At 39.9% G+C, this 72,089-nt stretch overlaps 1 protein-coding gene across 1 annotated transcript; it reads left to right on the top strand.

The window, feature by feature from the left end:
* The first annotated feature begins 36,527 nt into the window (after positions 1 to 36,527).
* LOC128059376 (hyaluronan synthase 2-like) lies at positions 36,528 to 55,008 on the top strand. Its single transcript, XM_052651803.1, has 3 exons — positions 36,528 to 37,154; positions 52,431 to 52,532; positions 54,079 to 55,008. Exons 1-3 carry the CDS (start codon positions 36,528 to 36,530, stop codon positions 55,006 to 55,008), a joined length of 1,659 nt encoding a protein of 552 aa, XP_052507763.1.
* Positions 55,009 to 72,089: the final 17,081 nt, after the last annotated feature.

Raw genomic sequence — 72,089 nt, forward strand, 5'->3', positions numbered from 1 at the left:
AAAAAGTGGGTTGGGGCATCTAATAACATTTCCTGGTTTGAGGAGCTTTAATAGTAATTCATTTTACCACTTATCCCTCAAATTCATCTTATTTCCCAATTCTTTTTATTATTTGCTTCCTCAGAATCCTTCATTACCTTCATACAGTTACATGAAAGAACAAAACACTATAGCCATTGAACATTCCTGCCACTCTGAACACCAACATAGTGATGGTTTTGTCCCAGTAATTTGCTGATAAACGTCACTGGTGCTATACTAGAGGCTGGCAACCTTAATGTAAAGAGCTAGATAGTATGCAAGGCAGACTTTCCTGGCTAAATGGTCTGTCATGTGACTACTTACCCCTGCTTAAGTGAAAGTGAAGTCGCTCAGTCATGTCCGACTCTTTGCGACCTCATGGACTGGAGCCTACGGGGCTTCTCCGTCCATGGGATTCTCCAAGCAAGAATACTGGACTGGGTTACCATTTCCTTCTCCAGGGGATCTTCCTGACCCAGGGATCAAACCCAGGTCTCCCACATTGCAGGGAGACACTTTAACCTCTGAGCCACCAGGGAAGTCCCTTACCCCTGCTATTGTAGCACAAAAGCATTCATAGGCCATATGTAAACAAACTGGTGTGTTCCAATAATATGTTTTATGGGCTTCCCAGGTGGCGCTAGTGCTAAAGAACCTGCCTGCCAATGCAGGAGACATTCAATCTCTGGGTCAGAAAGATCCCCTGGAGGAGGAAATGGCAACCACTCCAACATTCTTGCTTGGAAAAATCCCATGGACAGAGGAGTCTGGTGGGCTACAGTCCATGCAGTTGCACAGAGTTGGACATGACTGAGCAACTAAGCACTTACCCAGAACCATATCTATTTACAGTTCCATCCACTTCCTCAGCATAAATTCTTTGAAATCAATGTTTTTATTTCCCAGATGGGTACTGAGTCTTTTTGCCTTTTCATACTGTTCATGGGGCTCTCAAGGCAAAAATACTGAAGTGGTTTGCCACTGCCTTCTCCAGTGGACCACATTTTGTATTGAGTCTTCTTTTTGAGAGAAAAATAAAAAAACAAAAACAGAAGATAGTGTGAGAAACAGGAGTGTACAGAGAAAAAGTTGTTTAAGATGCAGTTGCAACCAAGGCTTCAGCCTATCCATCAAAGTTTCTAGAAATGGAATGGCCCTCCAGAGTTGTCCTAAACTTAGACAAGGGGACCATGCTTTTGTTAATACCCTTCTCCCTTCATATCAATCAGTAATTGGGTGAAAGGTGTTCTGGGGTGGGAGACAGGAGGAAAGACTCAGCCATGGGCAAGGAAGCTCACTTTAGCAATTGGAAATTCCAGGAGAGTAACTCAACTCATTTAACGACAGTCAGTACTAATTGGTCTGTGTCCAGTCATGTCCGACTGTGCAACCCTTCACCCGCCAGGCTCCTCTGTCCATGGGATTTTTCCAGGCAAGAATACTAGAGTGGGTTGCCATTTCCTCCTCCAGGGGATCTTCCCAACCCAGAGCTCAAACTGGCATCTCCCATGTCTCCTGCAGATTCTTTGCCACTGAACCACCTGGGAAGCCCCCAGTACTGTTGGTGGCTGGGAGCACAAGTACCTCTGTCCTAAAGCTGAGAAATAGGAATTGCCTTCCCTAGAGTGTACCCATTAAGAATCAGATTCCTAGGTAGTTAGTGCTTCTTAGCTAATAGACCCTAGGTGGACTTTAAGAATCTGTGAAAGTGAAAACACGTTAGTTGTGTCCAACTCTGTGCGATCCCATGAACTGTAGCCTGCCAGGCTCCTCTGTCCATGGGATTCTCCAGGTAGGAATACTGGAGTGGGTTGCCATGCCCTTCTCCAGGGGATCTTCCCAATCCAGGGATCAAACCTGGGTCTCCTGCATTGTAGGCAGATTCTTTACCGTCTGAGTCACCTGGGAAACCCTAGGAATCTATACATCTAGCCACAGTGATTCTCATGTACTTTGTGCTTCTGTCTCTTTTGGTAAAAATTATTCTGATAAAGGTTGAAGTCAATGTCTCAACTGGAAGAACACTTTTCTTAATATTCTTCTTCTCCCCATTCTCCATCAGAATTTTTCTGTTTATCAGAAGACCTTCTCTTCTGCTTGCCAGATTACCCGCAATGGATCACTTAAGAAAAAAAAAATATATATGTATACATACATATATATGTATGTATGTATGTTTAAATATTTGGCTGTGCTGGGTCTTAGCTGTGGTGTGAAGGCTCTAGCTCCCCAACCAGGGATTGAACTCGGGCCCTTCTGCACTGGGAGCATAGGGTCTCAGCCACTGGACCACCAGGGACGTCCTTACAATGGATCTTTAGATTTAGGACTTCTCTAACACTTGAGAGTTTCTAAGTACAAAGTCCTTTCATTTTTCCTTACATTGCTTCTCACTCATAATTTTTTTCTACTTTTTTTTCCCCTGAAGCGTTTGTAGAATAATGCCGATCACTCCAAAAGGCAGTAAGCCTAGCTCTAACCAACCTGTGATAAAATATTGCAATTTATTACCAAAACTTGGGATGAAATTCCAGGGTCTCCTGGAGGTCTGTCACTTAAACTCTTGGCTTTTCTTGAATGAAAATTGAGTAAGTAGTTGTCCCAAGACTTGCTCTATAAGAATATGCTTTATGACACAAGAGTAAGCATGGTGCTTCCAGCTGTTTTCTTCGAAGCCCGAATGTGGAGGGTTATTTGTGCCTATAAAGAACATTGGTACTAAGATTGGAAGTCCAGAGTCACAACCTTCTAGATGAAGTTGAAGTTAGAGAGATTGTCTAGTCTCTGTCATTCTTTATGTTCACCTGTTCTTGTATTTCAGAAGAGTAAACTAAGGATGCTGTGGACTCTGGATCTGAAAGGAGAAGCAAAGTAAAGTTGGTGCCATGGCCTAGACCTACATTTAGGTTTTCTGAAAATACAAATCCAAGAATCCTCTCTACCAAGCTAACTAGGCCTAGGCAAAGGTAACTCACAAGTGCAACAAAGGAAATCTGTGCATCCTCTATGGAGCAAGACAGCTTAATCAATTCCAATCCCTCTTACTTAAGAAAAGAGTCAAGATAATCCTTTCTCAGATAAGATAGAGTTGTTGATAATAGAGTCAATAAGGCTTCCCACGTGGCACTAGTGGTAAAGAATCCACCTGCCAATGCAGGAGACACAGGAGACACAAGTTCAATCCCTGGATTGTGAAGATCCCCTGGAGAAAGAAATGGCAGCCCACTCCAGTATTCTTGCCCAGAGCATTCCGTAGACAGAGGAGCCTGGTGGGCTACATACCGTCTATGGGGTCACAAAGAGTTGGACATGCCGAATCACTAACACACAGACCCAAATTCAGAGGAATCTGGCAGGCTACAGTCCATGGGGTCGCAAAGATGCTAGAGTCAATAGGTCTGAGCACAGCACAGCTGGCTAGAGTCAACAAGAACTGGACTAGCATAATGCTCCATGTGTCAACCGCAAAACACTTCCTTTTGGGGTCAACTTTTTTTTTTAATTAAACTTTTCATGTTAAGATAATTGTAAGTTCAACAACAATGTTAGAAATAATACAGAGAGGAGTGGCCAAAAAGGCAGAGTAAGAAGACCCTGAGCCCACTTTCTCCCAAGACACACCAAAATCACAACAATTTACAGAGCACCTATCATTGAGAATGATCTGAAGACTAGATGAAAATGTTTCCCCAAACTGAAGATATACAGAAGGAGCCATAATGATACAGGCAAGAAGGGTGGAGACACAGTATAGTTCATATCCACATCCCTGGGTTAGTGACCTTCAGGTGGGAGGATAATAACAATTGCAGAGGTTATCCCCATGGAGAGAGAGGCCCAAGCCCCACGGTGGGCTCCATAGCCCTAAGGGCCTGCACTGGAGTGTGAGCCTCCAGAACTTCTGGTTTTGCAAGCAGATGGCATTTGAGTACAAGAGAATCAGAAGGTTGTAGGAATCAGAGACCGATAAAAGCTCCCAAGTTCTGAGACCCAGCACAGAAGCAGTCATTTGCATGGAGCCTGGGTCAAGCTCATCTGCTGAACTTAGAGAACCTCCCAGAGAGGCAGGAGGCAACTGGGACTTTCTCAGGATGTGGCAGCCATTTGGGGAGTTTATTCTGCCCTCAGTCCACTGCTGCAGGCTGGTGCCATTTTGGAGTCCTCCATCTAGCCAGTTAGCACTGTGGACTTAACTTAGCCACAGTGCACTAGTACCAGCTCGAGATACCCTAGACCCTACAGCTAGATATCATGGGACCATACTGACTCGCCAGTGAGCCTGCATCAGCCCTGTGACCCCTGGACACTGAAGCCAGCCATGCTGGTATCCAGCCTCACATATCAGTGAACCCCACCAGCCCCAGAACTCCCAAAGTCCTGATGAGTTTCAAATACTGTACCAGCAGGTATGTGTGTTTTCTTAGTCACTCAGACTTGTCCAACTCTTTGCAATCCCATGGAGTGTAGCCCACCAGACTCCTTTGTCCATGGGATTTCCCAAGCAAGAATAATGGAGTGGGCTGCCTTTTCATATTCCAGGGGATCGTTCAGACTCAGGGATCAAATTCTCATCTCTTGCATCTCTTGCATTGGCAGGCAGATTCTTTACCACTGGTGCAACCTGGGAAGACCAGGCTCAGTTCAGTTCAATTCAGTTGCTCAGTCATTTCTGACTCTTTGTGACCTCATGAACCGCAGCACGCCAGGCCTCCCTGTCCATCACCAACTGCCAGAGTCTACCCAAACCCATGTCCATTGAGTCGGTGATGTCATCCAACCATCTCATCCTCTGTCGTCCCCTTCTCCTCCTGCCCTCAATCTTTCCCAGCATCTAGTGGCCAAAGTATTGGAGTTTCAGCTTCAACATCAGTCCTTCCCGTGGACACCCAGGACTGATCTCCTTTAGGATGGACTGGTTGGATCTCCTTGCAGTCCAAGGGACTCTCAAGAGTCTTCTCCAACACCACAGTTCAAAAGCATCAGTTCTTCATGCTCAGCTTTCTTTATAGTCCAACTCTCACATCCGTACATGACAACTGAAAAAACCATAGTCTTGACTAGACAGACCTTTGTTGGCAAAGTGATGTCTCTGCTTTTGAATATGCTGTCTAGGTTGATTATAACTTTCCTTCCAAGGAGTAAGCATCTTTTAGTTTCATGGCTGCAATCAACATCTGCAGTGATTTTGGAGCCCAGAAAAATAAAGTCAACCACTGTTTCCACTGTTTCCCCATCTATCTGCCATGAAGTGATGGGACTGGATGCCATGATCTTAATTTTCTGAATGCTGAACTTTAAGCCAACTTTTCACTCTCCTCTTTCAGTTTCATCAAGAGGCCCATTAGTCCTTCTTCACTTTCTGCCATGAGGGTGGTGTCATTGCATATCTGAGCTTATTGATATTTCTCTCGGCAATCTTGATTCCAGCTTGTGCTTCTTCCAGCCCAGCGTTTCTCATGATGTACTCTGCATATAAATTAAATAAACAGGGTGACAATATACAGCGTTAACGTACTTCTTTTCCTATTTGGAACCAGTCTGTTGTTCCATGTCCAGTTCTAACTGTTGCTTCCTGACCTGCATATAGGTTTCTCAAGAGGCAGGTCAGGTGGTCTGGTATTCCCATCTCTTTCAGAATTTTCCACAGTTTCTTTTGATCCACACAGTCAAAGAAGACCAGGTACATGCATATAAATTCCATGGTAACCACAACACAAAAGTCTAGAATAATACAATATGTATACGCAAAAGAAATCCAAATAATACACTAAAGATAATCATCAGTCATAAGGGAAGAGTGCAAAACAAGAAGAAAGGAACAAAAAAGAATACGGAAACAACCACCAAATGATTAAGAAAAGGGCAATAAGTAGATTCCTATCAATTACTTTACATGTAAAGGGACTAAATGCTTCCATCAAGAGATCTACTTCAGATGTGAAGAGACACAGAAAGTGAAACTGGGGGGATTCAATATTGTTAAAATGACCGTACTACCTAAGGAAATCTACAAATTCAATACAACCTCTATCAAAACACAAATGATGCTTTTCACAGAACTAGAATAAATAATTCTAAAGTTTGTATGGAAACACAAAAGACCCCAAATAGCTGAAACAATTTTGAGAAAGAACAAAGCTGTAGGTATCACACTCCCTGATTTCAAACTGTAGCTATAAAGCTAAGTCAAAGCTGGTGCAAGAAAGACACATAGCAATAGAACACAATAGAGAGCCCAGAAATGAGCCCACACTTACGTGATCAGTCAATCTGAGACAAAGGAGGCAAGAATAAACAACGGAGGAAAGACAATACCATCAATAAATGGTTTTGGAGAAACTATACAGCTACGTGCAAAAGAATCACAGTGGGTTACTTTCTCACACTATATACACTTTCTCACTCTAAAAACTCAAAATGGATTAAAAACTTCAAGGTAAGACCTCAAACAATACAGCTACTAGAAAAAACACAGGCAGTATTATTTTTGACATCAGTCATTTATTTTGGCTATTCTGGCTAGGGAATCAAAAACAAAAATAAACAAAAGGAACTGCATTCAAACTAAAAAGCTTTGTACAGTGAAGTAAACTATTAGCAAAATTAAGAGGCTGCCTACTCAATGGAAGTATATATTTGCAAACAAAATATCTGATTTAGGGGTCAATTCCAAAATATACAAAAAATACAGAAATCAGTGTCAAAAAAATTAAAAATGGGCAGAAGACCTGAATAGACATTTTTCCAAAGAAGATATACAAATGGTCAATAGATCCTGAAAAGATTCCCAACATCACTAATCACCAGGGAAATAGAAATCAAAACCACAATAAGATATCACCTCACACCTGTCAGAATGGCTATTATCAAAAGGACAACAAAAAAAAAGTGTTTATGAGGATGTGAAGAAAAAGGAACCCTTGCTCACTATTGATGGGAATGTAAATTGGGGCAGCCAAGATGGAAAACCATATGAAGGTTCCTCAAAGAATTAACATTAGAACTGCCATACAATCCAGCAATTCCACTTCTGGGGATCTTCCCAAGGAAAACAAAAACAATAATTCATGAAGATATAGTCACTCCTAAGTTTAACATAGCATTATTTACAGCAGTCAAAAAGTGGAAGAAACCTAAGTCCTCATTGATAGATGAATGGATAAAGAGTAGGTGGTATTCCATAACCACTAATCTTTATTTCATTCTTTATTATGGCTGAGTAATATTCCATTACTCAGCCATAATAAAGAATGAAATCATGCCATTTGAGACAACGTGGGGTGACCTGGAGAGTATTATGCTAAGCTAAATAAACAGAGCCAGACAAATACCATGATTTCACTTACAACATGGAATCTAAAACAAACAAACATAACAAAACAGAAGCAGAGTCATAGTTACAAGCAACAAACAGGTGGTTGCCAGAGCATAGGAGTTGGGGGGCAAGTTAAATAGGTGAGGGAGATTAAAAGGTCCAGAGAGACAGTTATAAAATAAATGAGTCATGGGGATGAAATGTATAGCATGGGGAACACAGTAGATAATAAAATAATACCTTTGTATGATGACAGATTCTAATTAGACTAACCATGGTGATCAGTTTGTAATGTATAGAAATATCAGATCACCATTTTGTGAACCAAGAATTAACATAGTGTTGTAGGTCAATTACACTTCAAAAAAAAAAAAAAAAGAACTCATAGAAAAAGAGACTGTATTTGTGGTTACCAGAAGTGGGGAGTAGGCAGAGAAAGAATTGGATGGAGGTGGTCAAAATATATAAACTTCCAGTTACAAAATAGATAAGTACAAGGGAATGTTGTGCAAAATATGGCTAATGTCATTAACACTGCTGTTTGTCATAGATGAAAATTGCTAAGAATGAATCTTTAGAGTTCCCTTCACAAGGTAAAAATTTTTTTCATTTCCTTTTATATCTGTATGAAATGATGGATATTCACTAAAGTGTTAATTATTGCATGATGCATATTATTTGTTATGCTGTATACTTTAAGCTTATGTAATGCTGCATGTCTAGTAAATCTCAATAAACTATAAAGAAAAAAACTTCCTTAGCTAGTTTTTTTTTACTCAATCAAAAAAGGAAAAAGAAGAAAGAATAAAAAGAGATCTTACTCATTTTACCCAGTAATCCTCACGCCCCCATGGTAGTAACTTACAAAATCATAGTACACTATCCCAATAATGAAATTGACATTGCTATAACCCATTTATCTTAGATTTCCAAAGTTATTGGTTTTTTTTTTTTTGGTACTGAAGTGTTTGTGTGTTGTATTTAGCTCTTTGATGGGGAAAGGAGCTTGCAAAAGTTATTTTACAATTTTATGGACAGCTTGGGACTAAAAAGGTCAAATGAATGAAGTAACAGGCTGAAATCCTTTATTCAGACATGAGATTCATCAAGTGAAAGTATACTGGGGTCTTTTGGATCCCAAGTCACGGCTTAGACACCCTGAAAATGAGACGTATATCAGGGGTCAGAACTCGTGGGGCAGTGTACAAAACTCAACACAAGACCATGCTCTAAGCAAAGAGCCATAGCCAGTCTGGCTCCCTATGAGCTGTGGAAAGGAGTCAATGAAACACAGAGGTGGTCTGAGGGAGGGAGTGATGCTACTTTATTTAATTCCTCAGACAGGACTTTCATGTATTCCAAGGTTTCCACTTAGCTGAAGGGGTTTCTTAAAGATGCCCAAGTCTCTGTTTTCATTTTTGTAAAAAAAAAAAAAGGTCCCAAATTAAAAAAATAAGTCAAGGAGCCATATGCTGTGTACACAGATTTCTAGAGGCTCAGCCGCGAACATTCTGGAACACCTAATTGAGTATCCTAAGATCTTTGTAGCCAAGAGGAAAGTCCCTGGCATCTTGCCCCCATTACAAAGCATGTGTTCCAACTTTAGTCTCCCCCAACCAGTACTTGCCATGACGGTTTTCATTTAGGGTTGGCTGGGCCCCCCAAGGAGACTACTTGGAGAATGCTTCTGAATCAACTTCCCCATGCTATACTTGGGTGCTAAATTTGAGCAAAGAAAAAGGAAAAAAAAAAAGTAATACTATTGAAGTCCAGAAAAATTTGGCTCAAGGACATAATAAAAAGTAACAAAGGGAAAAAGTGTGCTTGTTCTTTTAAAATAGGGAATCAGTAAGTTAATTCATAGTCACACTTCTCTGTTAAACTTCAATCACATTTTTAAATGCATTTGAGAAAAAGTTGCGAGGTGAGTGTCTAGGTTGGGATTATATGAATCACTGCTTGACAACGCTGTTGATTCCAAGATTCAGACTAATTACTCAGGCAGGGCAGCCAGATCATCAGCTATCGCCAATAGAGAGAATGGACTCCACATTCAGTTGAGTAACTTAAGCCTCTCTGGACGTCTGACCCATGCTCTCTACCCACACTCAGAACAGGCTGTCCTGAGGCTTCATCTCTGAACCAAAGTGAACAGGGAAGGCAAGGAAGGATTTCCGTCTGCTCCTTCACTCTCTGAGCTCAAGCTTCAAAAGGCAAATGAGAGATTCCTTTATCCCTACTCTTGACCTTTTCTGCAATTCAATCTCCAGGATTTGAAGGGTTTTAAATTAGTGAATATACACAAAAAAGAATTCCACTTTTTGAAATTTGGTAATGTTAATCTTTTTGCCAGTTTTTCTAAATGTCCTATGGACATCTAACAACAATGTTTGAGATACAAAATTTTAAATATATTTGTGTAGGATAAGATTTGGAGAAGGCAATGGCACTCCACTCCAGTACTCTTGCCTGGAAAATCCCATGGACAGAGGAGCCTGGTAGGCTGCAGTCCATGGGGTCTCGAAGAGTCGGACACGACTGAGCGACTTCACTTTCACTTTTCCCTTTCATGCATTGGAGAAGGAAATGGCAACCTACTCCAGTATTCTTGCCTAGAGAATCCCAGGGATGGGGGAACCTGGTGGGCTGCCGTCTATGCGGTCGCACAGAGTCAGACATGACTGAAGCGACTTAGCAGCAGGATAAGATTAATATAAATTAATTAAATATAAATCTATTATATTAAAATTATTAATGACATCATTCTAGACTCTCTCATCATTCTTATTTTTTCTGTACTTGATAAAATATTCTCAGAGAATTGTTATTATGTCTCACTATGATTATATATATTTTTTCCTTATAATCTTCTGATTTTTGCTTTATGTATCTTTGTTTCTTTATTGTTAAGGTGTCTAATGGTTTGTGATGTCTATCTTCTCTGTGAATTATGCCTTTTATCATTAAAAATATTCATCTTTGTTTCATTTTTAAAAAAAGAAAAGAAAGTGCACAATAAATGAAGAAAAAGTTATTAAAAAAAAAAAAATCAGTGTGTCTCTGGGTCTTCCCAGATGGCCCTGTGGTGAAAGAATCTGCCTGCAATGCAAGAGACATGGGTTTGATCCCTGGGTTGAGAAGATCTGAAGTAGGAAATGGCAACCCATTCCAGTATTCTTGCCTGGGAAATCCCAGGGACAGAGGGCCCTGGCGGGCTACAGTCCACAGGGTCTCAAAGAGGTGGACACAATTTAGTGACTGAGCACATACACAGGCATGCAAATCAGCGCGTCTCTACTCTGTTTAGAAAGAATCATGGAAATCTCCAAGTCAAGTTGTATTTCAATTCCACTCTAGCCTGTGGGGATATGTGATGCCCTGTCATCTGTGCCGGTCCCAGGCCCTTAGGTTTAGATGTCATGGTGCTGGTTCTCCGGTGGTTGACAGGTTTAGTGATTAAACTCTATTTAGATGTAGAGTATAAAGGTTTTAAACAGAAGCTACAGAGTCAGTTTGCCTATGGCAAAATCTCAGCGCATTATGTTTAAAAACTGTATAACCTTATTCTAGTCAGTAAACCCAAGTCTATTTCTCTATCTAAAATATAGAGATAAAAAAAAATAGTGAACACTGGTGTAATTCTTACTCTCTGAAATATGCTTTCCACTCATGTAACCTTTTAAATATTCTTACGAGTCAGGTATTCATACCAATCACTGTTTTATTGAGCATAATAATTCTATTAAGAATAATAGAGCACAAAGAGATTAATTACATGTCCTGGGTTAGCACTCAGTGGACAAGGATTATACACAGCACATTTCGCTCTAGTGACTTAAGTGCCCAATTACTATGCTGTATTGCTTTTCCAACTTTGATAGAAATGAATAGTGCCTAACTGAAAGAGGTATAGTGATGTGTGAATGAGCTCTATGTAAAAAAGTAAGGATAGGGCCTGGACCATACTGGGGTGGGTAGCCATTCCTTTCCCCAGGGCATCTTCCTGACCCAGGGATCGAACCCCAGTCTCCTGTACTGCAGGCAGATTCTTTACCATCTGAGCCACCAGGGAAGCCCTCCTAAGTGCTAGCTATAATTATTGATGAAGATGATGACAATATGGTGGTTATAAGAATGTGATGATGGTGATAATGATGCAGTTTGAGAAAATATACATCTGTCTTTCCCAAGCACAGGTCAGCTTCTTGAGCACAGGTATCTAGGACCATGGAGTTCCTCACCATCTTGATCTGATGGAAATGGAAAAAAGCTCCCACTTCTTGAAAAATAAACCCGAGCTAGGACCTCACAGTCATTGGGTTGATGGTGAAAGAAAAGGGACAGAGAAAAAAGGAATCAAACAATGGCTTCTCTACCCTCTTTCTTCAAATTTAATTCATACTCACACCCTGTATTAGGTGACTTCCCCAACAAATTTGCTGGATGGGGATCATTTTACAATTTTAGCAGTGAAGACACCAAAGCATTAAAGAGGCTAGGAAACCTTTTGAGTATGGCAAGCAGAGAATCTCTGAGCCAGGGTTTAATTCAAGCCCATGTGCAATGCAGGTGTGGCGGTAATCAGTAATAGTATGTGAAAAATAATTGGATAAACTGCAGAGAGTCCCCAGCACTAGACGCATCCCTGTCTCTGTGCCACCTCTCACTGACAAACGTATAAAGAGCATCTTTTATAATCGGTAAAAGGCCTGGGATGCCTAAAGGCTTCCACACACCATGCACAGCAGGCTTCAGAAACTGTCTGGTCAGTTGAAAGGAGGGCTCCAGAGTGGTTAGGCAGAGCCAGCTGTCCAGGAAGATATTACACAAGTACACACGCTCATAATTCCTAACAGTTGGGAATTTGTTGTTTTAAATACCCTCCAGCTCTGCTTTCTTTAGTTCTCTGTAGGTAAAAATAGTTCAGTTGCCAAGAAACCTGCAAGTGGTGATAAGGTCTCACCAAACAGATGGACAAATTTGCTGTTAAATGAAGCTCTAAAACACACTCCTTAAAACTTCAACTCCTGTTGCCCAATATAAGATGGGTCCATCACAAGATGCTACAATGTGTTATTATATTTAAGTAATACAGATTAATAGAAGACTACACTGACCATAGAAAGTTAGAGTGTAGCTATAGCTCCTCTTCATCTCATCCCAGAGTCACAGCTTTCCTTCCCTCTTACAGTAGATGAGCCAGAGTCAGGTTGCAATGAACTGAATCAACATCCTGAGTGGAGTTTTTCTGCTGGTTCCTGCCCAGCATGAGCAAGGGCTCAGAAATAGGTTGGTGTACACAAGAGGGCAGGTCCAAAAGTGGGATCTATGTGAAGGACAAGGATAGGGAGGCCAGAGAAGATTTTTCTCTGGTCATCAAAGCACCATGAAGAGAATATGGTTCTGATCATATGATTAAGGCTGGAAAGAGGGCCTAGGGAGCTGGACGCAGTGCCTGGGGAGGAGGGTTTACAAGGCCTGGGTCCTATTGCACAGCTTTCAGTATACTTGGACTCACCCATTGTGAGCTGCTATAGCCCTGCTCCCAGAAGGTGCACAGAGGAGCCCTTTGACCTCTCCTTGCCCAATAAATTGCCCACCCTTGAAGACCTTTGCTGCCAGCTGTCTCCCAAACAGCTGCCCCAAAAGGCTTTACTCCTCTAATCCACTTGGCTGGACCAGGATGGCCTTTGACATTGCACCCAGAGAGGAGGCGTGATGCAATCAATCTGGAAGTCTTGATCGGCCAAGGCGGGCTTCCCGGAATTGGAGGCGTCACTCCATGTTGACTTTCAGTTCAGCCTTAGAGTGAAGCCAAGAGGTTGACTGAAGAAAGGAGGCAACTGAAAAGAGGCCAAGCTACTTCAATGCCCTTTGTAGATTTCAAAGTTGTTGCTGTTGTTTGTTTGTTTCCCCTACAGATTTCTCTTTGCTCTAAGGCATGTGATAATGTACCTTTGGGTATTTTAGACAGGATGATGATTTATTTAAAAGGTCATTTTAACAAAATTTTTAGGGTCAGCCCACATTCAAACATGCCAGTGATGAAGGACTTAAAATGTGGATTTATATAGAATTGGCTAGAACATATAGTTATGCCCATCAAACAATTTATAGATATAATCTAAAATGTTACAGAACAGAGTTGAAAAGATCTCTTAAATTCTAAACTTTTTCCTTTCATCCCCATGGGTGCAAATTCATTCATTCCTTACATTAGTTTTTACTATATTTTTCTAGAGGCTAAATAACACTATTCAAACAGTTGATATACTGTTTTTTTTTAATAGCTGTCACACTCCATCAAAAGTTTTCCTAGTATTTTTCCCATTCTTTTATATTTTCAATAAAAATTTCTCTGTTTAAAGTACCTATTTTAGTGTGTATATTATGTTGTGTATGCACTAGAATTTTGGGATAAATTCAGAATTCTAGGTAGATATTTCTGGATTATAGCATTGTAATTATGGTATAATTTCTCCCATTCTCTTTTTCCCAATATAATGTAATATGCTATCTAGGTTTTTCATAGCTGTCCTTCCAAGGAGCGGTGTCTTCTAATTTCACTATCTACAATCACTATCTGCAGTATAAGAAGAAATATGATTTGGCCCATAAAAAAGTAAAATAATAGCTATTATTTCAAGCTAGTTCAGTTCAGTTACTCAGTCATGTCCGACTCTTTGTGACCCCGTGAACCACAACATGCCAGGCCTCCCTGTCCATCACCAACTCCCAGAGTCCACCCAAACCCATGTCCATTGAGTTTGGTGATGCCATCCAACCATCTCATCCTCTGTCGTCCCCTTCTCCTCCTGCCATCAATCTTTCCTAGCATCAGGGTCTTTTCAAATGAGTCAGCTGTGTTCGCACCAGGTGGCCAAAGTATTGGCGTTTCAGCTTCAAAATCAGTCCTACCAATGAACATCCAGGACTGATCTCCTTTAGGATGGACTGGTTGGATCTCCTTGCAGTCCAAGGGACTCTCAAGAGTCTTCTCCAACACCACAGTTCAAAAGCATCAATTCTTCGGTGCTCAGCTTTCTTTATAGTCCAACTCTCACATCCATACATGACCACTGGAAAAACCATAGCCTTGACTAGACGGACCTTTGTTGAAAAAGTGATGTCTCTGCTTTTTAATATACTGTCTGGTGCTTCTGCTAAGTCACTGTCTAGATTGGTCATAACTTTCCTTCCAAGGAGTAAGTGTCTTTTAATTTCATGGCTGCAGTCAATATTTGCAGTGATTTTGGAGCCCAGAAAAATAAAGTCAACCACTGTTTCCACTGTTTCCCCATCTATCTGCCATGAAGTGATGGGACTGGATGCCATGATCTTAATTTTCTGAATGCTGAACTTTAAGCCAACTTTTTAGCTCTCCTCTTTCACTTTCATCAAGAGGCTCTTTAGTTCTTCTTCACTTTCTGCCATAAAAGTGGTGTCATCTGCATATTTGAGGTTATTGATATCCCTCCCAGCAATCTTGATTCTAGCTTATGCTTCTTCCAGCCCAGTGTTTCTCATGATGTACTCTGCATAGAAGTTAAATAACAAGGTGACAATATGCAGCCTTGACATACTCCTTTTCTTATTTGGAACCAGTCTGTTGTTCCATGTCCAGTTCTGTTGCTTCTTGACTTGCATACAGGTTTCTCAAGAGGCAGGACAGGTAGTCTGGTATTCCCATCTCTTTCAGAATTTTCCACAGTTTATTGTGATCCACACAGTCAAAGGCTTTGGCATAGTCAATCAAGCAGAAATAGATGTTTTTCTGGAACTCTCTTGCTTTTTTTGATGATCCAGTGGATGTTGGCAATTTGATCTCTGGTTCCTCTGCCTTTTCTAAAACCAGCTTGAACATCTGGAAGTTCACAGTTCACATATTGCTGAAGCCTGGCTTGGAGAATTTTGAGCATTAATTTACCAGTGTGTGAGATGAGTGCAATTGTGCGGTAGTTTGAGCATTCTTTGGCATTGCCTTTCTTTGGGATTGGAATGAAAACTGACCTTTCCAGTCCTGTGGCCACTGTTGAGTTTTCCACCTAGACAGCATATTAAAAAGCAGAGACATTACTTTGCTGACAAAGGTCTGTCTAGTCAAAGCTATGGTTTTTCCAGTAGTCATGTATGGATGTGAGAGTTGGACTATAAAGAAAGCTGAGCACCGAAGAATTGATGCTTTTGAACTGTGGTGTTTGAGAAGACTCTTGAGAGCCCCTTGGATGGCAAGGAGATCCAACTAGTCAACCCTAAAGGAATTCAGTCCTGAATATTCACTGGACGGACTGATGCTGAAACTCCAATACTTCAGCCACTTGATGCAACTCAATGGAAAAGACCCTGATGCTGGGAAAGATTGAAGGCAGGAGAAGAAGAGGATGACAGAGGATGAGATGGTTGGATGGCATCACCGATGTGATGGACCTGAGTTTGAGTAGGCTCTGGGAGTTGGTGATGGACTGCAAGGCCTGGCGTGCTGCAGTCCATGGGGTTGCAAAGAGTTGGACATGACTGAGCAACTGAACTGAGTATGTATCAGGCATGGAGTTAGATACTTGAGGTGAGATCTCTAATCTCACCTAACACACAGAGAAAATTTTATATAAAAGAAAACTTGCTTCAGAAATGTTAAGAAAACCACTTAGAGTGACAGGGTTAATAAGGAGGGTGGATGAAATTTAATTCAGGAATTCTCAAATATATCACCCTTGAGCTGGACAATGCTGCAGCTGGATTAGCCAAGTTTTATGGGGCCTCACATCAAGGAGAAAATACATCTGATTGAGAGATCAGTAAAGATTTCATGTAGTGATTTGACGCTGTGATACATATGGCCACATAGGAAGTCACCTATAGAGACAGAGCCCAGGAGCTGAGGGGGGAACATGTAGAACTAGGATTTCATGCTAGGTCATTCTGTAACTTCCCCCTTTGCTACTGTGAACTGTAGGATGAGGTTGAGGATGGTGAAGTTCAGGAACAAATAAGGCAGTTGAGAGAACGGGCCTGTTAGGAAGCCACTGATCAATATGGATGGTGCAAATGAAGAGGAATCTGAAACCTACAGTCCAGGATCCAGAGACAGCTCAGATCACAAGGTCATTGAAAAGTGTTTTGCTTAACCCCTGCAGGCTTAGGTCCAGGGTCTCTGCTAGAAGAAATGCAGTGATACTTAAAAGACAAAAGCCAACTTCAGAACCAGAAAGGAAGAGGAGGTTAGAAGGGAAGAAAGGGAGGGTCATGTGCTCTCATGTGAAGACTCCTGAGAAGCTTCAAATGGGTACCTCTCTTAGGATTTATGGGCTTCCCATGTGGCTCAGTGGTAAAGATTCCCTGTGGTTCAGTCCTGGTGTTGGGAGGATCCCTGGTGAAAGAAATGGCAACTGGTTCCAGTATTCTTGCTTGGGAAACCCGAAGGACATGGAGCCTGGTAGGCTACAGTCCCTGGGGTCTCAAAGAGTCGGACACAACTTAGCAACTAGACAACAATTTAGGATTTCTAACTGAGAACAGTAGCAGAGGCAATACATCTAAGGGATGTACATTTATGCAAATAAGATCATGAAAGTTTTCTTAGACTTTAACCCAATGATTACCAAACTTTGTTGCAATTAGAATTACTTAAGATTTAAAAAATCCTGATGCCCCTGTAGCACCCCATGCTAACTAGCTCAGAATGTTTCAGGAGGCATACATCAGTAATTTTTACAGTTTCCCTCGGGACTGGATGTACCACAGTATTTGAGAACCACAGCTTTTTAACCTTTTGTTGACCATACTTTCTAATCCACTGTAAGAAGGCAAATGGCCACAAGCAGAAAGTCTTGTAACAAAAAAGCACATTTCCACATATCTTGCTAGTGTTACCTGCCTAAGTTGAATGATAATTCTAATCATTCTATCAGTACATATGACTGGAAGCCTATCTCTCCCTCCTCCTACACAGCAGTAGCTTAAAAGTAAAGGAAACCTGCATTCTAAAATCATTTCGGCTATTTATTAGAAGTGATCTTGAGTCCGGCATTCACTAACCAAATATTTTTTAAAATATCTCCTTTCGTCTTTTGTGTTTTTATGTCTTTAAATATTGGCTACAATTAAAAGGACATTGATCTAATCTTTATTAGATTTTGGACTATAATGATACATCCTATGTGTCAGTCATTGAGATCAAGCCATTCCTTCAGTAAAGCTGGTTCTAACTGTGCCTTTAAACCCTTTGTGCTGAGATCCTAGGCAGCAACTCGATGCCTTGTAGAAATAGAAAGTGCATATGCATTTATAACTCGTTACTATTCCTTTTTGTTAAGACACTGAAGCCATTAATATCCCATTGAAGTTGTTATAAGTGTATGTATTCCTTACCAGTAAGTCTGCAAAGATATCATTCCCATTTTGCAGATAAAGAAATGAGGTCAGAAAGTAGATATCAATTTGCTCTTTGTATTCATGCTTGTTCTGGTGACTATGATGAGGAAACTGCCTACGTGCAACCTACATCCATCCTTCTTCTAGACACTCAGCTGTGGGTTAAAATCATTAAAATTAATGTCGAGACCAGCTCGACAAGCATGGTTTCCAAAAGCTCAATACGGCAAGAAAATGAGAAACAAGACACAAGGATTCAGTGAAAAGTGAGGATCAGGGGACCAACACCGCTTCAAGGTGATGGTGTTGAAACTAAATCCAAGCCAGCTTTATTATACTTTCAGCCATGAAGGGAAAGAATATGTGGGAAGGTAAGTTATAACTCATGCGGCCTTCAGGGCCAAAGAACAAAGTGATCAAAACCATTGAGTAGCTAAGAAACAGTAATCAATAACAAATCAGTAACTCAGACTAATATTCTTATCTATAGATTTTCCACCAGATACGTAAAACATGTGACTCTGAGATGCCAGTTGAGAAACAGTCTGGGATCAGTTTTCCAACCCCAGGATCATATTTTGTTTTCAAGACTATGAACCATTCCCTCTGAACTTGTCCCAAGAGTCTTATGCCTTATAGCATCCAGTTAATCAATAATTATAAATTTCTTTTGTGACCTTTGCTGAGGCCTTCTTTTCTTTTATTCTTCCTGTCTCCTACAAATTAATAAGTTAATTATACCCTAAACATTTGATGTTAGGGATATTAATTGTCCAAGGACACACGGCTTATTCATAGTTGGACAGCTAATAGGAGGCAGAACTTAGGCTTGAATCGACCTCTTCTCCATTCTGCTATTCTTTCCACTATGTCAGAGTTATCCCTTGTTAACTAGCAAGCAGCTTCCCAGGTGGCACTAGTGGTAAAGAACCAATTGCCAGTGCAGGTAGATACAAGAGACATGGGTTTGATTCCCTGGTTGGGAAGATCCCTTGGAGAAGGGAATGGCAACCCACTCCAGTATTCTTGCCTAGAGAATTCCCCATGGACAGAGGAGCCTGGTGGGCTACAGTCCATAGGGTCGCGAAGAGTTGGACACGACTGAAGCCGACTTAGCACACAACTAACAAGCAACAGCTTAAAGGGAACGAGAGTCAGGCTGACAGAGTGGTTACTAGCAGGATAGTAATCTACAGAGGGCTGACATCCCTGAGTTCTAACTGTTGAAAATTTGCTTTCAGGTATTGAATGAAATGCGTTCTTTCAATTTCATAATTAGACGAAGTCAATATAATTAGCTACACTTTATAGATGAAGTGTAGCTTCATCTGTAATTTAGATGGCAACTGCTATATAGCTTGTTCAAGGTTACTCAGCCTTTGAAAGGAAGAGCCAGGTGTGTATTCCAATTCAGTCTGGTTCCAGAAGTCAAAATATGTTCATGTGCCCTTACACACGCATACGCATAGACATCCTTACTACCAAAACACAAGAAACTGACAATAAATTTTGTAAGAATACTAGATATCTAATTGATTTAAAAAAAGAACTCATTATCATTCATGCCTCAAACTTGACCCTTAAATTCACAAAATTGCTCAGCTTTCTTCTGGGGAACATTTGCCTTTTCTTTCTTTAAATTTTTTCAGGGGTGATGAAAATATGGTCCCTAGTATATACCACATACGTTCATATGGATGACGGGAAGAAAAAGAGGAAAAACCCATATGTGATATGAGAAGTCAAGGAGAAGTTCTGCTTAAGCTCTCTCCCATTGACCCCATAGACTTCAGAGATCTTTACTAAGAATGCTTTTCTCTGAAGCTGAGTTTGTTAAGCTTGGGTGTTCCAGCAACCAGAACAGCAATGAGAATTGTAGGTGGGGAGAAACTATGACTTTGTATAGGGTTACGGTGCTCTGTCACAGACCTGTCAGCACCCACTGCAACCAGCAGCACTATTTTCTTCCTGAGCTACAATTGCTCTGGGTAACAAGGTCATAGAGCTCTCGCATCCTGGGAAGTTGCCTGAATCATGCCCATGGTGAAGGCTGGAATGGATAGCACGAAACCCAGGGTGTACTACTTCCATAAGTCATTGCTGAGCTTCTCTGTTTTATTATTTCAGCCATCATTCTGATTTCTAGGCTTTTAACTGTACTGACTCTGATTTGGGTGGGGTCTACTTTGGAAGAAGGAGTTCTGTGTAACATCACGTGTTTCTTTGATTTGCCTTAGATAACCAATACAATTTATCTTAGACTTTACTCTCTGACTCATACCACACTAAGCATTCCCCTCTCACCTGAGCTCAACCTCTATTCTTCAGAACTACTTAATATTCAACTGAAAGACAGAGATTTCTAAGCAATGTAAACAATTTTTTTTCAAGTTATTTATACCTATAATTTAAAATTAGACATAAAAGATATGGTTTATTTAAAACTTTATTTTTCCTTTAGGAAAAAAATCTTGACTGGTTATTTATATTGATTTAGTGCAATTCTTTGGCATATATGTAAAACAGATACTTAATAAAAGGTTGTCCTGAAGGAGCATGCTGAGATATTTCAAATAAGCGCTTACCAAAAATAATATAAGGCCAAAGATGAAAATCTCAATATTCTGATAAGATAGTGAAGGAGGGTTGAGAATGTCTGTTTTTTTAGAAATTTGTATCTGAGGATATATGTACTTATAATTGTTCATCTTTGGACTACAGAAGCTTGATATGAACTTTTTCCACCCAGTGTGGGGAAAAAAGGATATGGTAGTAGTTTTCTAGATTTTCTAGCAGAATCAAGTCGCTTTTGAATTCTAAAACAAAACACTGAAATCAGCTAGGTATTTACACTGTCTCAAGAAAGTGTCATTAAGCTTAATATCACTTTTAATGCCTAATAAATAATTCAACAAGTTAAGCTATAATTTTCATTAGGTTTCTATTACTGGGGACTTTGCATAAAAGGAAAAAATATTCTAAAAGATAAGTTAGGTATCTGTACTACTGGTATGTGAAAAAAAAGAAAATTTAGTTTTCTCATTTCTGAAAAACTTGGAGGAAATTATTTTTGTTCAAAATAGTAAATTGGTATCATCTCCCACTTCTGTAGGAATATCTTAATTAAAAGGTGCAATAAGGTGGAATTGTCAAAGTCATAGTCTCCAGGGTCAAAAAACCCTTGGTGTGAATACCAGCTCCACCACTAAGCAGTTGTATATATTTTTTCTGAGCCTTAGAGTCCTAATCCATGAAATGGGTCAACAAGATCACTGTGGAGGTTAAAAGAAATCTATTAAAGTGCTTAGCAAAGCTCCTGGTAGGTAGTGTTTAGTAAATACTGATCATTATCATTTCAGAAGAGATGTAATAGAAAACAATTTTCTAATCATGTACTGTGATGTCGTGATTTTTAAAAATCCAATATATTTAAGGTGAAAAGCAAAGTTTGTCTATTTCTCCTACTTCCCACCCTCTTCCTCCAGGAACTACCAATCCATTTTATTTTTTTCTTATTTATAATCCACATAGAAGATAGATCATGATATCTATCCTTGTCTGTCTGAATAAAATCTCATTAAGTACATACATTACAGTGTTTTTATTCATTCATTCATCACTAGACACTTAGGTTGTTTCCTGTACTGTCTGTCATATGCAATGCTGCAGTGTTTTTTGTTTCCTTCTTGTTTCCTTTTCTAGTTCTGTTCCAAAAAGCTTCTAGAGCTGGTCTGGTCACCCTCATAGCCATTATTACCCTTATATATCTGGGCAAGAAGTTAAGGAGTTGTTTTTTTTAAAAGAAGGGAAAAAACTGCTGGATGAAGGATAACCTTAAGGGCTCAGTATATATCCATTGCCCCTGCAATAAAGACAGAGGAGGGCCCTGTGCTCTATCAGTCTTCATTGACTACTTGAATCCATATGAATTTATTCACTTAACTAAAGCATATTTATTGAGCACATACTATAAATACTACTACAATAATATAATCTAATACCTATTATATAAACAGTTTATGGTACAGAAATACACAGTTGATTGTTACACAAGTCCCTATACCCAAAGAGTGTTCTTAGTGCTACTTAGAAAATCAAGCAGGGTCAGGGGAGACAGTGACAGGCAGTGAAGAAAGGTCAGGGAGGAAGCGTTACTTTATTTTAAATTTATTTTTAATGTTTCCTTTTTTATTATTTTTTTTAAAGTTATTGGAGTAGAGTCAATTTACTGGCAGAGTTACTTTAGAAGAAGCAGTATGCTAGGACCTCTCAGAAGAGGTGTCACTTGGCCTTAATGTCCACAGCCTTTCCCAGATGCTGACTCAACTCATTAGAATTCACTTTAGTTTTTCCCTTATCCAAAATGGAAGCCCCCTTCATGAGAGCCGTGGGAACTCAGTTAGGGCAATGAGAGCAGTTTTATTCTCTCTCATCCACTGTTTGCTCTCTGGTTAATAGAGGAAGGTCAAGGGGGAGGAATTGTGCCCAATGGTACCCCAGTGACCTACAGAGTCCCACTTGGGGTCTATGGGCAAACAACAAGGCTTATATCTGCTCAACAGGTAGAACAAATGGAAACCGAACTACCTTTCTTACAGTGAAACAGGATTCTGACTTTGGGCATTAAGAGCCACACTGCTGCTGCCTAGATGGAGCCACCAGCCAGCCCTCTTTGGGACCACATCATTCCAGGCCTATTTTGGCTGTGGGAATGTAGGAAGGTGTATGAGTCCAGAAATCTTCTCTGAGTATTATTGGCTGGTGGTGTATCTGTACCTGAGTACCCAATACTCATTTTTCTATTATAGCAGGAAGACAGTTTTCAAAGTTCTTTTCTAATCTTTCCTTACAATACAACATGTTTATTAACCAGAAATAAAAAGATGCTGCCTATTTTGTCATGAAAGTTCAAATATATTCAGTTAATATTTACTGAGAATAGTCTAATCACCTGGCATTTATGTCATCATGTAAACTGGGGCGAGTTTTGGGATTTGGGGAAGTTACTTAAATACTCAGTCTTGGCTGCCTCGTCATATGTATATATGATTTGTAATATGAGATTAACAATATATTTATTGTTAAATAGAATCTTGCTATTCAAGGAAACAGCTTTGCCCCAATGCCTGGAGCCTAGTAAATGATGAATAAGAGCTGACAAAACAATGATGCCAGTGATGATATTTAGGAATAAAGTCACATTCATCATTCATTTCCTGAATACTAACCTTAGCCAAGCAATGTTTTATGTACATTAGTGAAAGTTATATATATATATATATATATATATATATATAGAGAGAGAGAGAGAGAGAGAGAGAGAGAGAGAGAGAGAGAGAGAGAGAGAGAGAGAAAGAGAGAGAGAGAGACTTTTACACTTTTTACATTATGGTGCACCAAGCTATTCTTTAACACTTGGTTTGGACTAGAATTCTGTGAAGACTAGTCCTTAGTAAATAATTGGTATCAAATCCAAAAGCAATTTAAAAATCAGTTAAAAGGCCACAATCTGATAGTGGGCTTTGTATTTTTGTTTGTTTTCTTGGTTTTTAAAAATTTATTTATTTTTAACTGAAGGATAACTGTTTTACAGCATTGTGTTGGCTTCTATCAAACATCAGCATGAATCAGCCATAGTTTTACCCATGTCCCCTCCCACCTCCCTCCCCATCTCATGACTTTAGATTGTTACGGAGCCCAGGTTTGAGTCCCCTGAATCATACAGCAAATTCTCACTGGCTATCTATTTTACATATGGTAATGTATGTTTCCATGCTACTCCCACCCTCTCCTTCCTCCCCCAGCAGCCATGTCCCTAAGTCTGTTCTCAATGTCCGTGTCTCCATTGGTGCTCTGAAACTAGGTTCATCAGTACTATCTTTCTAGATTCCATATATGTGCGTTAGTATACAATAATTGCTTTTTTCTTTCTGACTTACTTCACTCTGTGTAATAGATGCTAGGTTCATCAGCCTCATTAGAACTGACTTAAATGCGTTCCTTTTTATGGCTGAGTAATATTAGATTGTATATATGTACCACAGCTTCTTTAGCCATTCATCTGTCTATGGACATCCAGGTTACTTCCATGTCCTAGATATTGTAAATAGAGCTGCAATGAACTTTGGGTTACATGCGTCTTTTTCAATTTTGGTTTCCTCAGGGTATATGCCCAGTAGTGAGATTGCTGGATCATATGGTGGCTTTATTCCTGGTTTTTTAAGGAATCTCCATATCATCCTCCATAGTGGCCATATCAATTTGCATTCCCACCAACAGTGCAAGAGGGTTCCCTTTTCTCCACACCATCTCCAGCATTTATTTTTTGTAGATTTTTTGATGATGGTCATTCTGATCAGTATGAGATGATATCTCATTGTAGTTTTGATTTGCATTTCTCTAATAATGAGTGGTGTTGAGCATCTTTTCATGTGTTTATTAGCTATCTGTATGTCTTCTTTGGAGAAATGTCTGTTTAGGTCTTTTGACCATTTTTTCATTGGGGTTTTGTCTTTCCGGTATTGTCTTTATGAGCTGCTTGCATATTTTTGAAATTAATCCTTTGTCAGTTTTTAATTTGCTATTTTTTTTCCATTCTGAGGGTTGTCTTTTCACCTTGTTTATGGTTTTCTTTGCTGTGCAAAAGTTTTTAAGTTTAATTAAGTCCCACTTGTTTATTTTTGTTTCTATTTCCATTACTCTAAGAGGTGGGTCATAGAGAATCTTGCTGTAATTTATGTCAGAGAGTGTTCTTCCTCCATTTTCCTCTAGGAGTTTTATAGTTTCTGGTCTTACATTTAGGTCTTTAACCCATTTTGAGTTTACCTTTGTGTATGATGTTAGGACGTGTTCTAATTTTATTCTTTTATAGGTAGCTGTTCTGATTTCCAAGCATCACTTACTGAAGAGACTATCTTTGCCCCATTGTATATTCTTGCTTCCTTTGCCAAAAATTAGGTATCTATAGGTGCATGGGTTTGTCTCTAGGCTTTCTATTTTGTTTCATTGGTCTATATTTCTGTTTTTGTGCCAGTACCATACTGGCCTTGTTGTATTTTAAATATTTATAGAAGGTAGCTTTCTAAGTCATCATTGTACCAAGTAGTAACCTCTTGTGGTCAAGGATGGGACTAACCATATTTTTCAATTTAATAGTAAAGCCATATGTCTGACAAACAGGGTTTGTTTATGAAACAGAATATTTAAATTGGGGATTGTCTCAGAAATTCTCACACATATGGTACCCATATCTCTGAAATCACTCAGGGGAAATTATAAAGAAACCCATCCTGTTTGTCAGTCTCTGGATCAACCTAGTCCCTCAGTAAAGTGGCTCTAAATGTACCTTGCCCTGTACTCAGATGCTATATGTGTCATACTAGGCAACGATGCAATATTTTTCAGAAATAGAAAGGTTCAACCCTTGCCACATCGTTGCAGTTTACTAACAACTTTTCCCAGGCTGCAGAAGGACATTCTGTGGACTCCTATGATGTAAGAGGGTGTTCCCGCTTCAGCAGCAACCAACAGATGCTAGGGGAACACTCTCAGTCCACGTGTGCTGATAAAAGCAAGGAAAATGTGAATAATGGAAAAGAATGGCAGGCAGTTCTTTTGCTGGCTGTGGTGATTAGAAACACAAGCAGAACACACTTCTAAGCTTCTCCCAGGCTGACTGTTTTCGTCCCCTTGAAATTGTTCACTCTCGTGAGAATGACTCATGTCTTGGAAAAGACAAGTTCCTGGTCTAGTGCTTCTAGCACTGTAGCCATTGGTTAATGTACACATTGGAAGTTTTTAGCATCCAGTTAGTGGTTTTAATTAACAAGGGATGCTGTGCTGTCTTGCCTTTCACTGAAAACTCAATGTCTCACCATCGCCTGGCCGCTTGAATTCTTCATCTGTGTCGTGATTACCTTTATCAGGCTCACATGTTATAAGTTCTGATGTCCTATATACGTACCCAAAGTGGAACACATATTTGTTTTTATTGTTGTTTTTTAGCTTCCATGTTAGCTGACATTTTTAAACTGAATTGTGTTCCTGATTTAAAAAAAAAAAAACTTTCACAAACACTTTGGGTTTACTCTTCACGGTAGCCCTGTGAAAGCTGACAAGTATCACCATCTCCATTTAACAAAGGAAAGTAATATCCACAAGCTAGAATCCTGGTCTTCAGCATGCTTTGTATTACTTACATTGTAATTGGGGTGAATTAACTAATAACAAGTATAAACTAAAACTCAGAAACCATTTCTCATTAACATAAAAGTCCAAGGCTTGCCAGATTAAAGACCGGCTCCCTTCCTTATGGGAGATAAGGACCAAGCTCCCTCTATTTTGAGCTCTGCAATCCCCTAGGACATGTTGATATGTACATCAAGATTGTGGAGAGAAAAAATATATTGAAAGAGACCCACTCTCTCTTTTAAACAGTCTGTTGGAAGTGGCAGAGCTCAGATTTCCAAAGGCTGGAATGCCATGGCCACATCAAGCAGTCTGTTCATCAAACACCTTTGGTGAGCCGTTGCAGTAAGTTACCCTAAAGTATAATGCATATCCACTCAGGACCACCTCAACGATGATCACAGGGACTAGAATGTATGCTGTCACTTGGAGCTGAGTGATGAGATGGCCACACAACTAGGAACAACCACAATGTTAATAGGTTTTATTTCAACATTTAATTTTAAGTCTTAATGTGGAATAGGAAAATACAAATAGCATATCCAGGAAGAGATTTTGTAGAAATAATTGCTTAGCCCAAAGTATCATTGTAAATAAATTTACTCAACTTTCAAAAACCAGTTAAATTAAGGGAAAAGTCTTTAAGTTATATTTACATATAATTAAACATTAATTATAAGCAAACATGACAAAAACCTGAAGTTGGTGTGAATGAAGATGAGGACATTGCAATTATACCAATTATGTCCTTCATTAGAGTTCATTCTTAGAAGAGGAGAAGGAAAGAAAAAAAAAACTTCAGGGGGAAAAACTGATAGGGTGAGTAATTATAATAAGAAATATATATTTGCTCTTTGTTCTCTTTCTGACTCAGGGCATCTAAAACCTTTGGATTTTCCTATAATGTTAGAGGTGTCTTTCGTTATGTTCATGAGGTGACTTTATTTTTGCAATTTAAAAAATTGTAGTATAATTGCTTTACAATGTTATGTTAGTTTCTGCTGTGCAACAAAGTGAATAAGTCATATGCATACATACACCCCCTCCCTGTTGAGCCTCCCTCCCACCTCCTCATTCCACCTCTCTAAGTCATCACAGAGCACTGAACTGAGCTTCCTGTGTTATATTATAGCAGCTTCCCGCTAGCTATCTATTTTACAGATGGTAGTGTATATATATATAAATATACATATATATAAGTCATTCCTAATATCCCAATTTGTGCCTCCTCCCTCTTCTCCTTAGAGTCCATATGTCCATTCCATGAAGCATACTTAATGATGGGGCTGGTTGCCAGTGGAGCAAACCATGTGATTAAATGGTTAGAACTTCCCATCCCACATTTGGGGTTTCCTGGTGACTCAGATGGTAAAGAATCAGCCTTCCAATGTAGAAGACACAGGAGATGCTCGTTCTAACCCTCGGTTAGGAAGGTCCCCTGGAGAAGGAAATGGCAATCCATTTCAGTATACTTGCGTGGAGAATTCCGTAGACAGGAGCTTGACAGGCTGCAGTCCATGCGGTCTCAGAGCTGGACATGACTGAGCAACTAACACTTTTACTTGACTTTCCTGTCCCACACTTGGACCTCTGGTAGGAGAGAGGGGCTTGAGACTGAGTTGGTTTGACAGTCGTCAATGATGTAAACAATCATAATGAAACCTCCATAAAAACCCAAAAGCAAAACGTTCAGAGATCTTCTGGGTTGGTGAATATGTAGAGATTTGGGAACAGTCAGAGAACCCAGAAGCTCTGTGCCTTTTTCCTGTTCCTTGCTCTATGCATCTCTTCCATCTTGCTATTCTTGAATTATATCCTTTTTATAATAAACCAGTAATCTAGTGCAGGGGTTCCCCAACCTCCAGGTCACGGATCGATACATCTTGTCAGATCACTGAAGGCATTACATTAGAAATAATGTACACAATAAATAGAATGTGCTTGAATCATCCTGAAACATTCCTGTCCCCCACTCCTGGTCCATGGAAAAATTGTCTTTCACAAAATTGGTCCCTGGTGCTAAAAAGTTTGGGGACCTCTGAGTGAGTAAATGGGTTTCTGGGTTCTGTAAATATTCCTGATTAGTGATTGGTCTCTTCAATGTGGAAATTTAAGGACCAGGCTCCCTGTATCTTTGGACTCTGAAATACCCTAGAAATTTGTGGATATGTATGTCACATCTGTGGAAGGAAAAAGATGGACTGTGGGAGGCCTACATTTTGCCTTTTAAAAGTCCCTGTTGGAAGCGATTTTTCTCGTACGTCCATAAGGTTGGAAGGTCATTCACACATTAAGCTGCCTATGATCAGAAAGAGAGGAAACACAATTTGTGAGCAGTCACGCTAAGATTCCTCAAAGTGTAGTGAGTGTTTACTCAGCATCACCTCAATGTATGATAAAGAGGAGTAGAATTTGCCATACCCAAATATGTCTCTTTGGCGTAAGGATTATATTGAGCTAAAGGCAATTGAAACGCAGCACATATGGGAAAAGCTTTTTAATTCCCCCTACACTGCCTAAACTTGCACTGGAAAGGGCTCTTACACCAAGAAAGGAACTATTTTCAGAGAAGTCTTGGTTGCTCAGTCATGTATGACTCTGTGACCTTATGGACTGTAGCCCACCAGGATCCTCTGTCCGTGGAATTTACCAGGCAAGAATACTGGAGTGGGTTGCCATTTCCTTCTCCAGGGGATCTTCCTGCCCCAGGGATTGAATATGCATCTCTTATGTCTCCCGATGCTGGGAAATATTGAAGGCAGGAGGAGAAGGGGACGACAGGGGATGAGACGGTTGGATGACATCACCGACTCAATGGACATGATTTCAAGCAAGCTCCAGGAGTTGGTGATAGACAGGGAAGCCTGGTGTGCTACAGTCCATGGGGTTACAAAGAGTTGGACATGACTGAGCGACTGAACTGAACTGAACTGATGTCTCCTGCATTGACTGGTGGGTTCTTTGCCACTAACACCACCTGGGAATTCAATATCAGAAATACCTTTCTGATCACAACAGACAGCACAGAAATACAAATGATCATAAGAGACTGCTATCAGCAAATAGTAAAATGAACAAATTGGAAGAAATGGATGAATTCTTAGAAAAGTGTAACCTTCCAAAACTGAACCAGGAAGAAATAGAAAATCTTAACAGACCCATCACAAGCATGGAAATTGAAACTATAATAAGAAATCTTCCAACAAACAAAAGCCCAGGACCAGATGGCGTCACAGGTGGATTCTACCAAGAATTTAGAGAAGAGCTAACGCCTATCCTACTCAAACTCTGCCAGAAAATTGCAGGGGAAAGTAAACTCCCAAACTCATTCTATGAGGCCACCATCACCCTAGTACCAAAACCAGACAAAGATGCCACAAAAAAGAAAACTACAGGCCAATATCACTGATGAACATAGATGTAGAAATCCTCAACAAAATCCTAGCAAACAGAATCTAACAACATAGTAAAAAGATCATACATCATGACCAAGTGGGCTTTATCTCAGGGATTCAAGAATTCTTAAATATTCACAAATTAATCAGTGTGATATACCACATTAGCAAATTGAAGGATAAAAGCCATATGATTATCTCAATAGATGTAGAGAAAGCCTTTGACAAAATTCAACACCCATTTATGATAAAAACTTTCCAGAAAGCAGGGATAGAAGGAATATACCTCAACACAATAAAAGGCATATATGATAAACCCGCAGCAAACATTATCCTCAATGGGAAAAAATTGAAAGCATTTCCCCTAACCACAGCAATCAGAGAAGAAAAAGAAATAAAAGGAATCCAGATTGGAAAAGAAGAAGTTAAACTCTCACTGCAGATGACATGATCCTCTACGTAGAAAACCCTAAAGACACCACCAGAAAATTACTAGAGCTAATCAATGAATATAGCAAAGTTTAAGAACATAAAATTAACACACAGAAGTTCCTTGCATTCCTATACACTAATGATGAGAAAACAGAAAGAAATTAAGGAAACAATCCCATTCACCATTGCAATGAAAAGAATAAAATACTTAGGAATAAATCTACCTAAAGAAACAAAAGACCTATATACAGAAAACTATAAAACACTGGTGAAAGAAATCAAAGATGACACAAATAGATGGAGAAATACACCATGTTCATGAATCAGAAGAATCAATATAGTAAACCTAAGTATACTACCTGAAGCAATCTATAGATTTAATGCAATCCCTATCAAGCTACCAATGGCATTTTTCACAGAACTAGAAAAAATAATTTCACAATTTGTATGGAAACACAAAAAACCTAGAATAGCCAAAGCAATCTTGAGAAAGAAGAATGGAACTGAAGGAATCAGCCTGCCTGACTTCAGATTATACTACAAAGCTACAGTCATCAAGACAATATGGTACTGGCACAAAGACAGAAATATAGATCAATGGATCAAACTAGAAAGCCCAGAAATAAATCTATGCACCTATGGACACCTTATCTTTGACAAAAGAGGTGAGAATATACAATGGAGAAAAGACAATCTCTTTAAGAAGTGGTGCTGGGAAAACTGGTCAATCACCTGTAAAAGAATAAAACTAGAACACTTTCTAACACCATACACAAAAATTAATTCAAAATGGATTAAGATCTAAATGTAAGATCAGAAACTCTAAAACCCCTAGAGGAAAACATAGGCAAAACACCCTCTGACATAAATCACAGCAAGATCCTCTATGACCCACCTCCCATAGTAATGGAAATAAAAGCAAAAATAAACAAATGGAACCTAATTCAACTTTAAAACTTTTTCACAATGAAGGAAACTATAAGCAAGGTGAAAAGATGGCCTTCAGAGTGGGAGAAAATAATAGGAAATGAAGCAATTGACAAATAATTAATCTCAAAAATATACAAACAGTTCATGCAGCTCAATTCCAGAAAAATAAACAACCCAATAAAGAAATGCGCCAAAGAACTAAACAGACATTTCTCCAAAGAATACATACAGATGGCTAACAAGCACATGAAAAGATGCTCAACATCACTCATTATCAGAGAAATGCAAATCAAAACCACAATGAGGTACCATCTCTGCCAGTCAGAATGGCCGCTATCAAAAAGTCTACAAACCTTAAATGCTGAAGAGGATGCAGAGAAAAGGGAATCCTCTTACACTGTTGGTGAAATGCAAACTAGTATAGCCACTATGGAGAACAGTGTGGAGATTCCTTAAAAAACTGAAAATAGATCTGCCATATGACCCAGCAATCCCGCTGCTGGGCATACACATTGAGGAAACAAGAAGTGAAAGAGACATGTGTACCTAGTGTTCATCACAGCACTGTTTACAATAGCTAGGACATGGAAGCAACCTAGATGTCCATTGGCAGATGAATGGATAAGAAAGTTATGGTATATATACACAATGGAATATTACTCAGCTATTAAAAAGAATGCATTTGAATCAGTTCTAATGAGGTGGATGAAACTGGAGCCTATTATATAGAGTGAAATAAGTCAGAAAGAAAAATACCAATAAAATATATTAATGGACATATATGGAATTTAGAAAGATGGCTAAGATGACCCTGTATGTGAGACAGCAAAGAGACACAGATATAAAGAACAGACTTTTGGACTCTGTGGGAGAAGGCAATGGTGGGATGATTTGAGAGAATAGCATTGAAACATGAATATTACCATATGTGAAACAGATCACCAGTCCAAGTTTGATGCATGAAACTGGGCACTCAAAGCTGGTGCACTGGGACAACCCTGTGGGATAGGATGGGGAGGGAGGTGGGAGGGTGGAAGGTTTGGACTGGGGGACACATGTACACCTGTGGCTGATTCACATCAATGTATGGCAAAAACCACAATATTGTAAAGTAATTGGCCACCAATTAAAATAACTTTTTAAAAAAAGAAATACTTTTCTACATGAGAAACTTACCTGTGTTAACCAGGTACCCTTTGTTTTCAAAACTTCTCCTCCCTTTCTGTTCCCTCTTCTCCTACCTGTTTCATTTCCTTAGCTCTGAATGTTGTATAAACCTCCAATACCTGGCTGCCCTTTGAGTCTTCATATCTTTATGGGGCTCATATACAGAAGTGACTAATTCATTCTTTTAATCTATCTTATATCATTTTAATTGTTTAACGAGCCAAAGAACCTATAAAAGAAGAAGAAAAAAGTTCCACTACCTTATAGCTAGACCTGCCCATTGCTGCGGGGGCTGCTACAGCCGAGATTGTGGGATCTCTGGCAAGAGAGCAGAAGGTAAGACTTCTTACTGCATCAGTCTCTAGATCTCTGCATGCAGTATTTGTTCAAATGAAAATGCTGAGAATTTCTTTTTCTCAATGAGAATATTTCTTCTGAAGCCTGAAGGTGCATACACTGATGTGCTTTTGGTAGCTAGTTGAGTAGGCTGGGTTCAGGGTCATAAATTCACAGGGAGCATCATCTTTGTCTGATCATATCAGCTTTCAGGGGAATTTTTCATAAGGGGTCCCAGTCCACAAGCGGCCTTTGTCCTGTCGAACTTCACTGTCTTGTTAGTGGTAGAAAAGCCCATTCTAGCAGTGCCTTCTTGGCTTGACAGATTAGCACATCTGTGACTGGAGGTATCTTACATTCTCATGAGAACTGGAAGAGATCCTTTTCACTACATCCTTCCTACTGCCTTATGACAATGAAGGTCTTTGGTAACTTTGGGAGTCACTTTTTGGGATCTTGTGAGGGCTATATCTTACGCATTCTCCTTTGGGATACCTACTACATCCATGGTTAAGGCTTTAAAAGATTTATTGGCGTGAGTAGCTATTGTGATTAGCAGATCCAACTCATCAATTCAATCCTTTGAATTGACTATATTTAAAAGAAAAAAAAAAATAGAGAGCTTCCAGCCTAAACAATTGTTTTATTTGTACTTACATAAAGACCATGTTGAAAACTGGATGCCAAGGAGTGTAAGGGCTAGGGACTCCTTCACAAGTTAAAAAACAAGAATTATACTAAGAACAAATCTTAACGTTCACTTCTAATGTAAATTCCCATTCTCTCCGACTCCCTGTCCTTGACCCCCTGGAAGATCTTTTGGGCTACCTTCTTACTTAAATACAGTCCTGTTCTTTGGCAAATTTCCTTAGATCCCCAAACTGCTCCAACCTCCCCAGAAAATCTCTGAAATACCCAACTGCTTGTTTTGATTTCCCTTTCTTGAAAAGATTTTCAGAGAGCCCTCCCAAAACATCCAGAAAGTAAATTTATCAGAATCACCCAAGATGGGTGATATGGCTCAATCTGCTACCCCTTACAACTCGTCCTACTTTCCATTTCTCTATAAACAGGCTTTGTTAGCTTTAGACTTTCATGTGCAACGTCCTTTACAGATGTATCTTGGAATCCCACTGTGGATCATTCAAGTTCCCTGGACAGCAGCAGATCCGAATTATAAACCCCCTTTACCTCCACTCAGAAAATTCTACCAACTTTAGATAGGGCTTAGAGGGACATATTTGCAACTTGAATCTTTCGAGAAACAAAAGTGTAATTCTGAGAGCAACATGAAAGTTCACTCAGATTGTTTCCTATTTCCTGCAGAGATTTGCAAATGTAAAAAAATCAGGACACTGGAAGTACAATGTTCTGAACTTAAGGAAAAGAAGGAAAATTTCAAAAATAATTACTCTAGACTTCTGATAATAAACAAATATACCCTGAGACTCCTTGGATAAAACTTGGATATATTCTTTGTACTTTTGTGATATAGATTTTCTATTCCATCTCTTCTAGGATTTAAGATCCAAACATCTCCTATGCCTTCTTAATAATTTCTCTTTATTTATTTTTGGCTGTGCTCAGTTTTTGTTCCTGCTTGTGGGTTTTCTCTAGTTGTGGCGAGCAGGGGCTACTCTTTAGTTGTGGTGTGTGGCCTTATTGTGGTTGCTCCTCTTGTTGCAGAGCATGGGCTATAGGCACACAGGTTTCACTAGTTGCAGCCTTCAGACTCAGTAGTTGTGACACATGGGCTTAGTTGCCCCCTTGGCATGTGAGATCTTCCTGGACAGAACTCATGTCCCCTGCATTAGCAGTCAGACTTTCAACCATTGGACCATCAGGGAAGTCCCTCCTATGCTTTCTTGTAAATTGCCTTCCTCCCATTTGTGACTCAGTGTCCTAGCTCTTCATTAGCTCAGGATCTTGCATAAGCCTCAGTTACCTGTCTGTCTTTTCAGTCTTCATGTCTTTTGAGAACTCCCATAAGTATATAACTAAATTTGCTTTTCTCTTGTTAATCTATCTTATGTCATTTTAATGGTTTAACCAACCAAGAACCTAGAAAGGAAGAAGGGAAATTTTTTCCTCCACTATAGTGACCACAGGGAATAAAATGTGAGTGATGCCTCTTGGAGCTGAGCAATATGTTAAAAAAAAAACAAAAAACAAAACAAAACAAAAACAGTAAATTTGAAGATTTAATTAGCTTTATTCAATAACTGGGGCTTCTCAGGTGGTGCACTGGGAAAGAATCTGCCTGCCAATCCAGGAGATACAAGAGATTCCGGTTCAATTCCTGAGTCGGGAATTGGAGGATGAAATGACAACCACTCCAGTATTCTTGCCTGGAGAATTCAATGGACAGAGGAGCTTGGTGGGCTACAGTCCATGGGGTTTCAAAGAATCTGACAAAACTGAGCACCCACACACAACAACAATAGCATATTCAATCATTAATTTAGGCAGCATCCCACCTAACAAGTAAAAAGAGATCCCAGGAGTCATGCAAAATTAAAGACTTTTGTGAGCAGAAGGAGGTGGGAAAAATGTTTGTACCAAAGAATTGGTTGTTTAAGGCAATATCACCTTCCTTTGGGATAAGGAGGGGATCTATCACAAATTATGTCATTAGTGATGGCCTGGTAACTCCAGAGTGACCAGTCACACTCCTGGGAGAGAATGAAACTGCATTTAGTTTAATTATTAAGTCTCAGTTTGCTGACTGAGGGCTTAGCACAGATGACTCCATTTATGGTGGTGTTGATTCGTTTTTTAAAAAATTTTATTACTGGGGAATAATTGCTTTACAATCTTGCATTCGTTTCTGCTGTACAATAAAGTGAATCAGCTATATGTACATATATCCTCTCCGTCTAGGGTCTTCCTCCCACCCTCCTTCCCCATCCCACCTCTCTAGGTCATCACCAAGACCAAGCTGAGCACCCTGTGCTACACAGGAGCTTTCCACTAGCTAATCTATTTTACACATGGTAGTGTGTGTGTGTGTGTATATATGTGTGTGTGTGTGTATGTGTGTGTGTCCTACTCTCCCAATTTGTCTCATCCTCCATTTCCACCCCTGTGCCTACATGTCCATTCTTTGTGTCTCTGTCTCTATTCCTGCCCAGCAAATAGGTTCATCTATACCATTTTTTTTTCTAGATTCTATATATATGTGTTAATATATGATATTTGTTTTTATCTTTCTGACTTATTTCATCCTATACAACAGATTCTACATCCATCCACATCACTACAAATGACCCAGTGTCATTCCTTTCTTATGGCTGGGTAATATTCCATTGTATATATGTAGCATATCCTCTCTATCTGGTCATCTGTCAGTGGACATCTAGGTTGCTCCCATGTTCTGGCTATCATAAATAGTGCCACAATGAACATTGAGGTACTTATGTCCTTTTGCATTATGGTTGTCTCAGGGTATATTCCAGTAGTGGGATAGCTGGTTCATATGGATAGTTTTTTAAGAAAATATTTTTAGTTTTTTAGTTCTGTTTTTTAAACTATTTTAGCTCTATTTTTAGTTTTTTTTTTTTTTAAGAAACCACTATACTGTTCTCCATAGAAAGAAAGTGTGAAAGTGAGAGTGTTAATCCTTTAGTTGTGTCTGACTCTTTGCTACCCCATGGACTGTAGCCCACCAGGCTCCTCTTCCATGGAATTCTCCAGACAAGAATACTGGAGAGGATTGTCACTTCCCTCTCCATTGGATCTTCCTGACCCAGGGATCAAACCCAAGTTTTCTGCATTGGCAGGTGGATTCTTGACTGCTGAGGCAGCAGGGAGGTCCTATAGCTAGTGGATGGAAGAGCTAGTCCTAGAATCTAGTTACGCTGGCCTTTGATCTCAGCTGGCTGCTTGAAAAAAGTGAGTTGAGGGATTTGAATCAGAGATGAGATGGAATTACACATGGGAAATTCAGCAAAACCTGTGGAGTTTTCACTGGGCAGGACTGGGGGAGACAGAACATCATGGAGCAGGACAAAGGTATTTTGCTTGCCAAGAAGTTTAGATTATACACTTGGCTATGACCCGGAACATAAAGTGCATCTTTAGACAGATAATCTAGTAATATTGGCTTACAAATTATGATTTTCAATGGTATGTCACACCGTCATCTCATCTGATGTTTAAAAGAGTCCTCTCAGGTATGTCGAAAGGGCATTCTTATCCTTTTTTGGCAGATGGGCAAACTGAGATGCAGAATGTCAACAGAGCTAGCTAAGTGACAAACTCAGGGTTAGAACACCTGGAATGCTTCCAGTCCAATGCGCTCCCTGTGGCACCCTGTATGTAACAAGCGTGGGACAAGAGTGGCTAACCAAGTGTATCATGTGATTGCTTCACAGATGCATTGTGAGAGGTTTCTATCTATCCTGAGAATATTTGGAACCACACTTTTTGGAGTCTCTCTCCTCACTGGAATGATCCTTTCTTATGTTATTGGCTACCAGTTTATCCACACAAATGATTACTATTTATCTTTTGGACCATATGGTGCCTTTTTAGCTTTACATGTTCTTATTCAAAACCTGTTTGCCTTTTTGGAGCACCGGAAAATGAAAAAATATGTAAGTATCCCCATTAACTTGGACAGAACTGTTGCTCTTTGCATTGCTGCATATCAAGAAGATCCAGACTATTTGTGGAAATGTTTGCAATCTGTGAAAAGGCTAACCTACCCCGGAATTAAAGTTGTCATGGTCATAGACGGAAACTCGGAAGATGACCTTTACATGATGGACATCTTCAGTGAAGTCATGGGCAGGGACCAGTCAGCCACTTATATCTGGAAGAACAACTACCATGTGAAGGGTCCTGGCGAGACGGATGAGTCACACAAAGAAAGCTCACAGCATGTCACCCAGTTGGTCTTGTCCAACAAGAGTATTTGCATCATGCAAAAATGGGGTGGAAAAAGAGAAGTCATGTACACGGCCTTCAGAGCACTGGGGCGAAGTGTGGATTATGTACAGGTAGGTCTCCACATCTGCCAGGACAAACATACATTTAAATAAAGCATCTTTTGTATCTCTCCAGTCATATGCTATAGCCCACCTTTATCCCTTCTGGACACAGTACTTCTTTCAGTTCATCTGAAAACAGCCACCAGGGAAGCCCAAGAATTCTGGAGTGGGTAGCCTGTCCCTTTTCCAGGGGATCTTTCCAACCCAGGAATTGAACTGGGGTCTCCTGCATTGTAGGCAGATTCTTTACCAGCTGAACTACTAGGGAAGCCCCATGACTGTTGAAAGCACATTTCAAAAGAGAAAGAGAAAAAAAATCAAATAAAATGATTAAGACAATGAAAACACTTCACTTGTGCAATGTTATTGGTTAGAAATCAAGATTCTTTTGATCAGTAGATCCATCTCTTTCCCTCTCTTCCCTTTTCTGCCACCTTGGGCCTGCTAAGTCAAATCCAACATTATTTTCCACAATCTTAAAATCAGCCTTGTAAATAGAGTCTGTTCCAGCCAGAAAGGTCCTGAGAAAGTCTACAGGCCCTAGGAAGTTTTTCACAGAGTCTAGGCACAATTTTGATTTAAAAGGAAAAGGAATTCAAAATTTAGACACAGAGAAAAGGAACAGAAAAATGAAAAAGGGAAGGGGGGAAGGAAAAAACAGCTTTTCAGAGCAAAACCTAAGTCATGTTTATTTCACTCCCCAAATAGCATTACCTCATTCACTGCAACTTGACCTTTGAAAACATTTGTGATGGTGTTTGCTTGTATGAAAATTAGACAGGCTGTGTCTCTCATTAATTCCCTGCCTGCACACTCTTGGGTTTCTCCACTCCTAGTTGTCACTGAGGCTTTCTTCTTTAGAATGTTAGTAGGGTTCCTGTGAGATTTTTTTTTTTTTTTTTAATGGGGGGGGGGGTGGGTGGGTTATGGAAGTGTTTCTTTTTTTCCCTTGCTTTTATTGAGATAGTTAGCAATAGAGTCTTATTACAAAAAATGTATAAACAAATCTCATTTAAGAATAGGTTAGCACAGAAGTTATCACAACATTATAAATCAACTATACATTCCTAAAAAAATAGGTGTAGGGATTTTCTTGCTCCTGGAAGTTCTCTAGTTATAATTTTTTACAGATAATTTTAGTAGATTTTGGCCGTAATTGTATCAAGAAAGGAGAGATGTTTCTGGCTTACAAAATCTGATGGACACTTTCCCCCCTTCTGTTGAAAGCAAAATTCTAGTTTTCAGAGGACGCATTGTATTCGTTAGGGGCCTTTATGATGCCCAGTGGGTCTCTCTGTGTGTAATGGGACAAGAATGGGCTTTGGGCTTCAGTGTCAACTGACTGAGGTTCTAGTCATAGTTAGTAATAGCTGCTGATCTTGAGGAAGACCACCTCCCAAACCTTGGTTACCTGGATACAAGAAACTAATTTCACAAGGGGTTTGAGATCATTATTACAAATCACGTATCCAAGTGGGCTTTACAAAAGTTGCTAATGATGGTATCATTAACTTTATTAAAAAGCTTGCTGGTAATAGTAATACTATTTTTTTATATGATCATCTAGTACTTACTTGAAAATTATGGTCCATGTCAATTCCCACCACAGAGTGAATTTGTTTAATCTCTGAAGAGTTTTGAAGTATTTCTTTTTAAAAATTAATTAATATTTGGCTGCACTGTGACCTTACTGAGGCACACACTGAGCAGTGGGGCGGTGCTGCTATGCTTTGTCGTGGTTGCAGGGATTTCTCATTGCAGTGGCTTCTCTCATTGCAAAGCACGAGCTTTAAGGCATGCAGATTTCAGTAACTGTGGCAAATGGGCTTAGTTGTTCTGGCATATGGGATCTTACCGGATGGGGGATTGAACCCATGTCCTCTGCATTGGGAGTCTTCCTGCCAACTACTGGACCACCAGGGAAGTCCTGAGGGGTTTCTTAAGTTGATACCATCTGTATATTAATCTCTCTTCTAGGGAATTGATAGAATTTCATTCCCAAGTTCTAATTTCTAGAGCTATCACAATTTAAGTAGTTTTAATTAACACAGGACATTCTCACATATTTACCTAGTGCAACTTCAGGCTCAGATGACAGAATAAAACATTTAAAGGAAAGAGTAACTTGGAAACTTGCAGAGGATTTGAAGAATGAAGCCCAAAAGAAGAGAACACCTATTTTGATACTTTACCTTTAATTCTAGTTAAAACAATTGTTACATTTGTCCTTTCTAATCAAGAAATCATTGTGTGGGGTTCCTTTTGTTTTTCAACCTGCTCTGCCCAAACTGCCTTCTCCCATCATTTTTGTTTTGAATTTTGTTTGTATTCTTGTAATTTGACATTGTATCTGTCCAAGAAAAAATAAAATATAAAATGTTAGAATAGACTTCCTGCTACAGATGTAATCAGGCTTGAGAACTTCTCTTCCTTCAGGATGAAGCCTCCAGATTGATTGACCTAAGCAGCAACTGGTAACTGGGCCCTGAATCCTTTTTGGACTTTCATTCCATTCCAACCATTCAAGTAAGGGTGAAAAAATCTTTTGGTATTCTGGGACCAGTAAATTCCATTGATCCTTCATCAAACCCTCAGATAGTTAACCATTCTGCCCTATAGGAGTAGAAATTACTAAAATTCAAATATTGTTGTTTTTCAGTCATTAAGTTGTGTCTGAATCCTTTGCAATTCCATGGACAGTAGCCCACCAGGCTCCTCTGTCCATGGGATTTCCCAAGCAAGAATGCTTGGAAGGGTTGCCATTTCCTCCTCCAGGGGATCTTCTGACCCAGGGATTAAACCTGTATCTCCTGCATTGGCAGGCAGATTCTTCACTGCTGAGCCAGCAGGGAAGCCCAAAATTCAAACATATGTATCAATATAACTGATTCACTTTGCTGTACACATGAAATGAATACAACATTGTAAACCAACTATACTTCAATAAAAATTGAAAAGAAAACAAAAACACTGTTCCAGGGTCCAAGAGTTGTAGAGCAGAAGCCCCAGGAAGAGCAAAGAGGGAGCGAGTTGAGTTTATCAGCTCCTGAGCATTGCAAGTGCTTGGATGTGGAGTTCAGTTGATTAGGGGCAGAAGGAAGCAACGTTCTTCCTAATACACAAGAGAGAATGGAGACTAGGGGAAGAAATTGACCATCTGCTTATACTTGCTAACCTGGCTAAAGAACACTGCTTAAGTGTTTGGAGAGATGGCCAAAATGATTGCTTCCAATTGCATCTGGATCCTTGGCACTTATCAGCACTCTTTTCACTTGATCTTGAATAGATGTCTTGGTTATTCCTCTCGTGTCTGTTATTCCATGTCTTTGTCATTCTCCCAGGGCCTTACCCAAACTCCTCCCTGTTTGACTACCTGTGATCTTGCCTCCTATGAAAGAGAACAGCAAAAGTACTTGCTCTGAAGGCTATCAAGGCCTTCTTTACTCTTTCCTGCTTACAGTTCCAAAGGTACTGACCTTATTTCTTATCTCAAGGCAACCTTCCATCTACCTCCGAGGCTCTCTCTGTTGGCATCCTCTGGTATATTCCAGACCAATTTTTATCAATTATCACCTCTTTGTCTAGCTCTCTCCACTATCATTTCTAGTCTTCTCTACTAATAACTGTCTCAGTTTTATAGTCCTTCAAATAATTAATACTGACGTGGAATATGGAAGGAAGATTTAGTTTAGGATAAATCCAACGTAGTAGCAAATTCAAAAGTGATGCTAGTGGCTCCTTTCAGAGACAGAGAAGATATAAAAACAGAAGAAGAAAAATAACAAAATGAGAAAACAAAGATATACAGAATGAGAAATAAAGAGAATGAGGAAGATTTTCTTAATTTTGAATAATGAGGAAACTTTTTCTTTTCTTTGATCTGCCTAGATATGGTTTAAGGTAGGGCAAAAGTCTTTCTTATCTTTTCAAAATATTACTTATATTAGTTTTTTCACTTGTCTAAATAGCCCAAGATTATGGCAATGTTTTAAAAAATGTAGGAAACCACAATAAGCAAAATTTAAATCATCTGCCACAAATACTTGACCCAAACATAGATTTTCAAATGAATACTTTCCGGTATATATGTCTTCTATCCTTTTTTAAATTTGAAATTATTTTATATTTGTCTTTTTGAACCATATTTTATTCTATAATATCAGAAGACTTTAACATATCTCCTATCACTGAACATGGATTTTATAAGGTAAGTGGCCACCAGTCTGTGTGATGAAAGAGAAAAATTGTCTTATGATGTGTGCAATAAGGATTTCCCAGGTATAAAATACACAATAAATATGAACATCTTTTTCAGATTTTTTTCGGCCACTCTTATGGCTGAAAGCAAAGAGGAACTGAAGAGCCTCTTGATGAAAGAGGAGAGTGAAAAACCTGGCTTAAAACTCAACATCCAAAAAACTAAGATCCTGGCATGACATCCAGGCCCATCACTTCATGGCAAATAGGTGGGGGAACAAGGGAAACAGTGAGAGACTTATTTTCTTGGGCTCCAAAATCACTGCAGATGGTGACTGCAGCCATGAAATTCAAAGATGCTTGCTTCTTGGAAGAAAAGCTATGGCCAACCTAGACAGCATATTAAAAAGCAGAGACATTGCTTTGCCTACAGAGCAGTGTCTAGTCCAGTCAACATCTGGTCTGTCTAATCAAGGCTATGGTTTTCCCAGTGGTCATGTATGGATGTGAGAGTTAACTATAAAGAAAGCTGAGCACTGAAAAACTGTTGCTTTCAAACTGTGGTGTTGGAGAAGATTCTTGAGAGTCACTTGGATTCTAAGGAGAGCCACCAGTCAATCCTAAAGGAAATCAGTCCTGAACATTCATTGGAGGGACTGCTGCTGAAGCTGAAGCTCCAATACTTTGGCCCCCTGGTGTGAAGACTGACTCATTGGAAAAGACACTGATGCTGGAAAAGGTTGAAGGCAGGAGGAGAAAGCTATAACAGAGGATGAGATGGTTGGATGGCATCACCGACTCGAAGGACATGAGTTTGAGCAAGGTCTGGGAGTTGGGGATGGACAGGGAGGCCTGGCGTGCTGCAGTCCATAGTGTTGCAAAGAATCAGATATGAATGAGTGAACTGAACTGAACTGATGAACATTTTCTAAAAGGGAAGTATATAGGAGACATTGTTCATTATCCAGTTGCTAAGTCATGTCCCACTCTTGCAACCCCATGGACTACAGAACGACAAGCTTTCCTGTCCTTCACTATCTCCTGGAGTTTGCTCAAACTCATGTCCATTGTGTTGATGATACCATCCAATCATCTCATCCTCTGTTGCCTCCTTCTCTTCTTGCCCTCAGTGTTTCCCAGCATCAGGGTCTTTTCCAATGAATCACTCTTCACATCAAGTAGCCAAAGTATTGGAGCTTCAGCATCAATCCTTCCAATGAATATTAAGAGTTGATTTCCTTTAGGATTGACTGGTTTGATCTCCTTGCTGTCCAGGGGATTCTCAAGAGTCTTCTCCAGCACCACAAACTGAAAGTATCAATTCTTTGGTGCTCAGCCTTCTTTATGGTCCAGCTCTCATATCCAATCATGACTACTCTAAAACAGTAGCTTTGATTATACAGACTATTGTCAGCAAGTGATGTCTCTACTTCTTAATATGCTCTCTAGGTTTGTCTTAGCTTCCCTTCCAAGGAGCAAGTGTCTTTTAATTTCATGGCTGTGGTTACTGTCCACAGTGATTTTGAAGCCCAAGAAAATAAAATCTGTCACTGTTTTCACTTTTCCCCCATCTATTTGTATGAATTGATGGGACTTGATGCCATGATCTTATTTTTTTGAATGTTTGGTTTTAAGCCTGCTTTTTCACTCTCCTCTTTCACCCTCCTCAAGAGACTCTTTAGTTCCTCTTGACTTTCTGCCATTAGAGTGGTATCATCTGCATATCTGAAGCTGTTGATATTTCTCCCAGTAATCTTAATTCCAGCTTGTGAGTCATCCAGTGTGGCATTTCCCATGATGTACTCTGCAGAGAAGTTAAATAAGCAGGAAGACAATATACAACCTTGATGTGCTCCTTTCCTAATTTGGAACCAGCCTATTGTTCCATGTCTGGTTCTAACTGTTGCTTCTTGACCTGCATACAGGTTTTCAGGAGACAGGTAAGATGGTCTGGTATTCCCATATCTTTCAGAATTTTCCAGTTTGTTGTGATGCACAAGGTCAAAAGTTTTAGCATAATCAATGAAGCAAAATAGATGTTTCTTTCTGAAATTCCCTTGCTTTCTCTATGATTCAACAGATGTTGACAATTTGATCTTTAATTCCTGTGTCTTTTTAAAATCCATCTTGTACATCTATCTGGAAATACTCAGTTCATGTACTGCTGAAGCCTAGCTTGAAGGATTTTGAGCATAACCTTGATAGCATATTGGGAAGATCCCCTGGAGAAGGGAAAGGCTACCCACTCCAGTATTCTGGCCTGGAAAATTCCATGAACGGTATATGGGGTTGCAAATAGTGGGACACGGCTGAGAAACTTTCACTTTCACTTTGTTAGCATGTGAAATGAATGCAAATGTATGATAGTCTGAACTTTCTTTGGCATTGCCCTTCTTTGGAGTTGGAATGAAAACTGACATTTTCCAGTCCTGTGGCCACTGTTGAGTTTTCAAAATTTGCTGGCATATTGAGTGCAACATTTTGACAGCATCATTTCACTTTTCATATAGGAGATAACTTTATTATGAATTTAATCTGATAGCATTCTAGCTATCCAAGATTCATTAAGCAGGAGAAAAATAAGACTGAATCATTCATAATAGTAGAGTTGACCAACATTATTCATGAATTTCATTTTTGTAAATTAACCTACTATCTAAATTGTATACTACCCCAAAATCAATAGCTGCAGTGCTTTTGTAATCATTTTCAGACATATGTGGAGTGGCACGGAGAAGGCAATGGCACCCCACTCCAGTACTCTTGCCTGGAAAATCCCATGGATGGAGGAGCCTGGAAGGCTGCAGTCCACGTGGTTGCTGAGGGTCGGACACGACTGAGCGACTTCACTTCCACTTTTCACTTTCATGTATTGGAGAAGGAAATGGCAACCCACTCCAGTGTTCTTGCCTGGAGAATCCCAGGGACGGGGGAGCCTGGTGGGCTGCAGTCTGTGGGTCGCAAAGAGTCAGACACGACTGAAGTGACTTAGCAGTAGCAGTAGTGGAGTGGCAAAAGATTTGTCAGCCAATATTCATGTTCTCTGCTGAAGTCAAACAAGATCATGCATGCCTTCTTGTCTCAGCTTTTACACAGTAAACAAATAACTTGTTTAGTCTATTATCATGTTTTTGTTTAAAATGGTCCCCAAGTATAATGTCAAAGTGCTATCTAGTGTTCATAATGCAAGAAAGTTATAAATGCCTTGTGGAGAAAATAGGTCTGTTAAATGAGCTTTGTTCAGGCATGAATTCAAGTACATTGGACATAAGTTCACTGTTAATGAATCATAAGTGTGTGTGTCTTTGTGTGTGTCTTAAAACAGAATACAAATTTTAAAAATTTAGACATTGATCACTAGACAAAGATGTTGTGATCAGAGGCTTAGAGGAGTCAAACCCTGTATTTCAGCTGAAAGAAATTTTTGACATCTGCTAATTCATTGTTCATGGAAACTTGGTAGGAACATACCTACTGTGAATAACGAGAACTGACTGCATAAAACATTTGGTTGATTCTTGTTTTATATAGGAAATCTAACTGAAATATTCTGAGGGCAGCTGTTGAGAATTTATATGTTTCTTTGTAGTCTTCATTTTATATGATAAGATGGACAGAAAGAGCTTTTGATTTGTTCTCAGTTTCCTGCATGCAGATCATGTCTTGTGGTTTTCCCCAATGTCAAGTTAAGCTCTTCATGAACTGGTGTATTTTCCCCCACAGCTTCTAGCCCAGAGCTGAATGGCCAACTTTCATGAAATTATACACTTTTATTAATTGGTGAAGAGACAGGTAGAAATTCTGCTTCTACTAGACTGGTTTTAAGAAGGGCTAGAGTTCTACCCTTCACACACAAATAGATACTATATGTCCATGAATATATTTCCTTTCACAGACTGTGGTAGATGATGGTTTTCTAGTTGGCATTCTATCACCAAATACATCCAGAAACTGAACTTCTACAAAGAACTCTTTAATCCCACTATAACAAACCCCTCCCAATGGATTTCTGAAAGCTTTCCCTTCTGACAGTTAAATTCACCATGTGAACAATCTCTCTCAGAGAACTTCTGGCACTCTGCTGTTGGAAACTGGGAAGGGGGACCAATTTAAATAAACAGAACCTCAAAAATTTGGTTAAGTTTAGTCTTTTCCGAGAGACAGTTCCCTTGGCTTACTTCTGCTCACAAGCAGGTGGAGTTACTTGAACAATAGTTCTAGATTGCTCCCATTCCTGTTGTTTTTAATCATATTTTAGCTTTCTGGTTTTACCTTTCCTGGCTTGAGTCAATAGAGGTGGGTGTGGCCATAAACTCTGGATGCTGAAAGGTTGAAAGGTGGGTTGAACTTCTGCCTTCACCTTTTACTACCTTAGTGACTGATCTTCCAGGCTTATGACTGTATATTTACAAAACAGTGATAAATAAGGCAAGATCAGAAAAACTTTGCTATTGGAGGAATCCGTTTAGGTTTCTTCTGAGACTTGTGTTAGAGAAATACTATTGATATTTTCTACAGCGGAAAACTTATGCCTCAGTTCAGTTCAGTTCAGTTGCTCAGTCATGTGTGACTCTTTGCGACCCCATGGACCACAGCACTCCAGGCCTCCCTGTCCATCACAAACTCCCAGAGTTTACCCGTACTCATGTCCATTGAATCGGTGATGCCATCCAACCATCTCATCCTCTGTTGTCCTCTTCTCCTCCTGCCTTCAATCTTTCCCAGCATCAGGGTCTTTTCAAATTAGTCAGCTCTTCGCATCAGGTGGCCAAAATATTGGAGTTTCAGCTTCAACATCAGTCCTTCCAATGAATACTTAGGACTGATCTCCTTTAGGATGGACTGGTTGGATCTCCTTGCAGTCTAAGGAACTCTAAAGAGTCTTCTGCAAAACCACAGTTCAAAAGCATCAATTCTTCAGCATTCAGCTTTCTTTATAGTCCAACTCTCACATCCATACATGACTACTGGAAAAACCAGAGCCTTGACTAGATGGACCTTTGTTGGCAAAGTAATGTCTCTGTTTTTTAACATGCTTTCTAGGTTGGTCATAACTTTCCTACCAAGGAGTAAGCATCTTTTAATTTCATGGCTGCAGTCACCATCTGCAGGGATTTTAGAGCCCCCCAAAAAACAAAGTCAGCCACTGTTTCCACTATTTCCCTATCATTTGCCATGAAGTGATGGGACCGGATGCCATGATCTTAGTTTTCTGAACTTTTCCACTTTCCTCTTTCACTTTTATCAAGAGGCTTTTTAGTTCTTCACTTTCTGCCATAAGGGTGGTGTCATCTGCATATCTGAGGTTATTGATTTTTCTCCCAGCAAACTTGATTCCAGCTTGTGCTTCATCCAGCCCAGCATTTCTCATGATGTACTCTGCATACAAGTTAAATAAGCAGGGTGACAATATACAGCCTTGAGGGACTCCTTTTCCTATTTGGAACCAGTCTATTGTTCCATGTCTAATTCTAACTGTTGCTTCCTGACTTGCACATGGATTTCTTAAGAGACAGGTCAGGTGGTCTGGTATTCCCATCTCTCTCAGAATTTTCCACAGTTTATTGTGATCCACACAGTCAAAGGCTTTGGCATTGTCAGTAAAGGAGAAATAGATGTTTTTCTGGAATTCTCTTGCTTTTTCAATGATCCAGGAGATGTTGGCAATTTGATCTCTGTTTCCTCTGCCTTTTCTAAAACCAGCTTGAACATCTGGAAGTTCACGGTTCATATATTGCTGAAGCCTGGCTCGGAGAATTTTGTGCATTACATTACTATCAAAATGTGGGCCACTGGAGAAGGGAATGGCAAACCACTTCAGTATTCTTGCCTTGAGAATCCCATGAACAGTATGAAAAGGCAAAAAGATAGGACACTGAAAGATGAACTCCCCAAGTGGGTAGGTGCCTAATATGCTCCTGGAGATCAGTGGAGATATATAACTCCAGAAAGAATGAAGGGATGGAGCCAAAGCAAAAACAACACCCAGTTGTGGATGTGACTGGTGATAGAAGCAAGGTCCAATGCTGTAAAGAGCAATATTGCAAAGGAATCTGGAATGTTAGGCCCATGAATCAAGGCAAATTGGAAGTGGTCAAACAGGAGATGGCAAGAGTGAACATTGACATTCTAGGAATCAGCAAACTAAAATGGACTGGAATGGGTGAATTTAACTCATATGACCATTATATCTACTACTGTGGGCAGGAATCCCTTAGAAGAAATGGAGTAGCCATCATAGTCAATAGAAGAGTCTGAAATGCAGTACTTGGATGCAATCTCAAAAATGACGGAATGATCTCTGTTTGGTTCCAAGGCAAACTTATGCCTAGGTTTTGTCTATTGTTTTTCCCCTAGAAAAGTGAGACCATACTGGACTGATATAGAAAGGCAAGAAAATAAAAACTGAGTTTTTATTTAGAAAATATATCTATCATGCTTCTAAATAAGCAATATAAAAGTAAAAATTAGAAGTTAACCCTGAAATTGATATAATTTAGCTAAATCTAGAGAGGTGATGTTTACTTTTTATAACTGGATACCCTATCTACTCCTTAAGTCAGTGGTCCTCAACCTTTTTGGCATCAGGGACCAGTTTTGCTGAAGAAAATTTTTCCACAGACTGGAAAGTGGGGATGGTTTGGAGATGATTCAAGCATACAACATTTATTGTGCACTTTATTCCTGTTATTATTACATCAGTTCTACCTCAGATCATCAGGCATTAGATCGTGGAGTTTGGAGACCCCTGCCTTAAGTCATATAATGCATTTAAGTTGTTCCAATAATGCATTTGATTTGCTGTTTTCACCAAGTATTTTTTTATTAGTAAATAATCTCAGGAAACATTATAATTAGTAAAATTGAAACACATACATTTTAAAAATGTTGGGATTCCTTAGCTAATTATGTGAGGGTATCATGCCAAATATGTGTAGACTCCACTTCAAATGTGAGCCTTTATGCTTCTACAAATTGTTTTCTTAGGTTGTTTTTTTTTTTTTTTCAAAACTGGCATATCAAATCCCTACTATTTTTATAAAGTAGTGAGAGAACTATAAAAATAATTGATATAAATAATTAGTCTAAATCTTGACTAAATTCCATCCAGGACTGCCAGACTTGGGAATTACAGATAACACCTCCATCTGCCAACCATGATATTTATTGTTTGGATGGGGAAGTTTCTACCAAAAAGTAGATTGCTTCAGGCAAAGTCATCTTCTTTTTGGGAGAACCTAGGGGGTCAATCAGGCAGATTTCTTCACTGGTGCTGACCAGGTAATTCCAGTTTGATGGCTTAAACATCACATTCTTTGGAAAGGCTTAAATTACAATTAGGTTCAATATTAAGTTTTGATATACTGACATGGGTTAAGCACAACTGACTCCATTTTGGGCCTAGTGCTTCTTTTTAACAATTCTCATATTTAGATCAGACTCTCAGCTTAACCGGAGAAGGCAGTGGCAACCCACTCCAGTACTTTTGCCTGGAAAATCCCATGGATGGAGGAGTCTGGTAGGCTGCAGTCCATGGGGTCGTGAAGAGTCGGACATGACTGAGAGACTTCACTTTCACTTTTCACTTTCCTGCATTGGAGAAGGAAATGGCAACCCACTCCAGTGTTCTTGCCTGGAGAATCCCAGGGACGGGGGAGCCTAGTGGGCTACCGTCTCCGGGGTCACACAGAGTCGGACACAACTGAAGCAACTTAGCAGCAGCAGCAGCTCAGCTTAACAGGGCTTTCCAATGCAGGAGAATCTGCCTCCCAGTGCAAGAGATATAACAGGTGTGGGTTCAACTCTGGATCGGGAGGCTCCCCTGGAGGAAGAAATGACAACCCATTCCAGTATTCTTGCCTGGAGAATCCCATGGACAGAGGAGCTCGATGGGCTACAGTCCATGAGGTCACAAAGAGTGGAACATGACTGTGTGTCTGAGCACAGTACAGCAGCACTCAGCTTAACAGAGACAATCAAATTTTAAGGAAATGTTCTTTAAAAAAACTTAGGAAGTGTTCTTTAGGAACATTTGCTTGGCAATCAGTGACTGTGAACATGGCACTTAAAGTTTTGAAAGAATACAACGTACCAGGGAGAGTATGATGACTATTATAAACAGGATAATTCCCAATGTCTGAAGTGGATTTTAGGACCAGGATCCCCAAGACCCAAGCCAATCAAAATCAAATAAGTTCTTTTTAAATAGTGCTGCAGTGAACTTTAGGGTACATGCGTTTTTTGAATTGTGATTTTCCCAGGGTATATGCCCAGGAGAGGGATTTCTGGGTCACATGGTAGTTCTATTTTTAATTTTTTCAAGAACCTCTATACTGTTCTCCATAGTGGCTGTATCTTACAGAGTGAAGTAAGTCAGGAAGAGAAAAGCTAATATCATATATTAAAGGATGTATATGGAATCTAGAAAATTAGTACAAATGAACCTAGTTCCAGGGCAGGAATAGAGACACAGACATAGAGGATGGGTGTGTGGACACAGGAGTAAGGAGAGGGTAGGATGAATTGGGAGCTGAGGTTTGACATCAATACACTGCCAGGTATAAAATAAATAGCTAGTGGGAACCTGCAGTATAGCATACAGAGCTCAGATTGGTATTCTATGATGACCTAGAGGGGTGCAATGGGGGCATGGCATGGGAGAGAGGTCCAGGGAGGGGTATATGTATCCATAGAGCTGATTCACTTCATTGTACAGCAGACACATACACAACATTCTATAGCAACTATATGCATTTTAAAAAACAGAAGTGAAAAAAAGAGAATGAATTTAAAAAAATCAAGTAAGTCCATGTAAAGACCCCATTGAAAGAATCTTTTTAAGCCAAGTGTTTTGCTCAGTGATCTTATGTAACTGAGTTTCCATTTCCTCAGAAGTGTTAATGCAGGTAGTTTTGACCACAACACTGCCATGTGCCTTCCATGTAGGCAATCATAAACCCAAGGAAAATGATAACCACAGTTAAGGTAAATACTATCTGGTCACAAATCACTTCCACTAAGTTGGCGCTGTTAATGAATTTCAGCATGAAGAACAGATCCAAGCCAATGCCAGAGTACTGAAAGGAAAGAAAGAGAAAAAGACAGTGTTTCACTTTTAGTTAAGCTATAAGGTTTTGATCTGGTATCTTGGGTTGAAGAAAATTATGTTGATGTCAGCTACTTCTCTTTCTCATCAACTTGATTTTGAGGTTTCTAGCTAAGGTGATGGAGAAGGCAATGGCAACCCACTCCAGTGCTCTTGCCTGGAGAATCCCAAGGACTGCAGAGCCTGGTGGGCTGCCGTCTATGGGGTCGCACAGAGTCGGACATGACTGAAGCGACTTAGCAGCAGCTATTGTGAAGTTTCTAGAGTCTGAAGGAGCCCTTCTTAATGGAGAGATGTGGACCTAAGGTTCTAGTTCTTGAAGTTTGGCTGCCATCTGTATAGTGGGGAAAACCTGGTATAGTCCCTTCTGGGAGATTTAAGGGCAGCCTTTGTTCTTAGTGACTGCAAAGGAAATGAGTGGGAGAAAATTGGCAATGTTCATTTGGAGAGTCTTAGCCATATATTTGAGGAAACTAGAAGAATTCTGGATTTAATCCAGTTAATAGGTCTGTAACAAAGCCTCTGATGCAATTAACAGGACTAGAATCTAAAGTCTGGGCTTTCCTGATAGCTCACTTGGTAAAGAATCTGCCTGCAATGCAGGAGACCTGGGTTCAATCCCTGGGTTGGGAAGATCTGCTGGAGAAGGGAAAGGCTACCCACTCCAGTATTCTGGCCTGAAGAATTCAATAGACTGTATAGTCCATGGGTCTACAAAGGTACAAAGAGATATGTCTGTTAGGGGTTCATGATATAGAAAAAATCCCAAATTTCTTGGTTTCAAAATTGCGGTTTTTGACTCATATAAAAATTTTTAAGAACAATTAGAATTACTACAACTGCTTCAGTTAATTTACATCTGCTTTTATGTACAAAGGCCTAGAAAAATACTTAGGACTCTAGAATAAAGAATGAAGGCCATGCAGGTTCCCTTTCTGACCGAGTGCCATTTGCCAAGTTAAGATCATATGGACATCTTGCTTCAGAATTATACAACTAATTTTAAGAGAATTGCTTTCCTATATTTTATTCACCATATTAAAATGGAGGGGAAATCACTGTTAAACATGCCTCCCTTTCAATACTATCTTAGAAAATTTTGATATCTTTCAGATTGTGGGACAAGTTGTCTAAAAGTAAAAGTTTCTCCATTGTGTCCAACTCTCTGTGGCCTCATGGACTGTAGCTTGCCAGGCTCCTCTGTCCATGGAATTTTCCAAGCAAGAATACTGGAGTGGGTAGCCATTCCCTTCTCCAGAGGATCTTGCCAACCCAGGGATTGAACCCAGGCCTCCCGCATTGGGGGTGGATTCCTTACCGTCTGAGCCACCAGGGAAGCTCTAAAAGCCTTAGTTAAAGCAATTTAAAAAAAAAAAAACAAAACATCTTGAGTGACAACTCATGATATTTTCCAAGTCCTGGAAACCTAAGATGTTGCCTAAGACATGAGACTTTCATTGCCAAAATTGGGAGCAACCATAGCAAACCAGGAAAAGCAGGTCACTTCGCAAGATATTCCTGGCCCATCATTTCAGCTGTTCTAGCCAACGATGTCATTAACTTAAATACTGAGCTTGCTGAAAAGCAAGCTTTTTTTTTTTTTTTTTTTTTGTATTGGGGTCATGATATAACAAATTGTCACCCCACTGATACTTACTTATTAAGACTTAGTGACAGAAATGCTGAAAATATAAAATATATGCCCAATTTAGAACTCTAATGCTAGGAAAGATTGGAGGTGGGAGGAGAAGGGTACGACAGAGGATGAGATGGTTGGATGGCATCATTGACTTAATGGACATGAGTTTGAGTAAGCTCCGGAAGTTGGTGATGGACAGGGAAGCCTATCGTGCTGCAGCCCATGGGGTCTCAAAGAGTCAGACACGACTGAGCCACTGAACTGAACTGGACTGAATTTAGACTATATGGAGTGTTCTCAATTGTCTTTAATGTTTCATTCATTTTTTAGCTTTTCTATGCAGGTCTGTGATTCAGACACCATGCTTGATCCTGCCGCAACTGTGGAGATGGTAAAAGTTTTAGAAGTAGACCACAAGGTTAGAGGTGTTGGGGGAGATGTCAAGGTGCGTATGGCTTCACTTTTTGCATGGGTCACTTTTAGAAGCAAAAATGACCCCTGGAACATACATTTACTCCACACCAAACTCTGTGCCAGGTATTGGTTCTGGAGCTGGAAACACATTAGAATGTGCTTTGGACATACCTTACTGTGTCTTCTTTTGTCTAAATTGAAATAATTTATGAGTTCTTTGCTTAATCCTGGGTTATAACCCATTTATGTAGTGGCTGATAAGTAATATAAAATATAATGTGTGTGTTAGTCACCCAGTCATGTCCAACTCTTTGTGACCCCATGGACTGTAGCCTACCAGGGTCCTCCATCCATGGGATTTTCCAGGCAAGAGTACTGGAGTAGACTGGGTTGGTTGCCATTTCCTTCTCCAGGGGATCTTCCTGACCCAGGGACTGAACCCAGGTCTCCCGCATTGCCGGCAGTCTCTTTACTGTCTGAGCCACCAGGGAAGCCCAAAAATATAATGTGTGTGTACTATTTCCACCATATCTTCTTGAGCCATAACTTCATGTTCTGATAAGATGATATTGGAACTCACTTAATACAAGGATTAAACAAAATGGAAGTATGGCAGGGATGGATTTTATATTGTATACCTATGTCTTAAAAACTTGTGGTTTTCCAGTTTTTTATTTCACGTTATTTGCTATCAATGGGGAAACAATTAATGAAACCAATATTAATGAAGGTGATTTGAAATGTGTGGGACAGTAAAATATATATGTGAAAGTTTGTGAGGTTTAAATGAGTTCTTTGCCAAAGTGCAATTAGTTTTTAGCAAAAGATAAGAAGCATATGGAAATTTGATTTAAATTTAGGTATCACATTACTGTATAACCCATATTTATATGCATGGTGATAGTGAAGGCAAAGAAGATGCACTAGATGGACTAAGAAATAGCCTGATGATAAAAAAGAAGCACGCAAAATTCCACTGAAAACTGAACAAAGTTGAGACAGAGGAAATAATTATGAAATATTGCCAGAAAAACAATGGTCAATAAACTGTATACAGAGCTTTATTACAGGATTCAAGTTTTGGGTAGAGAACACAGGAAACCGTATTATCATTGGCATTGAAAAAAAGTAGGGAGGAAGGGGAAGGAAAAATAGCAGACTTGCATGACTGGAAATTATCCAGAGTAGAAGAAAATAGGACTTAACAATTTTCAAATATTGAATGGTATGGAAGAGTGGGAGAGAATTTAGAAACTGAGAATTAAGGCTAAAGAAACCCGTCAATATTATAACAAGAACAGGAACAAAAATCATAGCAAAAAGAGTACAGAGAGTGATAAAATAGAAAAAAAAATTATCTAGTCCCAATACATTCAATCCACTTATAAAATTAATCCAGTCATAGAGAATCAGACAATAAAATATCACTGTGTCAAAAATAGGGAGAAAGCCAAAATAGGCAAACAAAATAACAAAACACTCTAGGTAGTAACCTCAGGATGGTCCAGATTTTACTGGAATTTTCAGCATATTCACCTTTATGTAATTATTTTTACTTACTTTTATTTTTCTTGCAGATTTTAAACAAGTATGATTCCTGGATCTCCTTCCTCAGCAGTGTGAGATACTGGATGGCTTTTAACATAGAAAGGGCCTGTCAGTCTTATTTCGGATGTGTCCAGTGCATTAGTGGACCTCTGGGAATGTACAGAAACTCCTTACTGCATGAATTTGTGGAAGACTGGTACAATCAAGAATTTATGGGCAGCCAATGTAGTTTTGGAGACGACAGGCATCTAACGAACCGAGTGCTGAGTCTGGGCTATGCAACGAAATACACAGCTCGATCCAAGTGCCTTACTGAAACACCTATAGAATATCTCAGATGGTTAAACCAGCAGACCCGCTGGAGCAAGTCCTACTTCCGAGAGTGGCTGTACAACGCGTTGTGGTTTCATAAACATCACTTGTGGATGACCTATGGAGCCGTCATCACTGGGTTCTTCCCTTTCTTTCTCATTGCCACAGTGATCTGGTTCTTCTACAGGAGTAATGTTTGGAACATCCTCCTCTTATTGTTAACCATCAAGTTAGTGGCTCTCATAAAGTCATCCTTTGCTGTCTGCCTTAGAGGAAACATTGTCATGGTCTTCATGTCCTTCTACTCAGTGTTATACATGTCAAGTTTACTTCCCGCCAAGATATTTGCAATTGTGACAATAAACAAAGCTGGGTGGGGCACATCTGGAAGGAAAAAAATTGTTACTAATTTTGTGGGACTCATTCCAGTATCAGTCTGGTCTATAATTCTCCTGGGTGGTTTGATTTTCACCATTTATAAGGAAGTTAGAAAGCCATTCTCAGAATCCAAAAAGAAAGTTCTAGTTACTGCTTTGTCCATCTATGCATGCTATTGGGTTGTGTTTCTGATGCTCTATGTGGTTTTTGTTAAGAGATGCGGCAGGTGGAAGAAGAAAGAGCAGTACGACATGATGCTTGATGTATAATCTTACACTGAAGTTTGCAGACATTCCAAAAACCTTCTTCCTCTAGGAACTGTACTGATTGTACAGAATTGTGGAATCAGATGATGGCAACAAAGGAAATATATCACTGCTTCTGGGACAACTGAGAGAGTAGCATTGACATATGTACACAGCCATGTGTAAAAACGATAGCTAGTGGGAAGCTGCTGTTTAACATAGGGAGCTCTGTTTGGTGCTCTATAATGACCTAAAGAGGTGCAATCGGGGGTTGTGGTGGAAGTCTCAAGAGGGAGGGGATATCTGTATTAATATATTTATGGCTGACTCATGTTGTACAGAAGAGACTAATACAACATTGTAAATTCCATTTACAAATAAATTTTTAAACATTGTTTGGTTTTATTTTGATTCGACCAAATTTTTTACCTCATCAATAAGAAGAAGCTCAGGTTTAAGCTGTTATTTTTATAAAAATGAGAAGAATTTTTGTGTATGCACTTTCGCCTACAGTACATCCACCAAACAGTGTTTTGCCCTATGTACCTCGCTAGCCACGCTTTATGTGGGTTATCATGGAAGAAAAGGATTTTGGAAACGCAAGGAAAAGTTCTTTCAACAAATACATGCTCTGTGTTTAAAACAGATAACCAACAGGGAATGCTGTTCAATGTTCTGTAAAAACCTCAATGGGAAAAGAATTTGAAAAAGAACAGATACAGACATATGTATAACAACCATTTTGCTGCACACCAGAAACTGACACCACGTTGTTAATCTGCTGCTGCTGCTAAGTCTCTTCAGTCATGTCCGACTTTGTGCGACCCCAGAGACGGCACCCTACCAGGTTCCCCCATGCCTGGGATTCTCCAGGCAAGAACACTGGAGTGGGTTGCCATTTCCTCCTCCAATACATGAAAGTGAAAAGTGGAAGTGAAGTTGCTCAGTTGTGTCTGACTCTCCGTGACCCCATGGACTGCAGCCTTCCAGGCTCCTCCGTCCATGGGATTTTCCAGGCAAGAGTACTGGAGTGGGGTGCCGTTGCCTTCTCCAATACATGAAAGGGAAAAGTGAAAAGGAGGTCGCTCAGTCGTGTCTGACTCTTCGTGACCCCATGGACTGCAACCTACCAGGCTCCTCCACCCATGGGATTTTCCAGGCAAGAGTATAGTTTGGGTAAATGCAATTCAGTACATCATTTTTTGTTTTGTAGCCTCAGTATACCTAATCTTATCTATGCACTAAACTTATTTAACCTGCCTTTCTTTTTTTCAGCTTTCTAGTTTGCTTTACATGTTTGTATGAGGTTTATACAGTTGAGTTGGATAAATTATAATAAACCTAAAACATGTAGATTAAAGATCGGCAGATCCAGCTGTCCTCTTTTTCTTTCTAGGAAGGATTTTTTTCTGAATTACACAGATAATTTTTTCATTTCTCTTGTTCTTAGCCTACACAAATATGCTTACACACTTACATTTATATTAATGTTTTCTTTTTAAAAAAATGTATATTCAGATCTTCTGCCTAACTAAAAAAAATTATCTATTTATCTATTTTTGGCTGCACTGGGTCTTCATTGATGTGCACTGGCTTTCTTTAGTTGCGGCAAGCAGGGGTGACTCTTCGTTGTGGTGTGTGGGGTTCTCATTGTGGTAGCAGTAGCTTCTCTTATTGCAGAGCATGGACTCTAGATGGTGGGCTCAGGAGTGTGGTGCGTGGGCTTAGTTGCTCCTTGGATTGTGGATTCTTCCTGCACCAAGAATTGAACTTGTGTCTCCTGTATTTGCAGGCAGATCCTTAACCACTGGACCATCAGGGAAGCCCTCAATCAAGGTTTAATGTTAAGAATTAGCACATAAAAATGGATGCACCTGGTACAATTAACCTGGCTACTCCAGAGCTTCAATTTTCCAGTTTGACTTTTGATATGACTCATCTTGCCCTGTGACTAGTGTTGTGCAGAATTACATTAAAAACAAAAAGTAGATTTCTTGGTTTGCTTCCTCTTGCACATACTTTGCCCTTTTTCTTTATCTTGGTTTGCATTTTACTCTAAAACCTGGAATGACTTTTCCTTCCCCCTCTCCATATTGACTTGTCAAAATTCTTCAACATCCTTCACTCAAGACATAATTTTACTACCATTTTCTTCCCCAAATACCTCAGCTTAAAAGGTTTTCTTACTCCCCTTCACTCTTAAACTTCATTTTATCTCTACCATGCAGCTCTGTTTTTTTCCCTTCTGCCTTAAGTTGTGAATATCAGTGCACATGATAATATCCTGGAACACTAAAAGGTTTTGAATCTGATGCTACATTTTCATCATTTTTGAGTCCTCTGTGGTGGCTAGTAGAGTCAAGGGTTCAATATAATTTGGTGAATAAGTAGATGAATGCCTGAAAGAAGAACGTTCAGGATGAACTCAAGTAATGAATCTTCTTTAAGGGGAGTCTGGCATTTTTCTCAATTAGCTTACAGGAAAGGCTGTGAAGGCTGCAGTTCGGATTGGGGCAGTGGATTGATATCTGTGTCAGGGGAAAGAGAGTTACCTTGGCACTGTCCACTAAGTTAAGACATTCACTCAACAAACAGACTTTGAGTGTGATTATGTGCCAAACTGCTGGGATTTCAAAAATAAGAAATGATGCCTGCTTTTAAGGAATTCTTTGAATTTCTCCAGCAAACCAGGCTCCAACACTTCTGTGGGCATTTCCAAAAGCTCTTCCCAACCAAACCTCCTTCCCCCTATTACCTTTAATTAACTCTTTTATTGTTTTTTTTTTTTTTTGTTTGTTTATTTGCTTTGGTCGCAAGAAGAGGTTTGGAGGATCCTTGATTCCTGACCAGGGATCAAATCTGAGACTCCTGCAGTGGAAGCTCGAAATCTCAACCAACAGATCTGCAGGGGAGTTCCCCAAATTAAATTTTATTCCATCCTTCAACCTCACTTTAGTCATATTTTCTCAGGCACTCCTTCCATGATTATTTCTCTATTATATTCTCCTATGAACATTGTCATACTTATTTTTAATTTTCATTCTATGATTCCTTGTTTGATATCCGTCTCTCTTATTATAGGACAAACTCAGTGGAAGAAGGAACTGCATGAGATTTTTTAAGCATCCCATCCTCTGAGTCTAGTGTAGTTTGTCACATGATAGGAGCTCAATAAGAACTTGTGGACTGAATAAACGAGTGAAGGAATGAAATTCCCAATACAGCTTATGAAATAGCCAGAGTCTGATTTCTGTAAAAGAAAAAAAGAAAGAAAAATCTCTGAACTTTTCATTTGTAAAGAATTCCTTTATACCTGGATAGACAAATAACTTATGGAAGAAAGAGCATAGAGATGGCAGAGTTTCATCAGTTTAGGGAAAGGAACATTTATGGGTAGGAAGCTCTTTCTTAGCTGTGAGAAATGTAAAGTGATAATTCACTAGGATTTCAATAAAGATTTACAGACACTGGAAAAAAATTGTATTCTTAATAAGTTAAATGTTAACTGCTGCATTTCCTATTGTGGTATGTAGTTCATATTTTCTCTGATAAAATTTGGATAAGTATTTCTGACACCTGTTCCTGTGTTACCTGTTTCCCTAGATTATGAAGCTAACCCTGTTATTGAATAAAAGCATTTCTGATAATAAATTTTGTCTTCAAAACACAAAATATACATGTGTATTAATATATGATTAATAGTTGCTTAAAAACAGCACATGCACATCAAATATATTTGTGGAAACATCTCTTTGCAAGGCTGTCTCATTTGTCAGTGAACTCGACTCAGATTACCACCTTCTCCTGAAATCTTAACGCAAGTTTGTGTGCTCGGCATGCAGTGCGGACAACCAGACTGAAAAGGTGCAGTTTGGAGCTGAGAAAGGTCTATTGCAAGGTGGGGCAAGGAGACAAGATGCCTCATGCCCTCAGGGGCCCTGAAGTCCTGGAAGGGTTATGGCAGGGCACTTCAAAAAGCCAGATGAGGGAGTAGGGGGGTCACAGGCTGGTGTCACAGGGGTTAACTTTATCAGTCCTTAGGCTCCAGGAGGCCTGGGGCTCTGTGTTGCAAGTTGCCAAGTAGTTTGCATCTTCCATTTGTGGGAGGGGGAGGGGTTTTTACACTTGCAAAACAATGCAGGAAATGAACATTAAGTACTATTATCTAGCTACTTCAAAGAAGAGCTAAAACAGAGGATATGGGGGAAAGTCTGTCCCCTGGAAAGCCCCAGAAGGTCCTGCTTGGTTACACTGCCATCTATGTTCCATACCACCATATAGTTCATTTATCTCTTCCACGTGGGATATTGTGTTACTATCATCTTGTTATAGATTCTGCAGTCCTCATCACAGAGCAGAGAGCCAGTTAACTAGGAGGAACCTAATAAACATGGATCGTGCTTGTGTGTGCGTGTGTACTTCCCTGGTGGCTTAGAGGGTAAAGCATCTGCCTGCGTCGCAGGAGACCCAGGTTCAATCCCTGGGTCGGGAAGATCCCCTGGAGAAGGAAATGGCAATCCACTCCAGTATTCTTGCCTGGAAAATCCCATGGACAGAGGAGCCTGACATGACTGAGCGACTTCACTCACTTTTTGTGCGTGTGTGTGTGTGTGTGTGTGTGTGTGTGTGTGTGTGCTTAGGCACTCAGTTCTGTCCAGCTCTTTGTGATCTCATGGACTGTAGTCCCCAGGCTCCTCTGTCCATGGGATTTCCCAGGCAAGAATACAGGAGTGGGTATCCATTCCCTTCTCCAGGGTATCTTCCCAATCCAGGGAGTGAACCTGAGTCTCCTGCATTGCAGGCAGATTCTTTACCATCTGAGCCACCAGGGAAGCCCCAGACATGGATTTGTTGTTGCTGTTGTTCAGTCACCCACCTGTGTCCGATCTTTGCGATCCCATGGACTGCAGCACCCCAGGCCTCCTTGAACCTCACCATCTCCCAGAGTTTGCCCAAGTTTAGGTGATGTTAAACATGTTTCTTAAAAAATTATTGACAGCAAAAGTCTGAACATATAAATAAATATACCCACTTTATAGGATTTCACTCATTCATGTACTTATTTGACTTTTTACAAATATTTGTTAGAGAAGTGCACTGTATATCAGGCTCCGTGCTTAGAAGGAAGACTTTTAATATGGTAAGTGATTATTATATGAGTGCCCTGAGACACTGAAAGATTTTCCACAAAACTGTTATTGTTTAGTTGCTAAGTCATGTCTGACTTTCTGCTACCCCTTGGACTGCAGCCTGCCAGGCTACTCTGTCCATGGGATTTCCAAGGCAAGAATGTTGGAGTGGGTTGCCATTTCCTTCTCCAGAGGATCTTCCATCTTCCTTCTCCCAGGGATCAAACCAAACCTGAGTCTCTTGGCAGGCAGATTCTTTACCACTGAGCCACGAGGGAAGCCACCTTCCATAAAATAAAAGGATGTTTTTTAAGGTGTATTTAGAAAATACTGAAGGCATCAAGTTTCTTCACTGAAGAGATTCTCACAAACTTTCAGTGTGCTGATTAGCTTTATGAATCAGCAAGAGAGGCACATTATACACTGAAATCTTCCCATCTTGATAACTATGATGCCCTTTCCATAAGGAGGTTGGTTAACATCTGGATAAACACTTGGGTGCAGTCTCAAAAATGACAGAATGATCTTCGTTTCCTTCATTTCCAAGGAAAACCATTCAATATCACAGTAATTCAAGTCTATGCCCCAACCTCTAATGCCCAAAAATCTGAAGGTGAATGGATCTATGTTGACTTACAAGACCGTCTAGAAGTAACACCAAAAAAAATGTCCTTTTTATCATAGGGGACTGGAATGCAAAGATAGGAAGTCAAGAAACACCTGGAGTAACAGGCAAATTTGGCCTTGGAGTACGGAATGAAGCAGGGCAAAGGCTAATAGAGTTTTGCCAAGAGAATGCACTGGTCATAACAAACACCCTCTTCCAACAACACAAGAGACGACTCAACACATGGACATCACCAGATGGTCAATATCTAGATCAGACTGATTATATTCTTTGTAGCTGAAGATGGAGAAGCTCTATACAGTCAGCAAAAACAAGACCAGGAGCGACTGTGGCTCAGATCATGAACTGCTTATTTCCAAATTCAGATTTAAATTGAAGAAAGTAGGGAAAACCACTAGACCATTCAGGTATGACCTAAATCAAATCCCTCATGATTATACAGTGGAAGTGAAAAATAGATTCAAGGGATTAGATCTGAGAGACAGAGTGCCTGAAGAGCTATGGATGGGGAGGTTTGTGACATTGTACAAGAGGTGTGATCAAAACCATTCCCAAGAAAAATGCAAAAAGGCAAAATGATTGTCTGAAGAGGACATGCAAATAGCTGAGGAAAGAAGGGAAAAGCAAAGGAGAAAAGGAAAGATATACCCATCTGAATGCAGAATTCAAAAAAATAGCAAGGAGAGATAAGAAAGGCTTCCTCAGCGATCAATGCAAAGAAATAGAGGAAAACAACAGAATGGGAAAGACTAGAGATCTTGTCAAGAAAATTACAGATAACAAGGAAACATTTCATGCAAAGATGGGCACAATAAAGGAGAGAAAGGGTATAGACCTAATAGAAGCAGAAGATAATAAGAAAAGGTGGTAAAAACACACAGCAGAACTGTACAAAAAAGATCTTCATGACCCAGATAACCACAATGGTGTGATCACTCATCTAGAGCCAGACATCCTGGGATGTGAAGTCAAGGGGGCCTTTGGAAGCATCGCTAAGAACAAAGCTAGTAGAGGTGATGGAATTCCAGTTGAGCTGTTTCAAATCCTAAAAGATGATGCTGTGAAAGTGCTACACTCAATAGGCCAGCATATTTGGAAAATTCAGCAGCGTCCACAGGATTGGAAAAGGTCAGTTTTCATTCCAATCCCAAAGAAAGGCAATGCCAAAGAATGCTCAAATTACCGCACAATTGCACTCATCTCACATGCTAGTAAAGTAATGCTCAAAATTCTCCAAGAGAGGATTCAATAGTACTTGAACTGTGAACTTCCAGATGTTCAAACTGGATTTAGAAAACACAGAGGAACCAGAGATCAAATTGCCAACATCCGCTGGATCATGGAAAAAGCAAGAGAGTTCCAGAAAAATATCTATTTCTGCTTTATTGACTATGCCAAAGCCTTTGACTGTGTGGATCACAACAAACTATGGAAAGTTCTGAAAGAGATGGGGATACCAGACCACCTTACCTGCCTCCTGAGAAATCTGTATAAAGGTTAAGAAAGCTGAGCATTGAAGAATTGGTGCTTTTGAACTGTGGTGTTGGAGAAGTCTCTTGAGAGTCCCTTGGACTCCAATGAGATCAAACCAGTCAATCCTAAAGAAAATCAGTCTTGAATATTCATTGGAAGCACTGATGCTGAAACTGAGGCTGCAATACTTTGGCCACCTGATGCGAAGAACTGACTCATTTGAAAAGACCCTGATGCTGGGAAAGATTGAAGCAAGAGGAGAAGGGGACCACAGAGGGTGAGATGGTTGGATGGCATCACCGACTCAATGGACTTGAGTTTGAGCAAGCTCTGGGTTTTGGTGATGGACAGGGAGGCCTGGCGTGCTGCAGTCCATAGGGTGGCGAAGGGTTGGACATGACTGAGTGACTGTACTGAACTGAATTGAAACACTAGATAATGCTGGTGAAGTGAAGTGAAGTGAAGTTGCTCAGTCGTGTCCAACTCTGCGACCCGTGGACTGTAGCCCACCAATCTCCTCCATCCATGGCATTCTCCAGGCAAGAATACTGGAGTGGGTTGCCATTTCCTTCTCCAGGAGATCTTCCCGACCCAGGGATCGAACCCAGGTCTCCCACATTGCAGGCAGACGCTTTAACCTCTGCACCACCAGGGAAGCCCAGATAATGCCGGTATATATGCCTAATACCTGGAGAAGGCAATGGCACCCCACTCCAGCACTCTTGCCTGGAAAATCCCATGGATGGAGGAGCCTGGTAGGCTGCAGTCCGTGGGGTCCTGAAGAGTCGAACATGACTGAGCAACTTCACTTTCACTTTTCACTCTCATGCATTGGAGAAGCAAATGGCAACCCACTCCAGTCTTCTTGCCTAGAGAATCCCAGGGATGGGGGAGCCTGGTGGTCTGCCGTCTATGGGGTCGCACAGAGTTGGACACGACTGAAGCGACTTAGCAGCAGCAAGGCAGCTGCTAACACAAGTTAGACTTGTTTTTTAAAATTGAGAAACAGTACTCAGAGCTTAACTGCTTATCACCTGAGTCAACAGCTCCAGGTGTGAAGACCACAGGGAAGAGGGAGGAACTCGCAAGCTCTTTTGTTTCAGCCTCTGAGCTACAGAAACAGGCTCTTCTCAAGAGTTAGGTTTACCCATGTGAGGTCAGAAAGTTCTCCACACTGTGGCTAGGACAAGCCTAAGTGACTTTTTTTAGCTCTGCTATTCAGGGCAACAAGGAGGTTAATCCTAATATGCAGGGGGAAAGTACAGTGAGTTAGCCTGATCTTTGAAATAACCTTGGCAATGTATGAGAGCAGTGACTCAAAAGAGACATAGTTGCTTTAAAAACAAAGGGAAAGGTCGTGTTTTATTCCCTGTCTTGAACCAGGTTGATTGTTGAGTCACAAAATCAAATGCAATCATTTTTAACTAAATCAGGATAAAATCTCAGTATTACATATTTACTCTCAGAACAGAGGCAATAAGAGTCTGCCATTTAACTAAATTTCCCATCTCTGTAGATTACACATGATATGTCTCTTGAATTAAAAAGCAAAACAGAACTTAAATGAGAGCTTTAAGGAGTTAAACATTCTGCAAGAAGGATCTTTTGGAATCAAAGCTGATTAGCCAGTTTTATGATACTATTTATCCCACACTGTAGCTCAGATGGTAAAGACTCTGCCTGCAGTGCAGGAGACTTGGATTCCATCCCTGAGTTGGGAAGGTCCCCTGGAGAAGGGAAAGGCTACCCACTTCAGTATTCTTGCCTGGAGAATTCCATGGACAGAGGAGCCTGGCGGGTACAGTCCATGGGGTCAAAAAGAGTTAGACATGACATGACTAAGTGACTGTTACTCACTCACTCAGAATTAGTGGAGAAAGAAAACTTCAAGTCCATTTAGTACAATTCAGCTTCCTCAAATCTTTGCTGGAATGAAGCAAGGTATAAAGAAAGACAGCGAGAGTGGAGAAAGGCCAGAATCCTTACCACAAAGGAGTAAATTGCAAATCACTTGGTTTTAGCACCTTGGTCAAGACTTCAGAGTTGGCTATAAACCCTGATCTAGCCTTTTGGTCTCTTTTACCCAGATGTTTAGGGCTCTCTTTTTAATGCAAAACCCCTCAAATCTGCATTATCTCCAGGCAGCTACTTTACTCTTAAATCTGATATGTTGAGACTATGCTTGAATTCTTTTCCACCAAAAAAGTTATAAATCTAACTCAGGCTTTTATGTTATTAGATTTTAAACAAAGTCACCCTGAATAGTCATCCCAGTACATGAAATTTTTAGCACTAATAAAAGATATAATAACGTGTTAAAAATGGATATTCTAAAATTCTTGCCCCAAATGAATTGTTGTCATGTTACCCACTTTGAAAGAACATGAAGACAGAGCAGAGCTTACCTGGGGGCTTAGCAGGAAAGAATCCGTTAGCAGTGCAGGAGACACAAGAGAAAGGGTTCCATCCCTGTGTCTGGCAGATCCCTGGAGGAGAAAATGGCAACCCACTCCAGCATTCTTGCCTGGAGAATCCCATGGACAGAGAAGCCTGGCGGGCTACAGTCCATAGGGTTGCAGAGTCGGACACAACTGAAACGACTTAGCATGGACACAGGTGGCCAGAACAAGTTTGGAGCTAATGATTTTCACCTCTCAGAGTTATTGGGTAATCTATATAGTATATGAAAACTACCTAGGGAAAATACTTACCACATAATCGGGGTTTAATAACTTTTTCTTTTCTTCTCCCCTCCTTCCTAAACCACTAACTTCCTTAGTGTTTCTTGCTGTTTCCTTCTTTCCTTCTGAAAGTTACATTACTCAACAAACTGCTGGGCCAGGCCTGGAATATTTACCTAAATATCAGGGCTTTTACTTCTCAAAAATGCATTTTAATTCACCTAATTTGGGGCTTCAACACAGCCTTCAGCTTTTTCTCTAGAAATATTAGAAATAATAGGTGGCCTTCTTCTCCTTTAAACACAGAGCAATCAATGGCTATAATTATCTTGTATGTTCTGACTTCCAAAAGAACACTCAATACAGACAATGCTGCATCTGACAAAGTAAATGCTTTGGAAAGTTTAAAATGTGATCAGTGGACCAGTAGGAAGAGCATGGCATGTCTTCAGGTGGATTTGAGTCCTGGCATCACTTTCCATGTTCTGGTTGACTGTGAGTGGATACCGCTATTTCTTCATTTATAAAAGTGTAAGAACTCCCATCTACAAACATCATAAGATGTTGGAAATTCAAAGGAATTCTTCCAATTTGAGTTCTTATTAGTTCTGAGCATTGGATGGAGACATTCAGGTTTTCCCATGGCACAGATCAGATAGGGCCTGACTCATCATGGACACTTGTCTTCATCCTCATTGCTACCACCCTAGCCATGTGGCCATCATCTTGTGTCTGTTGTCAGAGACATTTATTTCTCTTTCTTCTGTGCTTGCTTCTCTGTATTTTCCCATGGAACAGCCAGTGTGAGGTCATGTCATTCATGTGCTTTGAAGTCTTCAATATCTTCTATCTCAGGATGCCCTGCTCCAAAAGGTCCTGCACCATCTGCCTTCTGTCTGTTTCCATGACTTCCTGTTGAATTCTCTCTTTCTTCCTTCTTACATTACACACTGGCAGTCTTTGTGTTTCCCAGCCAAGACAAGCTTGTCCCCCCTTCAGGATCATTACCTGCAGCTCTTTATTTTGCCTGAAGCACTCCTCTCCATGAACTTGGCATGGCTGGTTTCATCCTGACATTTAGGTCACCCCCTCAAAGAGGCCTAATTTTTTATTACTCGACTATTTTTCAGCCCCACTCAGAAGTAGTCTTCTTACCCAGTATAGCCAAGAATTTAGGCCTTGCTTGGTGATTTGGGAACAGTGAGCCTTCCCCAGGGAGATTTTGGCAGAAGAAACATAGCTAGATATTAGTGAGTGTCAAGAGGGCTGACAGCTTCCATTGATCTTCCAGGACCATGACTAAGGCTTCTTATGTTGCTGTGACCCCATTAGCTGGCAGCCTTCCAAACTGTCAAGAGCGTTACTTCTGGGCATACAGAGCTGATATCTCACTATGTGGATGTAAGCCAGCCTGGACAAGGTCCAATTAAGAAAGCGTCTACGTGGAAATGATACTATTTGGCAAGAGACAAATCCATTGATGGCATTGGTATTATCTATCTTTCCTTCCCATGCTTAAGTGATTTCCTTCACAGAGCAGATAAAAGTCAGCCTACAGAACTGTGACTGGATGAGAATATGTAGTTATTCTAACCCTGATGAACTTTTGGAGTTTAATAAATCTGGGTCCTCATAGCCTCATCTTCTCTTTTCTTCTATTATTGTGAATGAAATCATTTGGACTTTTTTTTTTTTTTTTTTTTTTTTACTCTAAATGCACTGATAAAATCATTACTGTTTATTTTATTTATTTTTGGCAGCACTGTCTTCAGTGCTGTGCACCAGCTTTCGGCTTTCTCTAGTTGCAGTGAGTGGGGGCTGTTCTCTAGTTGCACTGTGTAGGTTTCTCGTTGCAGTGGCTTCACTTGCTGTGGAGAACAGGCTGTAGGGTGTGTGGGCTTCAGTAGTTGCAGCTTGCAGGCTTAGTTGCCCCATGGTGTGTAGAATCTTCCCTGACCAGGGATTGAACCTGTGTCCCCTGAACTGGCAGGTAGGATCTTAACCTCTGGACCACCAGGAAAGTCCTACTATTTTTTTCTTGTTTAAACTAAATTGACAGATATGAAAAACAGATTAGTAGATGATCACTTCAATTCCACTAGTTCCTATCCATGTACTTGGTTAATATTAAACTTTACTCACTTCGTCTCATCATCCTACAAACCTAGCTGAAATTGCAACCTCCTCTGAGAAGCCCTTCTTATTATAATCATGAAATAAGAGTTGGTGACTCTATCCTTTATTTCTAAAACACAGTCATATTTTTCAGTAATAATGCCTTATATACTAAATTAACTATTTAAAAGTTTATTTTTTCCTCTCTCTAATAGGCTGTAATCTGTACAAGGAGGAGGAGGATATGTTGCTCATCTTTTAGAACATATCTAATCAACATGAGATGCTTATTGATGGAGGAATTTGTCTTTATTGATCAAGTGATCAAAAAATTGATTTTGTTATTTATTACAATTAAGCAAAAAATACACAACTTAGTCAATAACAAGTTAATATGCTTGTGTGCTGTGCTTAGTCACTCAGTTGTGTCTGACTCTTTGCAACCTCATGGATTGTAGCCTGCCAGGGTCCTCTGTCTATGTGGATTCTCCAGGCAAGAATACTGGAGTGGTTAGCCATGCTCTCCTCCAGAGATCTCCCCAACCTAGAGATCAAATCCAGTTCTCCCACTTTGCAGGCAGATTCTTTACTGTCTGAGCCACCAGTGAAGCCCCTAATATGGTTGAGTTTCTACCAAATGACAAGCAGTTTGAACACATGGTTTAACACTAAGCAAATCTATCCATTATGTACTAATAACCCTATTTCACAGATGACAGAACTGGGACTCAGAAGTATAAGAAATTTCTCCAAAGTCCATTAGCACATGAAGGCAGAGTTCAAAACTGATTTATTCTCTGAGTCTGTTGTTCTTTATGATCTCTAATAACCTCTTTACAATTGTTTTCTCCCAGGTGGCATAGTGGTAAACAATATGCCTAACAATGCAAGAGATGCAGGTTTGATCCTTGGGTCAGGAAGATCCCCTGGAGGAGGAAATGGCAATTCACTCCAGTATTCTTGTCTGAAAAATTCCATGAACAAAGGAGCCTGGCAGGCTACAGCCACTGGGATTGCAGAGAGACAGATACGACTCAGCACACACACACACACACACACACACACACACACACACACAAGTACTAATGGCATTAAATGAAATCATATATCTCAATATACACATTTTTCAAGGTATTAAAATAATAGAGTCCACTAATGTTAGTTTGATTACTGAACTACAAAGATAGCTATATATCTAACAATATGCAGCTTGGACAATATAAAGGACTGATGCATCAAGGTTTAGAGTGGTGAAAAGCATAGGTTTTGGACAAAGATGTGACTTTGAATCCTGTAAGATGAGTGTGCAGGTTACTCAGACTCAATGAAAGTAACTTTCTTTATCTTTCAATATCCATTTTCTTGAAAGCACAGAACTAGACTAGCTAGTTAAAGCAGAGTAGGAATATGTTGAAGTTACTCATGATCAAAGACCAGAGAACCAGGCAGAGGCAAGGGTAGAAACATAGTCACTTTGCATAATAAAAGGAGATTTCTCATTCTGATTCCTACTTTTTCCCATGCCCTCCTCCATCAAGGAATGTGCATTAACCCTGTTTCTGTCTTCCTGGTGCTCCGCAGTCAAAATTCAAATGCTCCCAATGGAGATTCTGACTGGTTCAGTTTAGGTCACATGACTGCCTTTTAGATAAATTTGACCAGATTTCTTCAGTAGCTCTGAGTGACTACCACATTGTGACTCAAGGTTTGACTTTACAAAAAGCTAAAAATATGTTTTAATTCTGAAAAATCTGAAGAGAAAGTTTTTAGAATCACTCCTTTGGATCACAAACAAAGTCCAGTAAAGTTTTGTTGAAGAGACTTCCTTGGCAGTCCAGTGGTTAAGATTTTGCTTTCCAATGCAGGGGGTGTGGGTTCAGTCCCTGGTTGGGGTGCTAGGGTCCCACATGTGAAGTGTTAGTCCCTCAGTTGTGTCTGACTCTTTGCGACCCATGGACTGTAGTCTGCCAGGCTCCTCTGTCCATGGGATTCTCCAGGCAAGAATATTAGAGTAGGTTGCAATTCCCTTCTCCAGGGTATCTTTCCAATCCAGGGATTGAACCCACATTCCCTTCATCTCCTGCACTGCAGGTAGATTCTTTACCATCTGAGCCACTGGGGAAGCCCACGTACCTCATGGCCAAAAAAATAAAACAAAACATAAAACAGAACAGTATTGTAACAAATTCAATGCAGACTTTAAAAATGGGCTGCGTCAAAAAATGAATCATTTTTAAAGAGCTTTGTTAAAGGTTTGAAGTGCATCCTAGTGATGACAATCTGGAAAGTTTACTTCCTTTAATAACCAAATTGATCTGGCTTGGAATGATTCATTAATGTCCATTTACCATGCTTTCTAAATATGATTGTTTTTAGTGTTAAATGTCTTGCTTTTATTTTAGACTACTATCAGTAAATTTAGTTTTTTGAATGCCTTGCATACAATAATGCTGCATGGATATTGCATTCCTTCTGTACCCCTAACTCAAGACATTATCAGAACTCTTTTACATTCAAGTTAGAGAATGTAACCATATAGAGCTGATATAACTTAAAAACGAGTTTGTTTTAAAGACCCTGAGGAAGAAATTGTGATTGGCTGATGTCCGCTGACTATCCCTCCATCTGAGTAGATGTCCCTTATGAGGCAGGGTCATGTGCCTCCCCATGGTAAGCATGGAGGAAGAATATGAAGGATGAAAGAGGATGAGCATACTATTCCACCAGTATCAAGCAGACACGTCGGCCCAGACTCTAACAGTGAAGCCGAAAGCCTGTAATAATAGGAGTCTTTTGGTGAACCCTCATGAAACTGACTACTGGGATGCCAATCCCCTTAGTTTTTACCGCCTCCTCTTCTAATGGCACACCTACTCTCTGCCGTGCCCACCCAAGTCCCTTTCTTCCATGAGGAAGTGCAATGCTGCTCTGTGAACTGGAGCCTCCCCTCACCCTCAGGTCACCTCTGAAGCTGTCTTCTTGCTCTGCTGCAGTTGTCCTGACAGGTCACCTCATGGCTTTTCTCTTGCTGATGCTTCTGGTTGTCACCATTTCCACCGTTGCCTGCACAGTGAGCAAGCTCTGCACAGCGAGCAAGCTCTGCACAGCAGCCCTTTCCACTTGGTCTTCTGCTGTTCCTTTTGAATGATTCAAGAGTGTAATTGGCAACCCATGATGATTTTAAAAAGTTTTTGGACCTTTTACCATAGTCTAAGACTGAGAACGTTTGCTGTTGATTTTTCCTAAAGTCAGGAGATTAGCACCTCAAACAGAACAGTGCTGAATATTTACAGGGTCTTATATTTACTTCCTTCACAAACAGACCTTGAGACTTTTTTTTTTTCTTTTGCAGATGGTTTATGGGGGAATGCTTTTAGGAAAAACTGCCTGGAAGACAGTGGGGAAAGTAGGAATAGACAGGAAAAAACTGACCTAAGATGCAATTTCATCTAAAGCCTCAGACTATCCCTCAGAGGTTCTAGAAATGGAATGGCCATGTAGAATACTGAATGGGAGAAGATATTTACAAATGATATATCTCATAAGAGCTTAATATCCCAAATGTATAGACTCATACAACTTAACATCAAAAAGGCAAACAATCAATTAAAAAATGGACAGGGGAACTAAATAGAAATTTTTCTAAACCAAACATACAGATGGCCAATAGACAAAAGGAAAGATGCTCAATATCATTAATTATTAGGGAAATGAAAATCATAACAAACTCAACCTGTGGTATCACCTCAGACTTGTCCGAATGGCTATTATAAAAAAGACAACAAATAATAAGTGTTAGTGAAGATGCTGAGAAAAGGGAACCCTTGTACTTTGTTGGTGGGAATGTAAACTGATGCATCCACTATAGAGAACAGTATGGAGGTTCCTCACAAAATTAAAAATAGAACCACCACTGTTGTTGTTATTGTTTAATCGCTAAGTTGTGTCCAACTCTGTTGAAACCCCATGGACTATAGCCTACCAGGATCCTCTGTCCATGGGATATCCCAGGTAAGAATACTGGAGTGGGTTGCCATTTCCTTCTCCAGGGGATCTTCCCTATCCAGCGATCAAACCCCAGTCTCTTGCACTGCAGGCTGATTCTTTACCACTGAGCCACTTGGTAAGTCCTTCCAGCAATTTCACTTTTGGATATTTTTCTGAGGAAAACAAAAGCAGTAATTTGAAAAGATATATGCACCCCTATGGTCATCTTAGCATTATTTACAATAGATTTGAAAGCAATCTAAATGTTCATTGACAGATGAATAGATAAAGAAAATGTAGTATTTATATACAATACAATATTGTTCAGACATGTAAAAGAATTAAAAGAAGAATTAAATCTTATCATTTATAATAACATGAAAGGAGCTGGAAGTATTTTGCTAAGTGAAATGTGAAACATACAAAGTAAAATACCTTATAATTGCGTTTCTTTGTATAATCTGTAAAATGAAACAAATGAAAAAACATAACAAATGGGAAATAGTCATAGATACAGAGAACAATTATGTAGTAGTCAGAGAGAAGAAGGGGATGAGTGAAACAGTTGAGAGAGATTAAGAGGTACAAACTTTCAATTACAAAGTCACAAATAGGAGTCACGGGGGTGAAATCTACAGCATGGAAAATACAGTCAATAATAATATGACAACTTTGTATGTGATAGATGGTAACTAGACTATTCATGAGCTTCCCTGGTGGCTCAGCTGGTAATGAATCCGCCAGCAATGGGGGAGACCTGGGTTCAATCCCTGGGCTGGGAAGATCCCCTGGAGAAGGGAACGGCTACCTACTCCAGTATTCTGGCTGGAGAATTCCATGGACTGTATAGTCCAGAGGGTCCCAAAGAGTCGGACATGACTAAGCAACTTTCACTTTCTTTCTATTCATGGTGACCATTTTGTAATGTTTAAAAATATCAAGTCACTATGTTGTGCATGTAACAGGAAATAATATACTGTTGTAAGTTACTTATACTTCACAAACAAATAAACTCATGGAAAAAGAGATCAAATTTGTGGTTGCCATAGTGGGGAGAGGGAATTAGATGAAGTTGGTTAAAAGGTACAAATT

Source organism: Budorcas taxicolor, chromosome 14, assembly GCF_023091745.1.
Source record: "Budorcas taxicolor isolate Tak-1 chromosome 14, Takin1.1, whole genome shotgun sequence".
NCBI lineage: Eukaryota > Metazoa > Chordata > Mammalia > Artiodactyla > Bovidae > Budorcas > Budorcas taxicolor.

Excerpts from the sequence above, each read along its gene's own strand:
- LOC128059376 (XM_052651803.1), top strand. The coding sequence starts at position 36,528 with ATGCATTGTGAGAGGTTTCTATCTATCCTGAGAATATTTGGAACCACA. Across the intron at positions 37,155-52,430 it reads GAAGTGTGGATTATGTACAG|GTCTGTGATTCAGACACCAT; the intron begins GTAGGTCTCCAC and ends TTTTCTATGCAG. Across the intron at positions 52,533-54,078 it reads GTGTTGGGGGAGATGTCAAG|ATTTTAAACAAGTATGATTC; the intron begins GTGCGTATGGCT and ends TTTTTCTTGCAG.